We start from the raw sequence: 52,444 nt of genomic DNA, 5'->3' as shown, positions 1-52,444 counted from the left end.
CCCAAAAGCTGAGGGTTAAAAGCTGAATTTCAGTGTTACACTGGACCCCTTAATGGTCTATCTGAATGCAATAGTGAGGACTGTTCTGTGTATTGATGGTGGGGCACAACTTGGGTGGAAGCAAATATCCACCTTTTCTGAGAACATTGCCCTAAACCCATGGGGATGTTCACATGGCTACATTTTTCTCAGTTGTCCCATTTTTCAAATAGCCTCTGGTATATTTTCCATGTAATTTTGGAAAAGCTACTCATATAGATACTTAAGTTTTAATAATTTTTGTGACTGTGCCTCAATAACATTTCTTCTCAACATTACCTTTTTCAAAAAAAATTATTTTTTTAGAGGGGGGGAAGGGAGGGAGAAAGGGAGAGAAACACTGATTGGTTGCCCCTCCCACGTACCCCCCTGACCAGGACCCAAATTGATGACCCTTTGCTTTGTGGGACAACACCGAACCAACTGAGCCACCACAGCCGAGGCTCAGTATTACCTTTAAATCCAACTATGATACTCAGATGGAAGCGCTTAATTGTTTTAAACGGAACAGTAAGTCTGACCCCATAATGCTGTGAGTTCTCATACCTATTTATAGCCGTAGCACCCCGAGCTGCTCTTTGGGATGGTCTGCATAGTTTTGTCACGCTATCTGTCAATTCTCGAACAAATGCATCCAATTTGCTCTCAGCAACACCAGAATAGGGGAGGTGGCTCAGGTGTGATTGCCATCATCATTGGATTTCTAGTGGATTGAAATTTGGAAAGAATGTGTTTCTTGGCAATGAGGCTTCATCAGGGATCTCTGTAGCTTCTGGCATGGCCTCTCCTGTAACCCACTGCTTTGCTCTCCAGCTACTTACACGGTGTTACCTGGTTGAAATCTCCATTTGTTCATTTACTCATTCCAAAGAAGTATTTAAGTTGAGCACCTGCTGTATGCTAAGGATTGCATTTTCTGATGTGTTTTGTCTAGAGTCATAGCTAGAAGTTTAAAACATTATCACAAGCCTTTGTACTCACCAGGCCCCATCTCTTCCTCACCCCTAGTTACCCCAAACCTGGATCCCCGCAATCCCTGGCAAATCTGTCTAGGGATTCTAAACTCAAATGTGAGACTACTAAACTACTAAACTACTAAAAGACTCGGCCTACTTGTAAATGTTCTACGAGAATCCTAAGGGGTCTCAACTATTTCCTCTGTGCAAAATAATCCTTATTCTTTGTCTTTATATGCGTCCTCATCACCTCAAGAGCACTCAAGATCCTCTTTGTGTTCCTTCACTTGTTGAGAGGGGAAACTATTTCAGAAGTTGTTCTGTCCTAACCCAGGATCTAGAGCACTTGAGTAAGTCTTAGCTGGAGCGCAGACTCCTGACTCCTAGTTAAAAGTCTTCAGATACTTTTGTAGAGATGGGAAAGCTCAAGAGAAGAAACGTAACCTGACAGGCCTCATAGTTAGTAAACCAGGTCTGTGCACTCAATCTTGCTGGCGTCAGGATTTTTATCAGAGAGGTTATTCCAATTGGAGAGAATTTCTGCCTTTCCTGGGACACCGGAATCACAGGAACTAATACAAACCTGGTTACTCTCCCCTTCCCCTCTGGGCCAGAGCAACAGCAGTAAGTAGCATGGCACTGCATTTCAATTTGACCACACGGAGGCAAGGTTTGCTGTTCCTCTGCTTCACTTCCCTTAAGCTCCACCTCTGGTTCACTCCTTGATAACTATGCAACAGTTACTATAATTTCTAGATTTTACCAGGTGCCGAGGAAGTGGGTGGGCTGTGAGGGATCCCCTTGGTATCCTGGTGCAAATGGGACTTCTCATACAAAGGTCCGAGCTGCTGGTCACAATCTCTTGAGCTGCTTTAGTAAAAATAAGTAGCCTGATGTTGCTGCAGGAAGCAAAGTAAACTAGGAAGCAGGATGGGCTCTTGGAGTGTGGTTGACAGGGTCAACCCTAACTCAACTCTGCAACTCTACCCGTTGTCTAAGGAAATATTTGAACAAGCATCTCTACCTGCCACTGCTCTCTCCTGCCCCCCATTGGCTCTCTTAATAGATGAAGGAGTTATTTATTTTTCCAATTTTTTTCGTATTTTCTCCATTGCCATTTAGTCCCCTTATACCACCCCCCTCCCTGCTGCAATCACCACACTGCTGTCCATGAGCAGAGGGATTGAGCTAAAGGGAAAAAGGACTCATGGACAGGGTTGTTTATTTTAAATTATGAACTAGCCCTCTCTAGTGAAGAAAGTGATAGCTTCCTCATTTTCGCCACACGTACACAAGTCATTGGAAAGCAAGGGACATCTGAGCGTAGAGAGAAATGAGAGGCTGTCTATTCATAAGCCTGATGTTGGGAGGAATTCCAAGGAAGCTTTAGGTACAGAAAATGTAGAAGAGGGGCCAGAGGTACAGTGGCAGGAAAGAGGAATAAGGGGTGGGTTAAGCGTTTAACACTCCTACTGCTCCTTGACCTAAAAGTCTTAGACACAAATAAGTAGGGCACCAAGATTGTCTGATTGTGTGCTCTTAGCGTGGGCCCCTCCCCTTCTACCCCGTCTCTTCATCCCCTCCTCCCTCAGGAGGGTCTCGAATCTCTCCAATCTAGCAAGATGCAGCCCACACAGTGTCCCATCCCCTGAGCTCAGAGCATACAACTTCTCTTGCGCTAATCCACCCTAGCGTCCCATCCCATGTTCCCTCTCAAGAACCAAGCCATCCCTCTTCTCTGCCTCCCTTCCCAAATCTTGGTCTCTGCTCCCAGTTCACCCCTGGGTTCCACATGGTGCCAAGGTTTACAGAAAGGGGCACGGTCGTGTTTGTATGAGGTCACTAAACCAGGCAGTGTGGTGGCTTCAGTGCCCTCCCTTTTGGTTGAAAAGTCAACAGAAGAAAGCCTTAGGGTGGCTGTTTGATCATGCCTACACAATCACGAACTGATGGGAAATAAAGAACAAAACCCAAGTCAATATGTACTTTCCAACAATTTTTTTGTTTTTAATATCAATTGATGTTTTAAAAAATACAGAGGTGTTTGACACAGAATAGCACCATTGTGTGGGACACACAGTTCCTGCGCCCCGCACCTGAAGGGGGTCTTCTTGCCTGGGCTGGGGGGTAGTCACTCAGGGGGCGTTTGACTCACACCAGTTAGTTTCCTGCCTCTGCTTTGACCCAAAGGTCTTACAGGAAGACAATAAATAAATAGAACACCGAGATTTTATTTTGCAGTCTGCCCAGTTCAGGTCTCTTAGAACGAGAGGGGAGAAAAGTCCAAACTGTGAAAGGTTGGGATGAATGGACATCAGGTCAGGTCAGCCATTCAGTGCAGAGTCCTAGAGTGACTGGGATTGGAAAGTACTTGGGTCCTTTAGGTTTGCAATGGATTGTGTTGTTTCTGGGTTCGGGTTTTTACAAGAAGCAGACGGGCCCTATGTCCACACCAAATTCCTGCTCGGGCCCTCCTATGTCCATGGGTGCAATATCAATGATGGGGAGGCGCGAGGTCTTCTGTGACCGGTACTCGATCATAGTCTTGCCCCACTTACCGGTGTGTTTCTGTGGGGGAAAGAGAGGAGATGCTATTCAGTGGATGTCTTGCAATCCAAAGCCAGCTGCCCATGACCCCAAAACTGAGCGTTGCAGAACAGAGTGCAAACCCACTTGGTGCTCCTTAGACCTCCGCTTTGCTGGCCAGTACCCTCTTCACCTCCACTCCTGTCCTTCGCAGCAGGGCCTCCCCCACCCCGCCCTTCTCCTCTTCCCCACTCCCCACAGCGAGCTCCCCGCCTGTGACCCCCTCATCACTCCATCTCACAGTCGGCCCGCACACATTATGGGAGTCCTCCTCCAAGAGTCATTGGACACACCGGGTAAGGTCTTACTTCCCCTGAGCCAAGGGAGAACAGCCTACACCTCTCCCTCACCTGTCATTCTGCACATCTTCTCTGAATAACCCCTCACACTCACGCCTCCGATGAGCCCATCACTTCGAGAACACAACACCTCTACCCACTCTAGCCTGAGCTGGGCCCCAGGCAGCTCATCTCTCTGGCAGCTCCGACCAGCCAACTCACCGTGCAGCCATCCTTCAGGACTGTATACGTGAACCTGCTGTTGCCCTCAGCCCGGATCTCCACGTCGTTGGAACCCTGAATGAGCAGGGCCTTCTTGAGGTTGCCAGCTGCTTCATCCAGGTAGGCGATGCTGTTCTTGCAGTGGTAAGTGATGTTCTGGGAGCCCTCGGTGGACAGCAGGCGCAAGAAGGTCATCTGGACGCTGGCAGTGTTGGGAGCCAGGTTGTCATCTCCATAGCTGAACTGTTGGCAGAAAGCAGGGGTGTGAGGTCTGGGAGTGGCATTCAGTGAGACCAAGGGCTTCAGGGACTGCCAAGTGCTCAGGGTTCAGAAGAGCTGAAGAGTGTTGGGGGGTAGGTCAGCGGGAGGACATTATTGCTTCCAGGGTGCAGGTCAATCCTCCAAGGACCTCTTCCTCCACCTCTAAATGTGAGAAGATATTATTCCTCCTCTTTCCTTCTTCATAAGCCCCAAAGGAAACTGGTGAGAATGTGGGCAAGGTGCTAAAAACTCTCAGGGAGAAAGAAGAGCAAGATCTGAGACGCCATCTCTGGCCTAGAGCAGCCAGGCACTCACGTGGAAGCCACCGTTGATGGTTTCTCCAAACCAGATATGTTTCTTCTCTTTGCTCTTGCTGCTCCACCAGTTCTTCTTGGGAACATTCGCTGGGTTGGGGTAGACGCAGGTCTCGCCAGTCTCCATGTTGCAGAAAACCTTCATGGCGTCCAAGGTGCAGCCCTGGTTGGGGTCGATCCAGTAGTCTCCTGCAGGGGAAGGAGGCGACACCCAGTCAGGGCTCAGGCAGGCACAGACACACCCTCCAGAGAGAGCCAGAGACAGAAAGGCCTATGGGACACCAGAGGGAGAGGAGCAAGGTGTGAGGGCCACACGTGACCCAAGGGAGGGGAGATGGAGAGATCAAAGGGCATGGAAACCTGCACGGGAAAGCCCAGTGCTAAGCCGGAGCAGTGTTCTGCCTGGTGGCTGGAACTCTACCCTGAAGTCACTTCCAGCATGTAGCCATGGCAGGACAGGAGCCAGGGCCAGTTTCTCAGCTATGAAGTGGGGGAGAAACCATCTGCCAGAACCTCCCAGGCCTGCATCTGCCTTGCGCTGGGGTGCCTCCTGCCTTGTTCTGAAGGGGTCATGCCCAGCAGGCTGACTTCCTGCTCTCTGGACCGGGTCCTGCTGCTGCTGCTGCAGGCTCACCGCTCTTCCATTCGGGGTGGCAGAGTTTCAGGTCCCGGCAGGTGCGAGCGGGGTTCTTGCGGGAGCCCTCGGGGCTGCGGATGCTCTCAATCTGGTTGTTGAGGGACTTGAGTGTGGCATCCACCTCAGCGTCGTGCTGCCTCAGGTTGCCGGCTGCCTGGTCGGCCCGCATGTACTGCAGGGGGTCGGGGCCCTTCTCTCGCCCGCCTAAGCCAGCAAAGGCTGACATGTCAATGCCAGGGCCAGGGGGACCTGGAGGGCCAGGGGGTCCGGGATTTCCAGGAGGGCCCTGCAGCAGGAGACAGAGAAATCAGCCAGGAATTGTGAGGAGGCGCCCTCCTGTGTTCATCCCCACCTGATGAGATGCACTCAAGTGTTTTCTTCCCAGACCTGTGGGGTGGGGGGAGGGGTGCATCAGGCCAGGACCAAGAAAACCATAGCAGCACCTTCCCTATTTCTTCACTAGCTCCTCTCTTCTGTTTCCCAACACCAATCATGGACCCTTTGAACTTCCAGGGAGACCCCAGAATAATGGATGCCGTCACCATCAGCTGTAGGCTGATGTCCCAAGAGGCCGTTACACCAGAAAGCTCAAGCCTCCAGGATGCAGAGGACACCCCAGAGAGCAGGGAAGGAGTCAGGACACTCACCGCAGGGCCTGTTTCGCCTGAACGTCCACGGGGACCAGGAGGTCCAATGGGGCCAGGGATGCCATTCGCGCCATCTTTGCCAGAGGGACCAACGGGGCCAGGAGGACCCTGCAGGCCAGGAGAGAGAAAGGCGGCGAGTGCAGCCATCAGCAACGGGGAGGTCGGGAGTAGCTGGGGCTGGTTAGGGGCCCACCCTGACAGCGCCAGCCACACTGCTCCCAACTCCTCGAGGCTCTCAGTCACAGAACCCCAAACTGGTCTCTATTTGGCCAAGAGCCAGCAGGATGGCTTCACACTCTCCTGCCCTCCTAAGCTCCTCTTTTGTAAAATCCTATTCCCTGGGAGCTCCTCTCATGTTCATCCTACCTGTGATCTCAGGGCTTTTCTGGCCACAGTCGCACTGAGACAGTCCTACTTCTGCTGCTGAGTGAGGCCCCCTGAGCCCAAGGTTTCCCCAGAAGCAGCCAGTGGGATGCCTGGCCAGTGCCCTGGCCCCACCCCTGAGGAAGGGTTCACTCATCTCACTTACTCGAGGGCCAGAAGGACCGGCAGGACCCGAAGCACCTTGGTCTCCAGCAGGACCCTGTGCAGAAGGAAGAGGCAAAAGTCAGAGGTCAGCACAGACCGGGCACCAGCTTCCAGGACCAGAGCCGGCTGGAGTACATATACATATGTATAGAGGGAAAGAGTTGGAGGAGCAGGTTTGTGCCCCACCCCCTCTCCCTTTCCACTAGCTCCTCCCTCCAACCCTAGAAGTCCTAGAAATTTCTCAGGATGATCCCAAGTTGTCTTCTTAGCAGCAAGGGAAACTCAAGGGGGCTCTGAGCAGCGGGAAACTTGGGGAGCCAAACACAGGCAGCAACACTCACAGGTGGGCCAGGAAGACCCTGCAGACCAGTGAAGCCACGGTGTCCCTTCAGCCCCCTCTCGCCAGCTTCTCCAGTTTCTCCTTTGTCACCTCGGGGGCCTTGAGGGCCCTGGGAACAAGAGAGACAGACACAGGTGGGTCAGGTTTGGCTGGGCAGCAGCCCTTTGCTGGCCTCCCCTGAGCCAAGGGGTCCAGGACCCCCTGGGCACCCACCGCCCTCCCAGCCTGGCCCTGTCGGGAACCCGGTTCAGGACACTGAAATACTCACTGGGATTCCGCGGGCTCCGGCTGGTCCTGCAGGTCCCATGGGGCCTTGTGCACCCTGTGAGGAAAGAGTGGGAGCCGGGTCAGAGCCAGGCCGGGACAGGGACGGCCCTCCTCTGCACCGGCCCTTGGGCTGGGCGCCAAGGCTGCTGCTCCCACAGTACTCACCGCTTCTCCTCGGTCTCCCTGCTTGCCAGTTGGGCCGGCGGGGCCAGGAGAGCCAGGGGGCCCAGGGGCTCCAGGAGCACCCACAGGTCCAGTCTCACCACGATCACCCTGTCGGGAGAGAGGTCTCAGGCTCAGAGAAGTTTCAGAAGAGGCAAGGCAAGAAGGTCCTGCCAGACTGACAGAAAACTCTGACCCCAACCTGCAAACCTATGAGGCCCAGTGGAATGTCCTCCCGGTCCAAATGCCTGTAGAGACCCCCAGATACTCACCTTGACTCCAGCTGCACCATCTCTGCCAGGGGGGCCGTCAGCACCAGGGCTTCCCTGGGCAAAGGGAAACAAGAGGCCATTAGACCAGCCCCCGCCCACCTCCCATTCGGCTCCCCAGTCCTCCCCTCAGAAGCCCAGGCTTCCCTCTGTCCAACTGAAGCGTTGGCGCCAAAGCTTCCTCACAGAGCTCCCTCCTGCCTTCCTCCCCGGGCACCCAGGTGTAAGTCTGTGTGCCCTCCTCTCTCCCATCGCCACCTTCCCATTGCGCCCAGGGGCTTGAGTGTATCAGCCACGACCCACCCCATCATCCCGTTCTCCAGGGCAGCAGGACCCGGCCTGCCCAGCCCGGCACAGAGGTGCTCGGGGCTCCTCTCCCTAGTGAGTACCCGCCCACGGTGAGTCCCACTGCTCACCTCTCGTCCAGGTTCACCAGCAGGACCAGTCAGGCCAGGAGGACCCACGGGGCCCGGGGGGCCTCTGTCTCCAGATGCACCAGGAGCTCCCTGCTTGCCAGGCTCACCCTGAAGGAACAATGAATGATACTGAGTGGGACTCCGTGTCCCCACCCAGGCCCACACTGAGCCTTTCTGGGGAAAGGGCTGATGAAGGGACAGTTCCGAGGGTGCCGAATGGATAGACGCCTTGGGGTGGCATTGCTTCTGCGGAGACCGGGCCGCCACATCAGGAGCACTGAGTGAAGAGCCCCTGGCCTGAGCCCGGCTCGTCCAGAGGAAGGCGCCCCTCACTCACCGATGGGCCGGGCAAGCCGGGGAATCCTCTTTCACCACGCTGCCCAGGGAGACCAACGATGCCCCTCTGACCAGCCAGACCCTGGGGACCTGGAGGACCGTCGGGACCCTAATAAAGAGGTGGGAGATGAGAACTTGAGAACTGACGTAAAGCGGCCCACTCGTCCACACCCGCCTGGCTGCCAGCTCTTCAGGAAGCAGCGCTCCAAGTACACTTCTCTGCTCTGCTCCCCCGCCCTGCACCCCCACAGCTCCTGCTCCTCCTTCCCCTCCCCCACTCCATGCACGGAGAGCTCAGAAACCTCTCACACCCTTGGCCCTGGGCTGGGCCCAGGCCTGACGAGGGACTTACAGAGGGACCATCATCTCCAGGCTCTCCCTTCTCGCCAGGGGGTCCAGCAGGACCTTGGAGGCCAGGGTCACCAGCTCGGCCAGGGGGGCCGCTGTCTCCTCGAGCACCTTTGGGACCATCTTTTCCAGAAGGACCAGGGGGCCCAGGGGGTCCAGGGTTACCCTAGGAGGAGCAAATGCAAGAAGTGAGAAATCAACTCACCCTTGCTCATCTGGGTTGCCAAAGCCACCGTGGTCCCAGGGACAGCAGTCTCCCGTCTGGGGAAGGGCAGCTTGACCCCCACACCCCACCCCAGGCTCCCTCCTCTATCGCCTCTCCCACACGAGAGCCCTGGGCAGCCGGACCTGGCTTCTCCAAGCCCTGCATGCTTTGCTTTTTCTGATCTACTTGGAGTCCCTCCTGCCTCCTTCCCTTCAGTCTCAGTCCCCTCACCCCGCCTCGGCCCTTCCTCAAGGACCGGTTCAACCCAGCTCCTCTGCCCCCCTCGGCTGTGCACTGGCTCCCCCTGCTTTTTTTTATTTTCTTTTTTGTCGGTGAGCTGGCTGACTTTTCCTGATCTCTCCTCCCTCGACTGCAACTCCCTAAGGGCAAGATACATGACTTGCACAGGGCCAGGTGCAGAGCGTACTCAAGAAATGTGTGCCCATGAGGAAGGCAATCACTGGTACCTATGCCAGCCCCTTCCTGCCCACCAAGCCAGAAGTCTGAGGGGTCAAGCCCCAGCCAGCCAGCTGAGAAGGTTGCCCACAGTCAAGAGGGTCACCCCCGCCCCTGTTCCCAGATATCTACAAGGGAAACGGGTCCCCACGGCCCATTAGCTATAGCACCCAGGAGAGGAAATGGACACAAAGGGGATGCGCCTCGGCTCTGTGGGACCCTGTCAGGAGGACTGAGCAAGACTCTGCAGCCCCTGCCTATGTCTCACGTGCGCAGAGTAAGGAACCAGCCAGGAGTGGCACTTACATTGGAGCCTGGGGGTCCAACACGGCCAGCAGCTCCGGGGAATCCGGTGGCTCCCTATGCGGAAAGAGGAGAGCCCCTGAATCCCTCGGTCCCTCAGGAAGTCCAAGAATTTAATGTAGGGAGTTAGAAGCCAGAGTGGACATGGAAAAGAGGAGCCAAGAGAGGGAAAAAGGGCCTGTGGGGTCTGGCCACTGGACTGGGCAGCTGTAGCCTCTCCGCTGTGGGCCCCTGCAGGGGGCACCCAGCTGGGGCATGCAGCACCCAGGGCTGGGTCTCCAAGGATCACTGCGGACCAGCAGAGAGGGGTGCACTCCCTTGGGATGGGCTCAGGCTGGGGCAAGAGCAGGACTGAGGAAGAAGGAGGCGCGTGAATCCCAGGACACTGCAGTGGAGCCTCTGCGGCCAGGCCTTCTTTGTGAGGTCAGGGCGGGGCGCGAGAGAAGCTGCTGCACCCACAGCACCCTCCCCCCGAGCCTGGGTCAGGGTGGGAACAGGGCCTCACTCACCGGGGGGCCTTGAGCACCTCGGGCTCCTTTAGGACCAGTCACACCAGTAGGACCCTGGGAAAGAAGGAGGGAGAGAGTGAGGCCCCGTCGCCCTGAGGAAGGGCCTGTCTGAGCCCCAGCCATGGACCCCTGAGGGCTAGGTTTTCAGATGCAGCTTTCTCTGCACTAAACTCCCAGCCAAGAGCAGCTGTCCCGGGCGGACCTGCCACCCAGGCCACCAGGAGACTTGTGTTCTAGATCTTAGGGACGAGAAGCCCATCAGGCACCCACAGGGCCAGTCATGTCTCCCCTGCCCCTGTCACGCCCCCAGGAGACTGGCTGCTCCGGCCAGGGCTCAGGGGGACCCAGCCTGCACTCTGTGCCCATCCCCCAGCACCCCGCCCCACACCTGGGAAGGCAAAAGCCAATTTAGCCTTCATCCCTAAGTACAAACTCCCCCTCCCTGCAGCCTGCTCCTCTGGTGGCGGTGGCGGCAGCAGCCTCCACAATCTGCTGGTGGGAGGCCCTGAACTCAGGCAGAGTGCCCCCCAGGCCTCCCAGCCATTCTCTGCCTGTCCATGCCCCCTCACCCAGCGCCCAGCAATCCCTGCTCTGTGGGAACAGTTCCTGGGGAGCTCGGCACTACCCACCTGAGGCCCAGGAGCTCCAGAGGGACCCTGAGGACCTGGGGCACCAGCGTCGCCTTTCTGGCCAGCTTCTCCTTGCTCACCCTTGGCACCTGGCTGGCCATCAGCGCCCTGTCCCGGGGAGGAGGAAGTGAGTGAGAGAGAGGTACGGGGTGGGGGCAAGCCAAATATTTGAGGTTCTCCCAGAAGGGAATGAGACTCTCAGTGAGTATGAGTGTGTGTGTGTCCACCCTGGGGCTGAGAGTTGGGCCTAAGGATTGTTCTATCATTGTAGAGAGGTAAAAGGAAAGGAGGGAGGAAACTGTTTCTCTCTTCTTTAAATTCTGTCCCTCGCACCCCACAGGCTGCAAGGTGCCCTCAGGTGGGTGCCGGGTGTGGAGCTGACCTGAGCGGAGGGGGTGGGAGGGAGGGTCGACAGGGGTACTCACAGGAGGACCTGCGAATCCAGCGGGCCCGGGAGGTCCAGTCTCTCCACGTTCGCCCTGTGGGAGAAGGGGGCGCAGGAGGGGTAAGGCCGCACTGCCTGCCTGCTGTTCCCTCCTGCGAGCCCAGGGCCCCTTCAGGCCTGGTTCAGCCTCTTGCACTGTAACCCCCAGAGAGAAGGCATCTGAAAGTAGCTTCAGAAAGCTCAGTCCTGAGTGAGGGGACCCGGGTCAGAAAGCCTCTCTTGGTCAAAGGCCCTCCCCCATGATCACATCACACGTCATGGGGGACACGTGCCTTCTCCCTTCATTCTCACCTCTCCTCCCACGTCCTGACCCAAAGGGCAGGGAGGGGGCCAGAGCCAGGCCTGCAGGGCCAGGCTGAGAGGCAGAGCTGGCTCCCTCGCTCCCAGGGGCCTGGAGACAGAGACAGGCTGGGGGTGGGCAGGGGCAGATACTCACAGGGGCGCCTCGAGCACCAGCTGTTCCTGCAGGACCAGGAGGACCGACTTCTCCCTATGGTTGGGAGCGGGTAGGAGTCAAAGTGGAGCCCTTTGAGAGCAAAGTGCACCCAGGAAGCCATGATGAGGGACGGGGCACTGGGTGCCCCTGACCCGCAGCCCTTCTTCTTATCGCTTCAGCCCACCCCTGCACCCTCCTCAGGGCCGTGCTGAACGCACTTTTACGCCCAGTCCATCCGCTCCACTCCACAGGACACACGGCCAATGACTTTGCTTCTAAGAAGACCCCCATCCTTTACTCCTTGCGGCCCCTTGTGGGCAGAAGAGTGGAAGTTCATGAGCGAGCAGAAATAATGGCCTTTGCCAAGATATGAGAAGGAGGCTGGATGGGGGAAGGGAGCCAGGACTCACCTTCTCACCATTGGCACCAGCAGGCCCGGGGGGGCCGATGGGACCCGTCAGACCCTGGTGAGAGAAAAGGCGGAGGTGAGGAAGGCAGGGAGAGTTAGCCAGGGACTTGGAGCCCAGCAGGGCGTCTGGACGCCCCGCCCCCAGGGACTCCAGCATGCCCTTCCCGGCCCCCAGAACTCCCTCTCGCCCCCTCGCCCTGTGGCCCCCTGTGTGACAGGGAAGTCCCTGTGGTCACCTTGCCAGACAGCTGAGACAGAACCAGGGACTGCACACATACGTGGCCCCTCCGAGTGCAGGCCTGGGAACCTAAAGGGTCCTTGCACCTGTCCCCACCCAGCCCCCAAGAAGCCAGCCCCCAGCATTCACTTACTCGTCCACCGTCCTTCCCGGGGGCTCCCTCAGGGCCTTTCTCACCAACATCGCCCTGTGGGATAGAGGAAACGGGCCACCTCAGGGGGCACCCCAAGAAGCCCTTTGCCAGCTCAGTGGCACCCTGAATGGGGCTCCAGGCAGAGCTCAGACCCTGGCCAAGAGGGAATTGCTGTGGTCTAAGGGTGAGTGACAAGGAGCAACAGGAGTGAGAAGGGGGTGGGGGGTGGGGGAAGGAAGTCCCTAAAAGGCAAACAGAGACTTTGGAGGGGGGTCTCCACGTTCCCCAAGGTGGGTAGCCGGTGCCTCACCTGCGGGTACATGGGAGGGAGGGAGTGCGGGGCCAGGGAAGCATGGCTATGGGGAAGGCACGTCAGCCTGGTACTTACCCTGTCTCCCTTGGGCCCAGAAATACCAGCTGCTCCCCTCTCGCCGGGCATCCCCTGCAGACCTGGAGGGCCCTGAGCCCCAGGGGGGCCCGCGGGGCCAGATGCACCCTACGGGGAAGGAGAAAGAAGGAGTCGTGGTGGGCGGCCCCTCCCTGGGGACCCCAGGGCCCAAATGCCCTTTTCTTTCTCTTCCTCTGCCCAGACCACCTCTCTATTTCATCTCCCACTCCTTGCTCTTCCCCTCCCGCTTCCCCCCTCAGCAAGCCTCCCAGGCCAGCCCCGAGGGCCCCCGCCAGCAGGCCCAGCCTCACTCACTTTGGGACCATCAGTGCCGGGGGTGCCGGGGAGGCCACGGGGCCCCTGGAGGCCCTGGGCTCCAGGGGAGCCCCGTTCACCTGGGAAACCTCGTTCCCCCTGTAACAGAGACACCAAGCAGCAGTTAGGCCAAAGGGCTCAGGTGGAGGCCCGGGGAGAAGCAGGGAAGTGGGGAGCAGAGCGGGAGCCCAGCACCCAAGGCGGCGGGGCTGCTGGGAGGCACCGGCAGGACTGCACAGGGAGAGAGCAGGCCCAAGGACACCCGCAGGAACGGTCAACAGGGCACTCACTCTGGGGCCCACGAGGCCGGGGGCTCCAGCTTCACCCGGAACGCCCTGGAGAACAAGAAGGACGTGTGAAAGACTGAAGGCTTCCGTGTCTGAGCCCTGGCTGAGCACCCTTCCCCCGAGCCCATGTTGCCCTCTTGGAGAGCTGGGGTTCAGTCCCAGGCATCCTGGGCCTCATGGGACTCCTCCACGCCCTCCTGCCCGTGTCGCCTGGGCATCAGAAGAGATCTTCCCACCTGAACAGGCTGCAGATTCAAAGAGCCCCATACTCACCTGGTCACCTGGTTTTCCACCTTCACCTGGGGGACCGGGAGGGCCGGGAAGTCCCTAGAAGCCAAAGTGACAGAATTAGCGACGAGGTGAATTTGCTGCCCCTGCCTTTCAGGGAAACCTGGCACAGGGCCGGGACCAGGGGTACAGGGAAACCTCATTCCTCTGGTCCCTCTTGAGGGGGTGGGCCCTCCACCCACGGCACCCGCTGAGCACAGGGCCTGGAAGGGGGCTGCAGAGAAAGCCTGGTTCCGCTGCCTACCTGGAACCCAGATGGCCCAGGAGCACCCTGCTCGCCTCGTTCACCGGCCGGTCCCTGCAGAGGAAACAAAAGTGAGCTGAGCCAGCACCCCAGAGCCCCTGAGAGCCTCAGCCGGGGCCCTGGTTGCGGGAGCCCAGGAAGGAGACAGACACCATCCTGCACAGCCCAACACGGTGGCTGCCTGTACGCCTTGCTGTTCTCCCACCAGTGACAACCAGGGTGGGGTCCTCACTGCCTCCCAGGAGTGGGAGACCTCACCTTGGCTCAGGGTGGGCCTCATGTCCTGGGTCAGCCACCATCTGTCAGCTCCATTCCTGAGCGGGCCTGAGGTGCCCCCGCCACCACCCCACCAAGTCCCTATCCACAGGGTCACCTGGAGAGGCTGGGCAGGTACTTACAGCAGGTCCAGGGGGGCCTGCAGCACCCGTCTCACCATCTTTGCCAGGAAGACCCTAGAGGAGAAATGAAAGGGTGATGCAACAACACACGTTTCCTCGGCTCTGCAGACCCCAGCAGTGGGTAGGTAGGCTTTGTGCCCCAGAGTTCCCAGAGCTCCACTATCCTGCCTGCACCTGAACTCCATGTGCACCCCTTCCCTCCCCTTCCTTCCCTGGCCCCTCTGTTCTCAGCGCTGGTTCCTCCCTGTCCCCCTGGGCTGCTGACTGACAGCGACCAGAGTGCCCCTGTGTGGGCTCCCAAAGGCCCAGAGCAGATGAGCTCAGCCCCAAGAAGCCACGCTGCTACCCAGCAATCCCAGGAGCACGCGGCAGGGGTGCCCCCGCCTGGCGGCTGTCCAGCCAACACCAAGGCGCCGCGGGCGGGAACTTACTCTCAGACCAGGAGCGCCCGGTAGTCCTTTCTCACCAGCTTTCCCAGGCTCGCCCTGGAGGAGAGATAGCAGCACAGTGAGGCAGAAGGCGTTGGTGGGAGTGGAGGGCAGGGCAGGCTTGGGACATCGCTGGGGCTTGGGGCCTGGCGGACCGCAGAGGCTGAAGCCGAGAATCAGCACCTTCTCTTACGCTCAGAGGTACAAAGTGAGGGCACTGCCCATGGAACAATGTCATGGCTGAGGAGTCTCAAGGTTCTAAGGAGGCCTGGGCTTCCCCAGGTCACATGCCCTCCTGTGGGACACGAAGATACAAGCTGCCTGTGACACCAGGGAACCCACTCATCACTGCCCTTTGGTTACCTCGATTCACGGGCCAGCCCTCTCCCCAGGGTGGTAGGTAGTGCCAAGTGGAAGGAAATGGAAGGGCAGATTGTTACTTACATTGGCACCTTTGGGGCCAGGGAACCCCATGACACCAGGCTGCCCACGAGCCCCCTGAGGACCTGGAGGTCCAGGGCGACCGTCTTCACCAGGGGCTCCCTGAAAGAGAGGACACCATTCTCAGAACACATGCTCCGACTGCATTCATCCATCCAACATCTACTAAGGGCCTACTGTGTGGCAGACACAGGACTAGGCACCGCCAGACACAGCATGTGAGATTGACCAAGGCTGCGGCCAGCAGCCCATGCACGCGGACCCCCATCGGTGAGAAGGCACTGTTCAGCTTAATTCCACTTCTGAAAGTGCACACCAGGCTTTGTCTTCCCACAAGGAAAGGCGCAAATGCACAGAGGGGTGACAGCTTCAGAGCTCATAGGCCCTGCACAGGCCACACCTGACCCCAGGACCTACCCTATGCCTCCTCCCCACAGGCCGTGTCCACCCAAACTCCCGTCTCTCTTCCCGCTGCTTCCCCAAGGGTACGCCCCACTCCCCCCAACAAACCAGACGATGGACTTACAGAAGGACCGACTTTGCCTTGCGGACCAGCATCACCGGGGCGGCCAGTGAGACCCTTTGTTCAGGAGAGAGAGGAAGACGGGTGTCAGAGCAGGTCCCGGGACCTCCCAATCCTGGCAGCACAGGGTTGAAGGGAACAGGTGGGGAAGGGGAAGGGCATAAGGGGTCTGCTCAGAGTCAGAAGCCAAGGGCAAAAGCAGCTCTGTACTTACCCGGGCTCCAGGAAGGCCAGGCTCTCCAGGTCGGCCAGGGTCGCCATTGGCTCCCTTGGGGCCAGCAAGGCCACTGGGCCCTCGCTCTCCAGGGGCTCCCTATACGAGAGGAGGCAGGGAGTCAGTGGGAGGCCATTAGACTAAGGATGCAGGAAGGGACCCCTGCCCCTCTTCCCCGACTCACCTTGGGACCTGCCAGACCATCTTGACCAGGGAAACCACGGTTGCCAGGAGCACCCTAGGAAGAAGTGGGGAGGGAAAGCAGTGCATTGGAACGGCCCCTGACCGACTGTGGCCGCAGAGAGCCTAGCCGGGCTCCAGGGGCTCCATCCCACCACCCATGGTTTCTGCGGAGCAGTAGCTACAGCTTGCAAGATCCTGGAGGATTAACTTCTTGGGCCTGTCTCCACCTGTCTGGGAAGTAGCTCAAACTATGTCATGTCATCCTGGGGGTGGGGGGCACAAATAAGGAGAAGGGAGCCCTATCCCACGGTGGTGGGTGGAGGAAAGGGGAGCCTGGTATCCAGAAGGCCACGTCACTTGGCAAGAACAGAGCCACAAAGATCTGACTTCCACGTGGAGGTCACAACCAGTGAAAGCAGGGACTCCCGGCCCACTTACTCTTTCTCCAGGGGGACCGATGGGCCCAGCGCCACCAGGCTCTCCACGGGCACCTCTTTTGCCTTCTTCACCAGCAGGCCCAGGGGCTCCTTGGGGGCCTGCAGGGCCCTGAGAACCGACACAAAAGACAAACAGATGAGTCCTCAGCTGGCCCTGAGCGTCCACTGACCGGCGTGTGGGGGAAATGGCCTTGGCGACTGTTTCAGGCCTGGGGGGCTTGGGGAAGGGAGGCCCTAAAGGATCAGCCATGGGAGAGCAGGAGTGGCCCAGGGGAGAGAGCATATAAAGTTCAAACTGTTCAGACTGATCAAGCCAAAGATGAGAGCCAAAGCTGCAACACCTTCTCAGCCCTGTTCCACCCCCTTCTCTGGGCACAACCTGAGAGGCCCCAGGTGAGGGGCTGGGGCTACAGAGGCAGTGGGCAGTGGCCCAGGGGATGGCCCTGGGCCCAGAGAGCACCAAGGGCTGCGGGCGGATACTCACAGGTTCTCCCTTGGGGCCTTGTTCGCCTTTGAAGCCAGCAATACCAGGCTCACCCTTGACAAAAGAGAGAGGCAGGTTCTCACACTGGGTTCTCCCTGCGCACCCTGCCCCCATCTCCAGGAGCCTTAAAGATGCGCCAAAGGACACCAGTGTGAGCGCAGGAAGGGGGAGGGTGGGGTTTGACTCTAGGATTTCAGTGGAACTTGGGGTTCACTCCAGGCTCTTACCGTCTGACCTTTTGGGCCCAAAGGACCAGTTGCCCCTTGAGGGCCAGGAGGACCACGTGGCCCAGGGAAGCCAGGAGCACCAGCAATGCCAGGAGCACCCTGTCAGCGGGAGCAGAAGAGAAGGGCATCAGGAGAAGGTATGAGGGAGGACTGGCCCCACCTGGAGGAGCCAAGCCCAAAGACAGCACTCACAGCAGATCCTTTGGCTCCAGGAATTCCATCTGTTCCGGGGTTACCCTGAACAAGGAGACAAGGGCATTATAAAATAAGCAACAAAGAATAAACCCCGGCCCACCCAACCCTCCCAGGTCCATCCTGCCGAATGCTTCAAGGACAGGATGGGGGACGGAGGGAGGCAGTCTGTAGAGATGAGGAGTGGGAGAGCAGGAATTGGGTCAGAATGAAAGTTTGAGGGCTGGGGCTCTACTTCCCTCAGAGCTTAGCACGGAGTCGAGAGTGCCTGGGCCACAGACCCCAGGCCTTTTAGGCCAAAGAGAAGCTGCACTTACAGAGGCACCAGCCGGCCCGGGGGACCCAGGAGTGCCAGGTTCACCGCGAGGACCTTGAGCGCCTTCAGGACCACGAGCACCAGTGGGACCAGCTTCACCCTGGAAGAGACAGGGAGAGATGGCATGAGAAGAAGATGAGAGGACAGAGACCGCTCGAGGACCGGCAGCAGCTTAGGGTCAGCGTATGCATGCACCAAAAAGCTGAGTCACGCGTGTGCGTCCTCCCTGCGTGTAAGCATGTGGGACCACCTGACCAAGCTCCCTGACGTGGTGACTTCCTCCCCCTGCCTCTCTCTCTCCATCTCCCCTCAATACCAAGAACCACCACAAGCAAATGCATAGTTACACGCTGCAGTCACAGGTATTGTATAGCGTTGGTCTCATCAGCACCCATCAGAAAGCCTGTGTTGGGGGTCCTGCCTTCCTAGTGTTGTGGGATGGTGGGTGGATGGGTGGCTGAGATGGACAGGCACCTCTCTCTCCCTTTCTCTACCTATTTTTCTCATTTATTGAAGAAATGGAGGCCCTTGGCCACCTCAGCTCAGGGCTCTACTCCCCTGGTACCTGGCTGATGTGTGAACACCGCTGCCGCAGGCCCATGAGAACTGAGCCAGAAAGCAGGGCACATGTGCGTGAGGACCAGCGCCCTGCTCTACTTTCCCCTGCTCTGACTCATTGAATTCTCTTGGGCTTCTGGCAGCCCCACCCCACCCCCAGATGGCCTTCGCTTTTACTTTCATTTTTTCCTGAAAGTTGCAACTGGGCTCTCTGGATGGCAGAGTCCCGGGGGAGGACTGCTGACCCAGAGGGTAGGCAGAGTCTCCTCAGGTTTCTTCTCAGAACATTCTTGCTCACTTTTGTAATTATTATTTTCTAAAAAGTCAGGCCCCCCTCACCTTCCGCTGTCCCTCTTCACAATGGGTCTCCTTCACCGGGCTCCCAGGGCCTCAGACACTGTCTGGTTGCCATGGAAACCCCCAGGAGGGGAAAAGCAACCTGATGCCAGTGACCACGCGGAGGCTCCTTATTCATCTCCTGGCAGTGACAGGAGAGAATTCCCAGGGACGCGCACGCTGGAATCCCTCCTGGGCCGCAGGGCCTTTCCCTGCGCTGGCTGGCCTGCCACTGGCCTCTATTAATCCTCGAAAGAACTCAATTAACAGGGCCTGGAGGAGCCAAGCCCCCAGATGAAGCAGTGGAGAGGGAAGCATGGAACCGGCTCCCTGCCCCTGCCGGCTTCCCTGCAGCAAACTCTCTTCTGGGTCGAGAGCTGGCCGAGCTTTGCCTTCTTTCCTTCCACTCCTGGTCTTCTGCTCCCTCCCGTGTCTCTGGTGTCTCCCCAACTCTCTCAGCCTTTCCTCTCTTTGAAGCTGTAACCCTAGTACCTCTAGCTTTTTATCTTTCCATCTCCCTTTCTCTCCTAGGTGGTGACTCTGCAAAATGCCTGGCTCTTTTCCTTGGAGAGCAGCAGCCGGTGGGGGTGGGAGACATTCCTCAGAAGGGAGGGGGGATCATCCAGGGAACAATCGGCAAAGGTTATGGGGGAAAGGGGTTCCGAGCCGATCACCAGGGCACTCACCTTGGCACCGGGAGCCCCAGGGAAGCCAGGACCGCCAGCAGGACCCACGGGACCCTGGAGGAAGGAAGAGGGTACGGAGATGAATGCCGCTCTGGGCGGAATCTCTGCAGAGTCCCCAGAGTAAGCCACCCGCACACCTCACACTCTTTCCCACCTTTGTGACTGTTTTTTTTAAAGATTTTACTTATTTATTTTTAGAGAGAGGGGAAGGGAGGGAGAAAGAGAGGGACATAAACATCAATGTGTGAGAGATACATCGTTAGATTGCCTCTCACATGCCCCCAACTGGGGACCTGGATGGTAATACTGGCATGTGCCCTGATTGGGAATTGAACCGGTGACCTTTCAGTTCACAGACTGGTGCTCAACCCACTGAGCCACACCGGCCAGGGCCCTTCCCACCTTGGTACTGATTTGGCTCCACACTCATTGTGGGTAAAGTCCCTGGATGAAAACTGTTCCCACTGCCAGTGTCCCCAGGCCTGGCTTCAGAAGGCAAAGCAAGATTCTGACTACACATGTGGCGAGAGAAGCAGATGATTCTTCCAGCTCCCTCTCTATCCCTCCTCAAAAAAACTGCTGAAAGGGTGGCCGAGAAAAACAAACCATGGCTTTAAAGCTTGTTATCAACAAGCTCAGGCAAACTGAAAAACGATTCCTCCTCCCTTCCAGTAGGAGCCTGAGCACTGCCATGCTCTCGCTGAGCAGACACTGAGACTCCACGGGGCTGCCGAGTGGGCCTCAAGGCCAGACCTGCCGAGGACGAAACACACTCACCGGAGGCCCTGCGGGGCCGGGTTGACCATCGTTGCCCCGGGCACCCTGTGAGCAAGGAGAAGGAAGCAGATACTGTGAGGAGTGCCCACGTGTCCAGTCCCTCCCTGCCACAGCCCACCCCCACAGAAACTGCGGGCGGCGCTGCGCCCCAGGTGTCCCGGGGCCGAGCAGGGTGCCGGTGGGGTGGGAGCTGCGGGACAGCCCCCTGGGAGGGAGCGGCCCCAGTCCCCCTCCATGGTGGCTGCCCGAGCGGGTACTCAAGGGTCTTCAGAGAGCTCGTTCTCGGCTTAAATAAAACTTGGGTAGTTGCCCAGCTATTCCATCGTTTCTTAAACTTCAGTGTAGATCTCAAATATCCCCAACTTCAAGGCCAAGTTATCATTTAAAGACTCCGAGAACTGGGCCAAAGGAAAATCAAAGAGCCAAGGAGCAACCTTGACTAGGTCTCACCCGCTCACAGCGGGAAGACATCCAGGCTTGGTTAGGCCTCCAGGCTCGGTTAACCTCCTGGACGGAGGCCTGGTCAAGGCCTCCCCGTGGTGAACTACAGGCTGCCTCTGCGCTCTGGCCGCTGCCTGACAACCTGCCCCTAAGGAAAACAGGGATGCTCCCAGGAAGCCTGTCACCAGCCCAGGAAGAGGCCCCAGGATGGGGACAGGGCACCCAGCACAGCCCGAGGACATCATCTGAGCTCTCACCCCTGAGACTCCCTTCCACAGAAAAGCAAAGCTTCCAGCTCTCTCTACAGGACTTGCACCTTGAGATATTTTTCCCCTAGGTTTGTGGTGCACACCCCTCGGTTTCTCCCTCAAGGCCCCTCAGGGCCCAGGGAGCTTTTCCCCGAAGCCCAGGCACCATTCGGCTGGGCTGGGCCAGGCCCGGCACCTGGTGCTCAGCAGGGGCCCGGAGGAGGCCAGAAGTGAACCTCTCCCCGCCTGCCTGCCTCTGCCTCTCCACAGAAGCTGAAGAGGGAGGATGCTTTAGGGGGAGCTCATGTTTTAAATAAGACTCAAATCTTCTTCCTGGCTATGGTCCATTTCTCCCAACTGAGATTCTCCGGATTGGCATTAAGCAGGAAAGCAAGAGCAGACTTAACAAACGATTGTCAGAGGGAACACAAAGCCTCAGCATTGGCCAGAGCCCCTTCTGGGCTGGCCTGGCTGCTTCGGGAAGCTCTGGGGCACCCTCCCTCCAGGGCTCGGCCAGAGGAGGGGCCGGCTGGGCATGAGCAAAGGGGAGCTGTGGTGCTGCTCCAAGGGGCCGGAGCTGGGGTGGTATCTGAGGCTCTCCCTGCAGCAAGCCTGAGGGGAGGGCACAGCCTGGCCCAAGGGGGGGCCACGTGACCACAGCAGGCAGAGGCCAGCCCAGCCTAGTCCCTGGCCCAGCCTTGGCACCAGGCCAGCACTTGGAACTATGTAACGTTGTCAACCTTCTATGCCAAATCCTATGCATACCCTGCTAGCCTGACTACTGTGGGGACTACCATGGGCCAAGAAATGTGCCCAGGAAGAAGGGAAAACAGGGCAGGGGATGCAGCTCCGTCTCTGTCCCACACGGGGGCAGCCACTGTGGTTCTGGGCCTGGCCAAAAAGCCACAAGCCAGGTCCTGCTAATCTGAAGAAACAGCAGTGTTTCTTGGCAGGCTCAGCACTGTCTAATCCCCTCGCAAAAAGTGACCCCAGGGCAAGGCACTTCAGCAGCACTGGGTGACAAATGGGGGTCGAGGCTGCTTGTTACTCCACCGATCTGCTTTTGAGAACAATTTCTGCCAAACAGATATATTATCCGGAAAGTAGCACAGCTGAGTGAAGCTGATTTACCTTGGCCAGGCCCCACGAGGAGGGGCCTCAGTGCCTGGGTGGTTGGGGTATGAAATCAACAGAGAGCATAATCTTCCTTAACCACGGCTTTCATCACGTCACTGGCCGGACCAAGCGCCTACAACACCTCCCTATTGCTCAGGGATCAGAGCTGAGCATCTGCTCCCGCCATCAGCTGCAAATCCCCTCACTTTTTATTCCCTACATTAACAAGAAGCCACCAGAGAATGAGGCTGCCAAGCATTGTTTTTCTTAAGCTTTTTCACCTTCCTGTGCCTCAGTTTCTTCTTCTCTAAAATGGGGAGAATTAAAGAATCTGAGGGAGGATTAAATGAGACAAGGCATGTAAGGCATTACACCCAGAAAGTGCCATGAAATGGTGGCGGCTGCTGGTATTATATCATCACAACAGCAGCAGCAGTGCCACGTGCCAAGGCCCTGTTAGATGATGCTGGGCTGTTACACTTTCTAGGGCATCACCTGAGTCAGCCAAAAGAACAAAAAGTAGCACTGTACTGTAGCCGCTTCAAGTCTGTCCGTACATTCAGACTGGATTGACTGGGAAGTGGGTACAGGCCGTTGAGGGGTTTACCTCAATAATCCAGATTGGTTGAGAGCCCCGCCCTCACCACCAACCTCCCCACAGCCCGCCCCCTCTCCGGCCGGAGGAGGCCGAGCCTGGGAATTTGTGCCCGCGCACTCAGAGCAAACCCTCTGGGATGGCCATGCTCTCTGCCCCTCCCAGGGCTGTTCCGAGAGTCACGTGAAGTAACGCTGTGTGAAAGTGCCTTGGAAACTCTACGGAGTGTTGGGCAAGTGGTGGCTTTTGGCCTTGTCAGTTACTCACCACGGCGCCTGCAGGGCCAGTCCGTCCTCTCTCACCCGGCAGGCCACGGGGACCCTGGAACACACACCAGGACAGCACAAGCGTGAGTTGTCTTAACAACACTCTGGGCCATCACTTTTACCTGCAGGCCCTTCCCAGACACCCAAGGGGAGGAAGCACGCGGGCCTCGGAGCGCGCCGAGGTTTCCCGGCCCAGGAAGAACACACAGACACACACAGAGCTCCTCTTACAGATCGGCATCCCGGTTACAGGCACATCCTGCCTCTTGCAATAGATGAGCTCCCCGAAATGTTGAGAATAAACAGTATTTTTAAAATTTCAAGCACACACAATGCGTGTTAGGGCTATTTCAAGGAAATGTGGGTGAAACCTTGACCAAATCATCTGTTTAATACATTTTGCCTTGTGCTCATAGCACAGATCAGTCTACAACACTGAAGAGCTACTTTGCACAGAGGAAACACTGGCGTCCCAGAGGAGCCACCTCCTGGTTTGCAGGAGCGTGAAGAGTGTCTGGAGGCCCTGCAGGGCGGATGCTCACACTCACCATTGGGCCCGGAGAACCGTTCTCACCAGGGGCACCGCTCTCCCCCTGGGAAAAAAAGACGTGCATGGTTAGTGACTGAGACCTGGGCTGAAAGCTCTGGTCATCTCAGCCAGTGCTGACGGCCCCAGGCATCAGTCCTGTGAGGGACAACTCCCCGAGCTCTCCTCATCCATCAGGATATAGGACTGGGTGTTTCCAACCACAGCTGTTCTGACATCCCGACTCCCCTAAGCTCAATAGCATCTCCTTGACTGGGAGAAAAGACTCCCCATCGCCTCCTCTGTTGCCTGTCCCAGAGTGCATTCTGGTCCTTACTTTCACACCCGGAGCACCGGCTTCACCCTTAGCACCGTCCAGCCCTGGGTAACCCTAGGGGGCAAGAGAAGAAACACCAGTCACACTTTTGAGGAACCTGGATAGGAAGAAATGCATCTGTCTCCAAATGCTATTTTCTCCCCCAGGGCAATCTCTTCCTTCTAACACCCTCGCCTAAGATACTTACTCTGTGACCTTTGACACCAGGAAGGCCTGGGGTTCCTGGGAAGCCGCGAGCACCCTGAAATCCAAAGAGGTGATGTCAGGCCACAGAGCAGAAGAGACCGAGTAAAGGCTGCCTGAGCTGCTAACAGCCTTTGGAGGCAGCTCCCCAACCACCAAGGAGCAGCGGAAATGCCCAGCCCTTGGACCGTTCTTTGAGTAAATCCCAGAATCCCCCTGCCTCACCCCACTTGATGCAAAATGGGTAGGAACAACAACTGCCCAGCCTCCCCCTTGGGCCTGTGTTAGGATTATAAACGTGATCATCAGATGGACTTGTGATACATGTGGGGTCTGTTAGAATTTTGTTTTAGCGGTGAGCTCACTGAACTGGAGGAGCAAAAAGGGAGGTTTGAAGCTGGGAAAGGTGGGGCTTTACCTGAGGGCCAGGAGGGCCTCTTTCACCAGGTTTTCCAGGCTTTCCAGCTTCACCCTGCAGAAAGAGAGATGTCCTCAGCTTCCTTGGAAGACACATTAGCATAATCATCACGCTCCAGACTGCAGCAATCTTCCCTCAGTCTTCCAGGCCTTTGCCCACCTGCTTACCTGCTCCCTCACCTCCTTCACATTCCAGGCTTCCCTAAATGCCTTTCCTAGGCCACAGTGTATTCTTCGGGACAGCTACCTGTTGGGTGGGCAGCTCCTTGGCCCCCACCCGCCCCTGCTTCTTGGGTGGGCACACTCTCCCTCTCTCTCCACCGCCCCTCCTTTCTGAGCTCTGCTGCCAGGGCTTGCACTCCCAACTTCCGGAGACTTTGACAGCCCAATGTCATTCCTAAGACTAGCTTGAGTGCCATCTCTTGTCTCTTCACTTCGTTTGCATCCTTTGTAGACATCCTGACTCAGGCTGAGCTTTTCCTAACTCATTTACAATTAAGATGATGTTGGATTGTTGAATTTCTTTCTTTGTTTTTTCTTCTCTGTATCTTTTCCCCCTGGTGTTCTCCCTCTCCCTTCTCTCATTTCTCAATTTCCCTTCTTGGAGCTAATGATGTTTTAATTATTTCCTTTCCCAGCGAGTCCCCTGCAGTCCCTAGGGCACCTGCAGGCTAAGTTGCAAGGGGGCATGTAGACGGTACACAGGGTCCAAGTCTCAGGCCGACCGCTCTTGCCTTTTCGGGTGCCTCCACCTGAGGTCAAGCCGATCACCACCCCAGCACAGCCCCCCCTCAGGCCCTGTCACAGGCAGCCGCTCCTGTCACTGCTCACGTATACTCACATCGTCACCAGGTTTTCCAGGGGGGCCTGGAGGACCACGGGGACCCATGGGGCCCTGCAAAGTAAAAGGGTTTAAGAGATGGCTGAAGGGGAAAGACAACAAATCAATGGACAAAGCTTTGAGATTGTAGTTTTGTTTTTTGGGTTTTTTTTTTTCTTTTGGAAGCTAGTTTCCCTCTAAGGAAGAAAGGTGGGAAAACCAGATCTTATGCTAAGAGAGAGCCAAGGTACAGAGCAGAGCATAGTGGGAAGCAACAGACAGCACAAGCTAGCAATGGACCAGAAGGGGGATAGTTATGACGGGGTTCCCGGTCGTCCTTGGCACACAGGGCTTTCTGTCAGAGTTCCCCCAAGGCTGAGAAGTGACATCCAGGCTTCTTCCGGGCCCTCCTCTATGGGAAAGCCCAGGGCAGTGGGGAGGGGGGCGACAGGACTGGGGTCTGGGTGACTCCCCGGGAGGAGGGCAGGGCCCGCGGCAGTACTCACAGACACGCCGGGCTCCCCAGGTTCGCCAGGGTTGCCTTGAAATCCTTGAGGTCCCTAAAAAGTAAGATCACAAGGTTGACTCTCACAAACTGACAGGCAGCTTGAAAGCAACTGCACTGTCACGAAGAGGAAAAGACCCAATACTTACAGGAGCACCAGCAGGGCCTGGAGGTCCTCGTGGTCCCATGGGGCCCTACATTGGGACAGAAAATGAGGATGTTTACTGGGTGTGCTTCATCGGCGGCGGCCTTCGGCGTGCCACCTCCTTCCAGCCAGCAGCCCAGACAAAGGACAAGGAGCCGCTCTGTGGGCAGGGGGCCTGCAGTGGCTGCTCCCTCTCATTTCCCACTCCCCACACAACAATCTATTTATATTTATAGGCACCATTTGGACAGAGAAGCTGGCCTCGCTTTCTCCTGGACAGCAGCCATGTTTACTAAAGCCGAGTTTCATTTAGCCTGTGCCAAGTCGGAGCCGCAGGGCTGAGATTTCCTGCTGGAAGTCTTGTGGATGCTGGAGAGCAGTGGCTGCTGTCTGCATTCTTCAGTTCTCATTCCAAAAGCAATAGTGACTGGCCCTCTAACAGATCGGCCTATATGCACCTCTCCATCCTCATTCTTCTTCGTTGCTCCGGCGCATCATTAACAGTGGCATCCATGGCCATTAAAAACCAAATGCTTTGGGCTAATAAAGGGGAGGTTACATAACTTTGGAGAAGGGCTGCTCTAAGCAATTATCTGTAAAGGGAGGTTGTCAGAGTCTCTGGCTCTGTGAAGGGCCACCTCCTGCCATTTTGGCTGCCAAGAGCTGGTGTCTTTGCTCACCATTGGTCCTTGCATTACTCCCATCTGGGCGCCACCAGCCTTCTCGTCGAATCCTCCAGCCATCTGGGCAGCAAAGTTCTGCAAATAAACCCAACAACATTAGGAGCTTTCTCAAGTCCTAGGTTCTTCCTACTTGGCTAGGCAAGCTGTATCCAGAGAGAGAGAGAGAAAAAAAAAAACCCTCTATTTAGATAAACTCTAATTGTTGGAGATTAGCCCAGCATCGATCCGAATTACCAATGACTCCTGAAAAAAAGCAGTTTTGGAAATGTGTTCTTAAATGACAGTGGCATAATAATTTCCCTGGAAGACTAAGTGTTATGTGGAAGAGTATCAGTGACTTGCATTTCACTTTTAAAGGTAGGGTTTTTTTCCCACCCCCCCCCCCAAAGGCTTTAATGCCCAGCAAAAGACTAAAATCAACAGTCTCAAAATATTTTAGTAAGGGATGTAGTAGGTGTCTGTGAGTTTAAAGTTTAAAAATTTAAAATACAGCAGCCATCAAAATGGCAAACCTGCAAAAACTGGGCAATAATGTAATTTGTTGATTGGTTGGATTCCAAAAATGCCTTGAGCCACACACCTTCACTCAGTGGGGCTCTTTCACTAGAATGAATAGTTGCTTGGAATGTACTTGGCAAGGACCGAGAATAAATGTCTTCCAAGGACAGTGGTCACTCTTCTTCCAGGGAACTACAAGTGCCCAGTCATCCTCTCCCCCAACCCCTGCGCCCACTCCCGAAGATTGACCACACAGTACAGACGCCAAGGAGCCAGGTAACTGAAGACTTTCTTTACAGAAATTCAGTGACTGAAAAAAGTCAACCCTTAGTGCCACAGTCTCAAGCCTAATATGTGACTCCACTAAATTATAGGCCTGGGGGAGAAGCCCATGGACAGCCTGTGTACACACTGTTGGCAGCCCTGGGAGCCAGCCAGGTAAGTGTGAGTAGCAATTTAGAAGCCACATTTCTGGAGGGACATCCTGAAGAAAGGGGACATAAGGATACTTACTCCACCAAGGCCAGGGGGACCAGGGGGGCCAGGCGGGCCGGGAGGACCAGGATTTCCGGGGGTCCCAGGCTCTCCATCTCTGCCACGAGGTCCAGGGGCACCCTTGGAAGAAAGGGAAGAAGGTGCCAATGTGAAGCAGTGTTAATGCAAGAACCGCCTGTCCATGGGTGGCCCTTGAGGCTGCGGTCAGGCAAGTAGGGGGCTTTAGGGGGTGAGGCCGAGTTGCTTCTCTACTCACTTTTTCACCTTTGTCGCCACGATCACCTCTGGGTCCTTGTTCACCTGCAGGTCCCTGAAGGTGAAGAAATGTTGAATGAAAGCAAGGCCAGGAGCCTGCAGATCAATAGCTCGAGGAAGCAGTAGAGGAAAGGCTTTCTCCTTTTCTCACCTGAGGCCCAGGGGGTCCTTTGGGTCCTACAATCTGAGTCAGAGACCAAGAGAATGGCAAGTCAGAGGGGGCCACAGGAAAATGACCCAGTTAGCCACAGAAGCAATGTGGCATGAGAATAATTTTTACTCACATCCTTGATGTCTCCAGGTTCTCCTTTCTGTCCCTGAAAGATGACACAGCCTCAGGATTGAGCAGAGCAAGCCCACCAAACCCCAAACACAAAATCCTGCCCAGCAGCCCCTGCACCAAGGTGCCCTCTGAAACAGACCTCTGACGACATCTAAAAAATGACAGGCTGCGTGAGCACAGCTTCTAAAGAAGGAACTATAAAGGCAAAAGCAAAAGAAAAAAACCCTCACCTTTGGTCCTGGTTGCCCTGCAAGGAGAAAAAATAGAGAAGGAGGAAGTAAGATTTGTGAGCTGGAGAAGTACAAGTTCTTGTCACTCAAACACTCTTTAAAGGATCAAACCAAAAAAAAAAAAAGAAGACACAACCAAAGAAAAAGGCAGCTTCCTGTTACTCCACTGAACCCTCTGTTGGTGTGTTAGAGTCAGTGGGGTCCTGGGGTTGCTGAGATCCCATGAGGAACAGAGATGACCCAGACTTTGTTATTCAAAAAGCAGCCAGCAGGCAAAAGAATGGAGCAGAGCCAGTGAAAAGAGAAAACAAAGGGCTCGAGATCTAATCAGCCACCAAGAAAGCACCAAGAGCTGGCAGAAGGTTCAGTTTCTTCTGTCCCCCCACAGGGTAGGAAGCTCTTCCTGCAGCCCCAGCCCTCCCAGAAAAAGAGTTAGGTAGTTAAAAAGGTCTTACATTCAAGCTGGGTCTCCGTGAAGCAAGCACAGAAAAAAAAGGAGAAAAAAAAAAAAGCAGAGCACAGGAGTTAGAAAGGGCATTGCAGCCAGTGCCACCCCAAACCAGTAACCCCTGGCCCTTTGTAGCAGCAACAGTGAAAGCGACCAACATTTCACCCAGAGGCCCCCTCAGAAATCATCGGGGAACCTGCACCCTAAAAGCAGCTTCCCCAAGCAGCATCCCAGTGGTGATGAAGTGCTAAGGAAAGGCAACCTCTCACTCCCTTTTCAACTTCTCCTCTACTTGAACAGGAAGGAACAGTGAGGCCACCCAGGAGGCCTAGACATGGGTCCCCATTCACCCTGCAGGGAGACAGGGCAGCGGTGTGAGTGGCGGGGGGGCCACCAGTACACACGTCATCCACCAGCACTGATTCTAGCCGAGAGTTAATACCTAACTGCCCACCGAGTGCAGGCGCAGGCACTGTCCCAGCCCCATCTCCGCCCAGCACCGCTAGGGCTCCTGGAGCCCTGCTCCTTCCCTTGTTAACGAGATTCTTAACCAGCAGTCAGTTCCAAGAGGGGCAGGAACAAAAGAAAACTGCCATCAACTTTCCTCATCTCAAAGAGGGAGCCTGCCCTCTGTCTCCCACTGGCCAGCGGAGGTTTCTCCTCACGGAAGGCCATTATCTTTGGAGGTCTTCTAAGGAGAAGACAAGGCGTGGGTCGTAGAGGAGAAATTAATCCGTGGCTTGGCCAGGCGGAGCGTTCAGTCTCCCCTGCGGCTCTAATAGTTCACAGGGATGATTTCAGAGAGGGCACTTTGTGGAATCTCACTCTGTCCTTCCCTGGGTAGGGGAAGCATACATCTTGGAGTTGTTAGGTGAGGAAACACCCCTCTAGTGTTTCAGGCTCGCTAGGTTTCAACCTGCAAGTGAGAAGTGGCCTTTCCTTTCAGCCTCAGCTGCTGGGGTCCCATGGATAACTAGCCCCTCTGCTTTGCAGAGATGACCAGCATCCATGGGAGGGCATTTGCTGCACCTGCAAGTAATTTATTTATGTGGAACAGGAAATAAATAAATTACAACCACTGGCAGTGGCGAGGTCAGTTGAGCAGATGGGGCAGCACTCTCCGAAGGGGGTCTCGGGGCTGAGGCAGTCTTTCATGTCTTCACAGATTATGTCGTCGCAGAGGACAGTCCCAGTGTCACAGACACAGATCCGGCAGGGCTCGGGCTTCCACACATCCTTATCATTATACCTCTGCCCGTCCTGCACACAGCTGCCAGCCTTCTCTGCACCAAGGGTGGAGCAGAAGAAGTAGAGAGCGAAGGGAAGGAGGGGGTGGGAGTCAGAAGAGAAAAAGAGAAAGAGGTTGCAGTCAACTTGACATCGTTCAAATGCTGAAGAATGTGGACGCAGGTCACCCACACATAAAGAACTTGAACATTATTTTTCTAAGACATTATTCCTTCTTCCATGTATTCAAAAAAATATTCATTGTGCACCTTGCACTATGCTGTCTATTCACCAGTGAAAGTCCTGACCCAGCAATGAAAAGGTGGGGGCGGGGGGAAGTACTGTACTAACTGTGCAGTATTTTCTTCATTCATCTAGCATGAGGGAGGCCTGATGATGTGGGGGGCAGGGAGGAGATAAGAGCGGGAGCAGGAGGAGATAAGACTCTGAGTGGGAACTCAGGGGCTATAAAGACAGAGGAGGGGAGAAAAGGGAGACAGCCGCCCCCCCACACCCCTCTCCTCCGGCCCAAGCACAGGAACAGAGGCCTTTTTTCTGCCTTCCTCTAGGAATTATGGGACTTGCTAAATACCACTGATAGCTAAAATTCAGAAAGCATGTAGAAAATCCTACCCACAAAAATTAGAATCTAAAACCAGCCAGGTTCCAACCCTGGATATGGGGTGGGACAGCTGAAAGAAGGTGCTATTAGAGTTAGGATCTTGTCCCATTCTTTAAACTATGTTAGGATTCGGGCCAATGTGGACAGGAGGAGAGGCCTAGTGAAACAATGCACTTGGGACCGGCGCAGACTAATGAAATGCCTTGGGAGGCAAGCAAGGCCAAAGGTCCCCCAGTGTTGACCTCCAGTTGTAGTCTTCCCTGGAGAGGCCCTGCCTCCATCTGAAGACAATTTGCAGGGCAGCGGTCTTTGAATGCTGGGTCTGGGCTAGGATTAGCCAGTGCAGGCCTGGCCTCCACCAAGAATGCAGACCAAGAATGGCAGGGACTAGTCCCTTCCACAAGCGCCCTGCCGACTGGAATCCACCCTGCAAATGAAACCTGTGCTGACAGGAGCGCTCCGACAGCGCCAAGGGCTGAAGAGCCCGCACCACGTGCTAGGGAGCGCCCAGCGCTGTTTTTCTCATCAAAACCCCCAAAGCAATGGCAACTGCAGAGGATGAATAATAGGAAAGAGCCACAACCAGGTGGGCGGAGACAGAAACAGGCCTGCCCCTGACTCTTTAAGCAGACTCTGAAAATCTAAAGATAAACCTTGCTTTTTTTTTTTTTTTTTTTTTTCCTTTTCCCTTTTCCACTAGAAGAAATCCTCTCAGCCTTTAGGCAAGACAGTCACGGGGAGGGAAGGGAATCCCAGGGGATGTGACACACCCACAGCTAAACTTGCTGGAACTGTAGAAAGCCCGCAACGGGGACGGGGACGCGGACGGGGACGGGGACGCGGACGCGGACGCGGACGCGGACGGAGGCAAGGTGAACGGTCTCAGGTCCGGACTGAGGAAGAGCCCACTCTCACCCAAGAGAGCCCGGGATGGAAAAGAGAGGAAAATGCTCAGAGAGGGAGGTGCACCGTGATGCAGATCGGGTTTCTCTTGGCCGGGCGGCCGGGATGCGCGGGCGCAGGGGCGGGGCGCGGCGGCGCTGGGTGTGAGAGCTGCTGGGTGACTCTTTGTGGAGGCGGCTCTGGACAGGGCTCGCCCACAGACACTGGGAGGGTGAAAAGTGGGATTAAATGACTGCCCCAGAAAGGAGCCAGCACCGTAACTGGATCCCCTAGGTGTGGACGGAGGAGCCCAGCACCACCATAATTGCCGTTCCAAACGGCTGCCGATAGCATCCCGGCGCGCCCGATCGGGTTCCGCTCATTACCGCAGCGCCGTATAAGTGATTCTTTGTAGCAGGCCAATTAAAAAGTTACCTCTTTCGGGGAACTGTTTCGCTCCGCCGCCGGATTGCGCAGGGCTGGAGCCCGGGAGGTGGCGGCGGGCGGGCACAGGGGGGCATTGTGGGAGAGGGTGTCGGGGAATCCGGGGAAACCCACCGGACCTCGCCTCTCATGAATGGGGCTTTTCTCGAGAGCACACAGAGCCCGATTCACAGGTCCCCGCAAGGAACCAGTTTAAATAAATACGGGCAGCGTTTCAGCCCCATCTGGAAGCCATCGCTGCCAATCTCCCAACGCAAACAAGCCTCACAAAGGAGGATTGAGGTCTCTCCCCGAGCCGAGGGGCACTTTCGGAGACGAGGTCTGTGCAATACAGATGTGGGTCAAAGATGCCACCGCCAATAAGTTTCTCAAGCTCATGGAAAGATGGGGAGGAGGGGCGTGCCCGAGCTCCAGGTTTCTGACATTCCTGAAGTCCACGCAGACTGCGCCTTTCCCCACGTCACATTTTAGGTCAGCCGACCCGGGGGATGGGGTTATGGAGCCAAGATGTTCCAGGGCGCAAAATCAGCCGCTCGGATGCACTCCCCCTGGGGAGGAGGAGCAACGACTGGAAGAGCTGGGCCCAAGAAACTGTGGAATTCACTCTCTCACGGGAAAGCGGCGGCGGCGAGAGAGCCCTGCCGCTTGAGTGCCTCCAGTACCAGGCGGAGAATTTGGGGATTATTTTACAATATAATATAAATTAAATTATTTAATTAATCATTACCTAGCTAATTCCATTGCGCACTAAAGCAGAGGTCAGTCCAGAAAAGAGCTCTGTGGATGTGTTCATGTAAACTTAGGGCAGAAATATAGTCAGTCCGAGCCGGAGCCACTTAGAGACACACGGTATTCCAACAGGTGCCCCGGCCCGCACCGCGCCGCCAGATTCGCGCAGCGCGCGGCGACCTGGCCGGGATCTCCGGCCCCAGACTCCCTGCGGCTGCGCCCCGGGCCCCAGCCTTGCCCCCCTGCCCGGTCAGGCGCTCTAATGGCCGGAAAGTCCTCCCGGGCCCGCAGCCTTCCAAACCGTCTCCAGAGACAGCCTGGTGGCAGACGAGACCGTGCAGAGACTCGTCGACCGAAGACTTTGATTCCCCCTCCTCCCAAAAAAGTTTGCCCTGCGATTGATTTACAATCTGTAACATACAAAGACAGGGCTGGAATCCCAGCCGTCGGAAACGTGCCCAAACACGTGGAAAAAAAAAAAATCTCTCTACCTAATACACTTTCCAGGCTTCGTTTGTCCTGAATATAATCCCAGACAGCGGGACTTGACAGAAGGAGGCGATGGCACGGGGTGGTCCGAACCGTCTTTGGACCAGATTGTAGAACTGCCATCTCTAACTATATTCGTCTGAAATAGTTATAGCAAACGACCAAACACACACACACACACACACACACACACACACACACACACACACAGCCCGAAGCCTGGCTCAGTAAGTTTCAGAAACAGAAAAGTAACTCATTGTAGCATCTCGGGGGGCTTAGAGGGGAAGACCGCAGGGAGGGGGCGCTGTTTTCGGGGGCTTTTGAAAAGCACGTTCTGGTTGGAACATTATCGCCTTTCAGATGGCCTCTCCTACGGGAAGTTTCAGGGGGAAAGCCGAGATGCGAACGAGGGCTGCACCTTGCTCCGGGGCCAGCCGGGAGGGGGAGGGAACCGCGAGCGGCGCTGAGGTCTCCCAGCGCCTCTCCGAAGCCTTTCTTTGTGGCCTCGGGTTTCAGCCCACCAGTGCCAGAGCATCTCCTTTGTCTACCTCCTCTTTGACCCCCCCTCCCCCCGCAGCAACCAACCCCTGGACACGACTGCGAAGTCCACCCCTCGGCGCGTGCTCGCCTTTTCGCCAGCACTCTTTCTCTCCTACTTCTAAGAACGATGGGCCACGACCTGTTTTGCTGAACTCAGTGCTTCGGCGAGGCGAGATGTGTGCGTGTCCGCCTCATCATCAAAGCTGGCGAAAAAGAGAGCGCTTCAATCTGTGCGCAAACCTCTCCGATCTGACACTTTGCAGGTTTAATATTTCTATTCAGCCTAGGGACCTGCAAATGCCTCCAACCGTGACCCGCCCCGAGGACTCTCGGACAGAGCCGCTGCCCTGCAGAACTCCGCCGGGTGAGCTCCTGCTTATCCTGCGCCCAAGTCTCGGTGCCCTATGACCCCAGAAGCCGCTCTAACCCGGACCCGCGGGCTCCAGAGCAGCAGAGAGCCGGGTAAGAGGACGCGGAGGGACGGCACGGAAGGGTGGCAGGCAGGGACTGCGGGCGACTTACGGACATCCTGCCCGTCACACCGAAGGACAGCGGCGACGAGCAGCGTCAGCAGCACCAGCGTCTGAGGAGCCCCGAGGCGGATCATGGCTCACCGCGGGGCCTGGCAGAGCCGGGCCCGAGCGGAGGGCAGCGAGGCGGCAGAAGCACGGCGTGGGTCCGGGTCTCTACCGCGCCCTCATACAGGAGGCCCTTGGAGCAGGAGGAGGAGGCAGGAGACCCGGCAGCCCAGCAGCGCTCTGCGTCTTCTCCCCGCCGCGGCGCCCGTTATATGCGCCCGGCCCCACTCGAGGCTGGTAAACTGGCCCAAACCGCGGGCCGCCCCCGGCCCCCCGCGGGGCTGTAACCTGAGACCCCGCCCCCGGAGCCCGCCCAGGCCCAGCCAGAGCCCGCACCTGCCTGGGCCGAACCCCCCTCACTGCTAGCCCGGCTTCCCGCCCCCCACCCCTAGTGAGCCGAGTGGCCTGATCGGGCGGGGCACAGAGTCCCCCCCTGTCCTCCCCCACCCCCCACCCGGGGCTGCGGCGCGGCCCCCTCTGACCACAGTCGGGGAGGGGGGCCTCCGGCCCCTCCCCTCGGAGTTCTGCCCGGATTGGAGGGGCGGGGGGTGTTTGCAGAGGCACAGGCCGCGAGCCCCAGACCGGGACGGAAAAGACTTAGGAAGGAGGAGGGAAAAGTAGTAGAAAGGAGCAGCGGGGGCGGGGGGCACTGCGCTGGGACCTTGGGCTGCAAAGGGTGGGGGTAAGACGCAAGGGCAGCTCGCGAAGGTATCTGGAGTCCTAAATCTTGGAGACTGGCAAGCAAGGCCAGGTCTGGGGGCCCCTTTCCGGGGTACCTGGCCCCCCGGCTCCCACCTGGAAGTTCAGAACGACAGCCTCCCAGCCCCTCCCCCATCCAGCTCTGCGATGAAAGAGCCTCCTCTGGAGCCTGGGCAGACGTTGGCCGGAGCCGATCGCCAGGAAAGGGGCCGATGTGTTACAGCACCGAGGGAGACCTGTGCGGGAGGGGGCGCGGGGGAGGGCGGGGCAAGTCCTGGGAAGGGAGTTCGAGGAGCCAGAGAGGACGCAAGAGAGCCGAGACTAAACCTTGCACGCTGCCGAGGTGGGAGACCGTCTAGTTCCAGGCTCAGACGTGGTGTCTGCTCTTCCTGGCCCGGCTCCGGGAGTCCCGGGGGGAGTGGGCGCTGCCGCCCTGGCTGAGCAGCTCTGGCCAGAGACAGTTGGTCACTGCTGCAGCCCTGTCCAGGGAGCGAGGCGGCCGCTCCAGCTGGACAGAGTTCCGTGAACCAAGGGAGAAGCCAGGATTTCCTAGTTGGCCCCCTGGCCCTCCCCTTCCCACCTCACCCCACCTTCTCCGGTGAGGGCCCTCTGGCACCTTCGCCCACGCTCTGCCTTCTCCCCAGGGTTCAGCTGTGCTCTTTGCCTGGCTCCTGGCAAAGACACCGCGGAGGAAAAGCCCCCAGACGAACCTTCTTCTTGAGGACACACTTGTATGTCTCTGAGGATTGTACGGGTCCCCCAAAGAACTTCAGGAAAATGCAAACTTTCATGCAACTTAAAACTGGGCTCTGATTAACCAGAACTCTCCTCCCCAGAAATAGGGCTCCTGTGGCACTTTCCTCCTAGAAGTTGATGGCACTCGGAAGAAGCTTCTTGGCAGCACCTCCGCCCCAAGGCTGCAGGCTTCCACTGGGGTTCCAGGCTTCCCCCACTCCTGCCCCCATGATTTGAAGCTTCTGAGTTCTAAGTGTGCAGAACTTGACTTTTGTGCAAGTGTGCTGGCTGGAAAGGGAAAGAAGTTCCATTGTTTAAGGAGATGCTGCCACATTTTGTCCAGGCTGGATGGAGGTAGTTAAAGGATTAAACCTCTAGTTCCGGATTCTCCTCTTGGGTCATGGGCCTTCCATGGCTCTTTCCCATCCTCCTGTTTAAGTCCATGCATTGAGTTTTGAGCCACTCCCCAGCCCCAGCCTCTGCCAACAGAAAGCCGTTCTATAGCCACAAGGGTCATGGGTTCTATCTTCCCCACCTGGAAGGTAGAATGACCAAATCCCACCCATTTCTCAAGACCCTCTGGGTTAAAATACCTCTGAGAATCCCTCCCCTGATACTTCTAGAATGCAGTGTCCCTCTGCCTCCCTCTGGCATGTATATCGTGTACCTACAATTATATACTCTAAGCTGCATACTTTGTGTGTGTTTCTCATTTCCCCCCTTGCATTCATTGGTCTTATCTTACCAATGAACCTGGAAGCTCCTTGAGGACAAGAACTGTGCCTGGCACAATTTTAGCACATAGAAAGATTCAGCTAAGCCCTGTGGACTAATGCTTAGATGCAACTATGATTTATGAAGCAAACAATATGCCAACAGCTATAAAGCTAGGCATTCATACAATTGACCTCAGGTATAAGTGGTCATAAAAATGTGACTGAAAAATAAGGGTTTTGTTGAAAACATTAAGATACGTGAAAAACTGAACCCTATTTTAAAGTGATCTAGTTCAGTGCACAGCAATGCAATACATCGTTCCATTGCTAAGTTGTTCTTGGTTTCATTCTCTAACTCTGTGATGATTCATCTTTACCAGTGAACTGTATCTATATGTAAGAGCTCTAGATATTTTTCCGGTAGTAGTGATTCATCTTTGAGTACAAAGTTCAATTCTTCACTCTGGAAAAAAAGTCTTCTCATCAGAGATGAGAATTGACAAAAACAAAACAAAACTTAAGTTGACAAAACCAAACTAAAATATGGAAATTAGTTAAATTCTAAAGTCAACTAAATCCCAATATTAATATTTTACCAATCCACGAATCTAAGCAATGACAATTTAAAAACTTCTAATTCGTGACTCCAACTGGAATTGAACCTATATGTGTCATGTATGAGTGTGTGTGTGTGTGTGTAATGATTGCATAGTAGGGTCTCTTACTTTGCATTTATTAATTCATAGTATCAATATTGTATTAACACATAGTGTCATCTGACTTCACCATTTAGATATAGAAAAAGAGAGGTAATATAGGAGAACATTTGTTGGATACAAGCACAGTAAGAACAGCAAGGAGGGATGGACAAGAAGCGAGATAGAAAAGCAAGATGAGCTGACACAATGAATAAAAACCATGGCTGCCTGGGGCCAACAGGGTGGGTCAATAGCTCTCTAACGTCCTCACTGGTTCCAGGGGGAATCCTGATTTATAGCGTATGCTGCTGTCCCTGTGGTTTACAATGACAAACTTAAATCCAACAAAGTGTTACCTTAAGTGTACTACGGTCTCCTCGAGGAGAGAGGAAAATATGTATTTTTGAAAGGTCTCCATTAAACATAATGAAAATAAGAGCTTCATTCACTCGATGAGAAAAATCCTATATCCTAGTACAGATAGATGAGGAAGTACTGTGATTTCTAGAATTGTAGGACTGGAATCGGAGGCACTGCTTTCCCCGCTCGGTGGAAGGAGGGCTTCGGTGGCTGAGAACGAAGGTCCCACCTCCAGCGTTCACTTGCACCCTTAAGTACAACATGCCTAACAGTGGGTAGAACAGTTAGAAATAACAGACACAATTAGAGTATCTACCCCAAATCAGACCAACTCCGTGAGAGAGAGGGATTGAACTAGTCATTTTGTGTTGTGCAGACAACATAAGGTTTCACTATTTTTCTCTCTTTCATGAGGATATTAAATTTAGACTTATATAAACACAGGCCTATTGGGAAAGATATTTGTAGGTAGACTGTAAAGAAAAGATCTCTTTCTCTCCCTCCACACAAATCCCAATTTAAAATGGTGATAAAAGTGAAGAAGGACTCACATTCCAAAGAGGTAAACCCACTCCAAATATGGCAAGTGGTGAATGTACACCCTTCACTCGACCTCCAGCCACACTCCACTCAGATGGCCAACCGGGTAGAGGAATGGGTCCAGCTCATTCAACGACATTCCGCTTCTGCGGGTCAGGCTCAGCGCAGACATCCTTTCAAGATGTGTTTATGTTTTGCTTTGGCATTTTGGGGGCAGAGTAACAGAATCAGGACTGTCCAAAATAGGGTTTCCAGATTTATGGCGTACATTACGTTCCATAGGAGCATAAATGTGTGACTCAGTCTTTTCAAATGCAAACAGCACTATGCGTCCCAGCCAGTCTCCTCAGCCCTGCCCCAGCCCCCCATGAATTCAGCTTCGCGCTCTGACCGCTCTACCCGAATACCCGCTCCTGTCCAAACTGGGGAGGCAGAGGAAGTTAAGCGATTATCTTTGAATCTGTGGAGGAAACAAGAGAAAAGACTGTGGAAAATGCTTCAAGAAAGGTACACTGCTACCTCCTGAAAAAGACAAACAAACAAAAAATCCACCCCAGGAAGAACAGCATTCTGGAAGCCACAGCTACTGAAGTTTCCCAGGAGACGTGAGTCTCCAACGGGTGGGGTTTTGAAATGCAGTGATATAGTCAGAGGGTAGGATGGTCCCTATAAGAAAGCAATGAAGGACAGATGAACCAGAAGGCATGGCAGGAGACCCAGAACAGTGTGGAGTCAGCCACAGAGCCACTAGGATTAAAACATGTCACCAGGAAGGAAATTGAGGTCAGACACAGAAGACTCTCTGAATGCCCCAACTTGCCACTGAGTCAGGCTCAGACCTGCTTTCCCCACTTCTCATTTCCCCTCTTCTTTCTGCCTATCTGTCTCCTACTAGATAAGCCTTTGAGGGGAAAGAAAACAATGTCTGGGGGTTTTTAAGGCTCACTTCTTGAAGAAATGGCTGTCCTTTTATAAGGAATTGATCTTCCCACTTCACTTTTATTTTTTTAAACAAAACTCTTTCATGCCAAATCTTGCAGTTGTTTGAAGCACATGGCTTTCTGGCTTTAAGGAATATATGTGTCTCTCATTAGCCCTTAATGGTTCTGGGGAAAACATAAATGCCTCAGTGCAAAGATGTCCAAGCACTCCCAGCAGAGGTTACACGTGAAGCAATTGGTTCCACATCAAATGGTTGTCCAGCCACAGCCACCTCCACGAGCCAGAGAGCATTGGCTCTGGGCACTCATCCAACAATGGCACAGTGCAGAAGCTCTAGGGGACACCCTTTAAGGGGCCAAAAACCTGCCAGACATGCATATGTGGGTGGCTTAGTCTATATCGCAGCTCTGCCCCTCCCATGAACTCCTTGCACTTACATATGACCAATACCATGCTGTTGCGCCCTCATCCACCCATTCATTCATTCGTTCTTCTATCCCTCAAAAAATACAGAGAAATCCTGCTTGAATCTATTCACATACCTTCCCGAGAACAAGGGACTTACACATTTAAAGTTTTTTCCACAGAGTCTGTCTAGCACGGTGCTGTCGCCTAGAAAGTGTTCTAAATTCTTGCTACTAGAAGTGTGGTCCATTGGCCAGCAGCATTAATCCACCTGGGAGCCAGTTAGCAAAACAGAATCTTCAAAATCAGGAATGGTATTTCACTAACATCTCTGATAAACTCATGTGCCCGTTGAGGGGGAAATAAGTGCTAGTCTAAATATTGGTTGACAGACAGTGATGCATGGCCCTCGCTAGCAGGCAATGTGGTCTATTTGCGGCGGGGATCATATCTGAACCGCAGCTACAGCCATGGCAAGGAGGGGCCCGAGTTAAGGGTGGCAGGAAGGAGCAGTGAGTTGAGGAAGAGGGATGAACAGAGGGTTGTAGAGGAGATGACAGATGTATGACTTTGAAAAGCCTGCTGCTGGGCTGTGAGTGTGTTAACTCGCAAAGGCTGTCTCCTTCTGAAGTAGGTGGAAGGTCACCTTATCCCATGTTCCATTTCTCTGGCAGGAGATGGAATTGGTGCTAGGAAGAGACTGACCCACTCCAAAGCTCAGTCCTGAATCCCACGGAGAGCGTGTAAGGGCACAGCTGGCAATTAGTGAGGGCTGGCGCATACCTCTTTCCCAACAAGCCCTTCAGCCTCACCCCCTGGGGACTCCTGACCTTTTCCTGGGTGGGAAGTATCTTGGAAGCAAGGAGCCTGGCTGGGATGCCTCTGGGCCTAGCAGGGTATGTCCCCCCTCAGAGAAGGCCAGGTACCTCAAAACCAAGTTTATCCTGCTCCAGTGGGTGAGGTGGGTCTGCCCTCCAGGAAGTCCCTGAAAAGCTCTAGGGAACGTGCGGTCAGCTTGTAGTGGGCTCCTGTGCCAAGAACAACCTTGGGAGGGAGCAGGACAGTGCGTGCCACCCTTGCCCATGCTGCACAGCCAGTGAGGGCTCCTCGTCTGCCCTTCCAGAGGCACCTGTCCAGGGTCAGCCGGGGCACCGCTCTGTGCCGCACGTCTGCACCCTGCTCCACTCCGGGCCGGAAGGCCAGCTCCTTGGCTGACACCACCCACTGCCCTCAACCTCCCTCCCTCCCAGACTCCCGGGCTCAAACACTCCAAGTCCTCTTTGACTGTTTCCCCTCACTCTGCCTTCCTGTCCCCTTCCCCCTCCTGTTCCCCAGCCAGCCTTCCTTCAGCTCCACTTTGTTGAGCCAGGCACTTGCTAAGTAGGGGACACAAAGAAAGATCTATTTGACATGGATCCTGTCCTAAGGAGAAGACCACCTCAGGGGAGATATTCACATAATATAATACTGGGCCCAGCACAAATAACACCCCTTTCTATTACAAAATCTTTTATTACAAAACCATAACCACATATTCTGTAATATAACAATATCACACTCAAGTATACCATATGACATCTTTGGCAAAATGTTCAAATGAAAACCATAAATTCTTACACCCCTATTATCACCCTACCAACCCCACTCAGGCAAGTGTTACTGCGGCGGGACCCTGTGTGCTGTAACGCAGCCAGCGTGGCGCAGCACCGTGCAGTGCTATGGCAAAGCACTTCGTTATGGCCTTTAGCTGAGAATTGCTCTTCTTGACCCCACCTTGGGCAGTAAAGGCAGCATGGTCAGGTCTGTCCTACAGTGTTACTTACTGTTAGGATCTGCAGCTGCCTTCTTTCACACCGCTCTCTCCCCAATCAGAAGTTTCTTCCTCTGGCAGCTTAACTAAGATACCAGCAAGGCCCCACAGTGGTTTTTGTTCCCTGTCGTGTAGGGATCCTGCCCTGGAATCCTCCACTGGTTGTGAAGGGCTCCATTCTCGTGGGAACAAGAGTGGAGAGTACTGCTTGCACCCAGTTCCCTCCTAGGCCTGTCTAGTTTTCCCCTAAAAGTGCCTAGAAATGCATGATATGCTTAATGTTTTCCTGCATAAATACAAAAAGAAACAGAGTTGCCCTTCGCCTTGCAGGGTTAGACATGACAACTGCACTTTCTAGCTCCCTCCTCTTGGGTGAGTCATTCAGCTTCCCCGAACCTCACCCAGGGAACAGGGAATTCTGCAGCTGGCTCACAGGGAGGATGAATGAGGTAACAGAGGTGAGCCTCAGCGGGGAGCTTCACAGAGGACGCCTGGTGCAGTACCCTCGGCACTGCCTTCCTTGGTCTCCACCCCGTGTATTCGCTCTCGCCCCCACCCCACCATGCCAGAAAGAAACAACCTCATTTCTTGATTTTTAATTTAGTTGAGTCCTGTTAACGTTTTTATCTTACCAGTTCTGTTTTCATGTGTTTGGATTACAATGGACAGGATCTAGATTGATTGATGAATAGCCTGGAATTTGAGGTATAGTGTTGAAAATATTTTTAATTGTTTCAATATCAGTAGCACACACTCAGCACGCATAGACTCTCAGTATTAGCTGAAAAGGAAGCTTGGTACTAGGGACACATGGGCCACATGGGCCACATACTTGGGCACAACTTTTCCCTGAAAGAGAGAAAAGAAACTTCAAAGGTTATCATGAAAGCTAGGAAGACTAGGACAGCGATTGACCTCTTCCACAGTTATCAGCATCAACAAAAGACAAGTTTGATATAACTATGAAAAGATCAAGATTTGAGGGAAAATGACCTGAAAAGCTTTTTGATCTGGTTTGATGAGAATCTCCAAAGGATCTAACTCAGACATGAGAGGGAGAAGCTGATCTTTCTCAGGTCAGGATAACACCAACGTGGTATTTTCTAGTCAGGGGGAACGGTTCAAAATGAATTTTAAAAGACACCTGTTTATATCTGTGTTTCTCTTTACTTGCTTGGAATTGTGTAACTTTATTTATAAATTAGTTATCCGGATCCTCTGTGATCTTTATACTTATCTGTAGTAATAAAGGAATCTAGTTTGTCAGGGAAGATATATTCAAATAGAAAACTGGATGTGCCAGGTTATTCAGACTGCCTTCAAATAAGACAGAGCCGCCACCTGGTGGCAGAGGGTCACAATTGCAGGCAAAGTGCTGAGGCGCTAGTGACCTGAGGAATGCTGACTTGGCAAATGCAACTTAACAGCAAACATCACATCCTCTCCTCTTCTAGAAGGGTTGTAAATACCTAACATTCAACTTATGAATTTAGTTAATATGTTACTCTTGGTGAGATTACACCTACTGATGTTTATTAAATGAGAGCACTTAGCAATTATTAGCTCCCCCAATATTAATGCCTTATGAGTGTCTGTCCATTTTGGTGTGTTGGTCCTTTACACTAAACTAACAGGCAGTGATTATTTTTTTATAACACCAATGCTCAATGGAGATAAAACTGAATGATGATAATTATGACATAGTTTTCTACACAGAGAAATTGCATATAACATGATCTGGGCTGGGTGGGGAAGAGGTAAGGAGACTTGGAGAAATGTTGGCTGTTGTAAGCTTATGCATTTATTAAGAGAAGGCTAGTCACCACTTCGGTGCACTGGGCTGCACAGCTTGCAAATGTGCAGGGTGGTGTGTGTGGGGACTCACAAAAGGAGCTACTGTTTCTTCTTTACCAGCCTGGAAACATTCCCTGTGGTTACAAGTGTTTGTCACTTCACTTTTCTATATTCACAGTAAGTTACTCATTAAAATGTCGCTTTACTGCTGAGATATGTGTATGTGTTGGGGGGAGGTGTAGTTATCCCAAGAGGATGGAAGGTGAATCCAGCTGTAGGATGTGGTGGGTAGAAGTGAGAAGACAGGGAAAAGAGCAATTTCATTATTGTCTTTTCCAACAGACATTTAAAGAACACTTATACTGTGTATTGTACTATAGATGCAAATTTATGTAATGTTCTATTTCTTTCCTCGAATAGCTTACACATTCTTGTAAATCTCTTGGGCATGAAGCAGTGGGAAAAAACACTGGCCTTGAAGTCAGGAAAACTAAATTTTACACCTACCTATGTATCTACCTTGTCGTGTGAGCTTGATGAAATTGCTTTACTCTGTGGGCCTCAGGTGGTTCTCCTGCCATGTGAGGCAGCTGCACGTGGTTTTGTGATGAGAGGCACCAGCTCCAGTTTGCTTTTCTCTACCACTTTACCCTAATCCTAGCCGAACTTAGTTTTACTGTCAATGACCCATCAATTGAATCTGAAAATCAAGCACTGTGACGCTAAAACAAGACGTCAGCTGACTGAAGGTCTAACTCTCCCACCGAGTGCGGCTAAGTCAGATGGAACCTCCTCTGCCCCTGGGACTCAGCGGCCCTCTCCCAGCTCCGTCTCTCTCTGGAGTCCATGCCAGGGGCCTAAGGAAAGACAGAGCGGTGACCCACGGCTAAGAAATAGGTCACCTCCAGGCATTTCCCTTTCCCCAAGACCTGGGGAAAAATGCCTTGAGAAGACAGAACATGTCCAGATTCGTCTCCTCTGAATTGGGCTTGAAAGATGAAGAGTCCCCATCAGCTGACCCTGGACATCTTGACCCATCTTTTGAGCTAAAATGACTAATGATGACAGGTGTTCTGACAAGGGAGGTCACCTGCAGCCCTGAATTTTCTTGCCTGAATCATGGGCCAGCCCGGGGTAGGGAAGAAATTCCCAGTAAAATCTGGTTAACTGCTGCCAAACTGACATTCCTATTGAGCTGTCCTGAATAAAAGTCCCCGAGAACGCTAACCTGTGCCCAAGCAGACATCAGTTACTATGTCAGCGTTTATACTGCGTTCGTCTGCGGGCAAAAGCATGGGCAAGCGTGAACCTGCTGCACAGCCAGCGCACAGCACTATGTGAAGAGTACAGAAGAAATGTTTTGTAATCTCTGCCACCAAGAAAGCTTCAACCGCATTTAAACAGATGGCCACTTAAATAGCGTTTCAGAGACAGAGCCGTCTAATAGGACTTCTTGCGATGATGGGAGTATCTTAGATCGGTGTTGTCCCATACGGGAGCCATTAGCTGTGTGCAGTGATGGAGCACTTGAAATGTGACTAATGCAATTGAGAAACTGAATTTTAAAGTTAGTTTAATTTTCATTGGTTTTACTTCTTATTAAATAGTCATATGTGGCTAAGAGCTACCATACTGGACCATACAGCACACTCTTGCTACTCAAAGTGCGTTCTGAAGACTAGCAACCTCACATCATCTGGAAGACTGTTAAAAATACAGAATTTCAGGCCCCACCCCAGACCTACTGAATCAGAACCTTCATTTTAACAAGATCCTGAGGTCACCTATTTGCATATTAAGGTTGAGAAGCACTTGTCTAGGGCAGCACTTCCCAACTTGACTGCATATTAGAATCACTTGCATATTGGGGAGCCCTTGAAACTCCCGATGCTGTGACTGCACCCCAGACAGATTAAACCAGAATTACTGAGAGGATGGAACCCAGGCATCAGCGCTGGTTAAGCTCCCAGATGGTTCCAGTGTGCATCCAAGGTTGGGAACGGCTGCTCTCAGGCCATGCAGCCAACCTGGGTCAGCAACTCACTTTGCAGCCTTTGCATTCACTTGTTGGACCCGGCTGGGAAGCCAAAGGGAGTTATTCATCCTCAGCAAGTGTGAGAACTGGCTGGGTCTTATGTTTGTTTCCAATGTCTAAGCGAGATGTTCATTAGTTTTTGACAAAATCCATCCAAATGCCACAACACCAAAGGATATTGAACCGGCTGGATGCCTGAAGGCTGGGAAGGGCTGATTCACCTCCTCCCCCTGAGACCTGGGTCGCCCTGCCATCCCAGAGCAGCCCCATGAAGGGAGCTATTCTTCCCATCCAGGGTGGAGGTGGCTGGTTTTTCCAATGCCACTTGCCTTTGGCTACCCCACCCTGCAGCACAGCAAGTATCTGAGGGCCACTGGGGCCAAAGAAAAAAGGTGGGTTTTCCTAAAGAGCTGGACTCTCTCATCCTGTTGATCCAAACAAGACCTGAGAGGTCCCAGCCACTTTCTAGTGATGAATAGTGACATTTGCAGAGATGAGTCCTCATCTCCCAGTTGGTGAATGTTCAGGGAGAGAATGTCTGAAATCAGGCTGTGAGGAAATCAGGCCTCATGAGCAGCAAGGCTGTCCCGGGGCAAGGAGCTGCAGCCAACGTGGAGCATCGATTTCCTGACTCTTGCTGAGGAATGTCCTCCTTGACTTGGGTGAGATGGAGATGCAAATGGTTCACTTTGGAAACGAGACCCCCCAACTATATGATTATTAGCTCATTTGTCTTGAATCATGTTCACAGGATTCTTAAGCTCTGCATTCATAGTTCCCCTTAGGCATTCCATGCCGACCTTGGAAGACTTGGGGAAGACAAGGGCGCCCTTGGGAAGGTTATAAGAGAGCAAGCCATGCTGCTTTGCCCACCGTGGGGCAAGGAAGGTGTGAGGGTCAGCACTGGGAGTGTCGCAGGACAGCAAGAGCAGGCACCCTGCCTCTCTCCCCTCCGCTGCAGGTTACCCAGCACCCTGTAGAAAGCCAGATAACCTTAGAAAGCTTTGTTAGCCAGTAGGCTCCTGGGCCGCAAGCCCCGAAAGAATGAGGCTCTCTGTGCTCCGACTGGACATGAGCCCATTCCCAGGGAAGAATCAGGAAACAGGCTGTCCCTCCTCCGCAGCTGTGGAGGGGAGGTTGTGCCCAATGGAAACTGAGCAAGCAGGCCAATGTCATCTCCTCTAGCTGCCTCAGTTCGACGGCTATCCCATTGTCTCCGGGAAGACTCCCTGTCACCCACCTGTACTCTTGTCTGGGCTGTACAGTCAGCACTTTGCAAAATGCTCCCTAATTCTTCAGTGGTATTAGCACACCACAAGGCATCAGGAGCCAGCTGAAGGTCCAACGCTCTTGACTTAGAGACGGGAAATGCGGCCCAGGGAGCAGAGCTGTGAGCCATATTGGAGCCTAAGGCTAAAGGAAGCATCAGCAATACTTTATTTAAAATTTGGTATTCTGTCACGATTTTTTGCATTAATTTTCATTTTTAAAGTGTTGCCTTAAAATGCTCTTTCTCTTGATTACTGAGTTTTTTGATGCCCCTGAAAGTTTGCCCCCAAGGCCAGTGCCTCACCCACCTTACCCTGGGCCAGGCTCTGGCAGGAAGGAGAGAGATCTGCCCAAGGAGACACTAGTTTTGACCAGAGGCAAAAGGAAAACTTCTGTCTTCCAACTACGTCCACCTCCTTATTCCCTGTCAGCAAGTCCTGTTTCTCCAAATAAGGGAGAGCTTGTAGAATAACAACACCTTTACCCGGTTATATCCCCGCCAGGGAAGCAATATTGGAAAATCCAAGAAACCGCAAAATTATTCCCTAAATAAGGGATTGTTCATGATCGTATCAAAACATTGATGCCACAGTGACATAACAATAGATATAGAAACATGACAAAATGTGAACCAGTTCCCCAGCCCAGTTCTTCCTCACCCTTCGAAAGGAGGAAGTCTCTTATAACCCTCCCCAACCCAGGCTGATGTTCTCCCAGAGAGTTTTGATCAGGCTTCGCCACTCACTTAGTACCAACGGTAAGTACCCCACACACTGGTCCACACAAGACTTCGTGTTTTGTATCTTGAAGATGATGATCCCACATCAACACATTAGGACCATCCTCATTAGTTTAATGACCATTTGGTATTCCGTTGTATAAATATACCACAATTTCCTTAACTAGTCCCCTTTGATGGACATTTGGTTTATGTCTATTCTTTTGCTGAAATAATATTGGTATATATGTCATTCTTACATGCATGGGTTGACCTGTAGGATAGTCTGCTGGAAGCAGAATTGCTGGGTCAAAATTAATGTACCTTAAATTGTTGATGGATGTTGCTAAATTCTTTTCCACACTGTGCATGCCATTCCCACGATCAATGTATGACAACACCTCCTTTGCCAAGCCTTTGCCGACCACTGTGGTGGTGGTTACAAAGGAGAAATCTCGGCACTGCAGCCGCTCCCTGGACATGATTCACCCTTCTGGTCTTTGTCAGTCTGAAAAGTGGAAAGTGCTGTCTCAGCGTAGTTTTGATTTGTATTTCTCTTAAGACTGGGTTTTATTTTGTGTTCTAAGCGTTCTTTGTTCATATTCTGTATCCACTTTTCTATTGTATTCTATATGTATTTGATTTGCATGTGCTCTTTGTACAGAACGTTAGGCCTTGTTTATGACAAGAGTTGCAAGCACTTCATGGTTTGACATTTTTGTCTTTTGACTTTGCCTATGGCGACCTTGTTAGTTTGCCGTGCAAAAACTTCTCATTTTTTAGTGGTTGAATTTATCATTATTTTTATTTTATGGTTTCTGGTTTCATTCATAGACTTTAAAATATTCTCATGGTTCCTTGGAGATGTCTTAGGGTTTAATTTTTACATTTAAACTTTTGATCCGCGTGCAAATTATTTCATGGTAAGGTGTGAGGTATGAATCTGAGAATCTGACTTTACTTCCCCTCCCCACCCCCCACCTCGAGTGTCTACATGTTGTTCCAGGACATTCCTTGAGAAGTCTAACTTTCCTCACTGGTTGAAATGTCATCTTTACTATGTCGTAGATTCTGGAGTTTGTGCCTATCTTGGCTTTTGGTGCCACCCTGGCCCACGTACCCAGGCCCCAGAGTCTTACTCCCTCTTTTTCCTTAGGTGCTACTTGGACTTGACTATAGACACGGGGGTGGGACAAGGCAGGGGAAGGGGAACAATAAAAGGGTTGGATCCTAACATCAGAAAACATCTGGGCTCTCTCCAAAGACCCCTACGTCTGAAACGGCTTTACTCCCATAACTCCTCTCAAAAGAAAAACAAAAAACAAACAAACAAAAAAAAAACTTTGTTTCATCATTTAAAAATCGAACTCTTTGTTTGTGCAGCCCAGAGGGGACCCCTCTCCTCTGTGCACTCTGCGGATTCTCCTTCAGCTGCCTTCCCTGCCAATTTCAGGGGCCCCGAAGGCCTGGGAGCCATGGCTTTGATCACAGAGTTGCTTCCCCCCCAGGCTCCCTGCCCCCACGCCAGTACTTGATGGTGGAGTGTAAATTGAGCTGGTCCTTATCCTAAAGACAGAACAGCAGACCCTAAACAAACACATTAACAGCCACTAAGAGACCTAACTAAAGCGCAGGCAGAAGAGTCCTCCTTCTGTCAGGGCTGGGCGCTGAGCTCCGGCTTCTCGGCACCTGGCTCTTACCCACTAAACTTCCCACCGGACTAGAAACACCTAGAAGGCAGCCGCCCAGACAGTGGCTTCTTTCACTTTCCCTGCAATAACCCAGCACAGTCCCCACGCACTCAATGAGTAGCTATAGCAAATAAAACAAGAATTAAATCTCCTTAGATGAAAGAGCTAATAGCTCCCAGCTATCAAAAGGTGTTTTCCTTTGGAGGCAGAGACTAACCTATATCCCAGAGGTTTTAAATATAAAGTCTTTGAATGCTCATCAGAGGTCTCCTGAACTGCTGCTGTGATTTGCAAAGTTGACACACAGGTTTGGGGTAAGCATTTTTTCTAAGGAGTAGAAAGGAGGGCCTTTGATGTTCGTCAGAGTCCAATACTAAATAATAATAATAATAATAAATTCAAAAGTCTACGGATAAAATAATTTGATGTCTGAAATTTGCTTCAAAACATTCTAATCTCAGGGCAGGGAAGATGTGTAATTAGAGTCGAAACAAGAGTGGCCATGAGTTGATAATTGTTAAAGCTGGTGGGTGCTTGGAATTTATTAAATTATTCTCTCAGGAAGGGAAGGAAAAAAGGGCAGGAGGGACGGAGGGAGGAGGGAGCCCTTGCTACAGGCCACAATGAAAGGTGCAGAGGCCCCCACTGCATAGTCGTCGTCGCACGGTTCTAGCTCTGCAGGAACAGCTTCTACCCAGTGCTTTCCCTGATCAGTGTTTCAAAGCCCGAAAAATTCTGTGGATGCAGAAACATGACCCCCACCCTCTCTCCTCCACCCTCCATCCTCGGCATCACCCAGAGAGAGGGACCAGAGTCCCTGAAGCCCTGTTTGCTCCTCTGCATCCTCTCTGCGGAGCTTCCTACACCCCACCACGGGCTTTGGGCTTCGTGGGGCCAGGGAGCTGGCCATCTAAGGCCTCTGGCTCTCCACCCCCACCCCAGGCAGATGGAGCCCCGGTGGCCCGGTGGCCCTGTGGCCGGAGCGAGCTTGTGCAAAAGGGGGTTGTGGCTGCCCCGTCTGGATGTGTTTGGAGTAGAAAATTCACAAATTCCAAGCTCTGCTCCCAAAGCAAACCTCCTCAACCCAGGTGGCTGCACGCTGTCCACCCCTTCAAGGAGCTCCTTGGGCCGCCAAGCGGAAGGCTTTGAAAACCAGTTTGTGTTTGGGTTGTGAAAGCACCAATGTTTGCAATGTTTGCCCAGCAGAGAAGGAGCATATTTTCTCCCTTCCAAACACAAATTCAAAAGATGCTCCACAAGTTTTTCTTCAGACTTTCCAGGGGAAACATAAATAAGGAAGAAAAATGACTTTAGGTGCTGAGACCTGAAGTGGAATTTCAGTCCTGGAGGGGCTGCTTGTAACAAGCGCTCTCTGTCCTTCGATGAAGCCACCAAGGGCCTGGGTCCACATTTCTTTCCTCTGAGCAGCCTTCACAAATGAGGCAAAAGGAGGAACTGGACACTTCTCAAGCCTGACTCCCAGCCAGGGCTTCACCCCGGCCAGTGGATGGCCAGTGCTTCTGCCCGTCTGCTGTTGAGATTCCTTAGCTCTGTGTTATCCTTCTACCTTTATCTTTCTTAATTGTGTCAGAGTAGAACAAATTTGAGTGCTTCCACCCCGGAGGTCCACAACATCGCCAGCCAGGTGCTAAATCAGAGCATGAACAATGAGCATGGCATCCTGTGACTCCTGAGGTCTGAGATTTGCCAGCCTCTCTGCCTTTGTCTCTGTCTTGAAAGAAGGACATCCCTGCTCTGCAGTCTCTGCCCCCAGGGGCTTTATAATCTGCATGCACACGCAAACTAAGGGAGACCGTAGGCAGTGTTTGAGTGCACATCAGTCAATCCTGAGTTCTGAATGATCTTAATGGACTTTCTCTATACAGAAGATCAGAGTACCTTCTGTTCATGGGTCATAACTATAAACTGGCTGCTTCCATGTTAGGAGTTTTTGAAAATTATGTATTTACAGCCCTGGCTGTTTAGAGCACACATCTAGGTTGTGGATTCGGTCCCTGGTCAGGATGCATACAGGAGACAACCTATTAATGTTTCTCTCTTGCATCTATGTTTCTCTCCCTCTCTCTAAAATCAATAATCATGTCCTTGGGTGAGGATAAGAAAAAATTATATATTTACAGGTCAAATGGGTCCTACAAAAGCTCCAGACCCAAGAGATAAAAGAGTGGAGTCAGTTTATCCAGTTCTAGTGGGGCTAATGCAACATGCTGATTGAGTCATTACGATGGTGCACTGTGTGTTTCAGGGCATAGGTGGAATAGTTCAAGGCTACCCACCATTTCTGTTTCTTGACATCTGAGAACCTTTCTTCTTGGGATGTTTTCCTCTCCTATAACATTCTACCTTTGGATAGATCCAAGAATGCCATTGAACATCTACAATTTTTTTAAGTATTATCAATTCATATAGCCAACTAAACAAATCAAGGGACACCATTGGAAGGCGCCTGTCAGAAGCTGGTGCCTCCAACTGGAACTTGGCTTCGATGTGCAAAATTCAGAGAAAGACCCCAGAAACCGTTTCCTTTGCGGCTGAAGTTTATTTATCCTGTTTATCTGAAGCCAGAGCCAATAATCCAAATGGCTTTGGATGCCTAAAAAGGTTTCTCAGCAGTAATCAGTCCCCTCAGAGCAAGGTCAGCTGAGCCGTGGCCCGGTCTGCTGAATTCCTGAGCGGTGCCAGCTCTGACAGGGGACCTGAGGGGGAGGTGTTTCCCTCGTGGTTTTTGAGGAGAGGCACAGGCTGAGGTTGGCTCTGAGAGGAGATGCGGAGAAGGAAGGGGACGGCGGTGTGCTGACCAGGGTGAGGGAGAGCGACATAGGTGTCATCAGGGTTTGAGTGGCTCGGAGCATGGGCTTTGGGGGTCACAGAGATCTGGGCCCACAGGGCTCACCAGGCGCTGCCACAAAACAGAGGTGCAACCTGACGTGCTTACATGTGCCCTGACCTGTAAAAGTGGCCCAATATTAGCACCTGCCTTATAAAGTCATTGTGAGGATTGAATGACACAAAGTGTAGAAAGAAAAATATAGTACAGTCCCCACTCATAGTCAGTGCTTGGCATGTAGAAGCTCCTCTACCGACAGCAGAAAGGAAGGACAGGGGCAATTCTAGGCTGGGCAGAGGGGACACCTTGGGAGGGATGCAGAGGCCTGACGCAACAGACAGCAGCCCCTCGCCCGGCCCAGCCCAGCTCCAGTTGCCTGGGACAACACACCTCCCAGGGCAGAGAGACGGTTCAGCCCTTTATTAAGAAACCACCCATAAAAGTCATGGGGACTTCACATTTGCAGCTTCACATTTGCAGCTTCTGTATGCTGCCCAGCGGCCCGGCTCCCAACAAGGCCTCATTCACTCTGTAGGCAGCTCCCTCGGGTGCCCCCAGCCCCCCTGCTCCACGCCCATTAGCTACCCGCTCTGGGCCTGGTGCATGGAGGCCCCCCAATGCCTGGCATCCTCGGCTCCCCTGGCTCTGAGTGGTTCTGATTTGCTTTTTCCAAATGTGAAATCTTTGAATGAGGTCACTTGGACTGGAGGACGCAGGGGAGGGTCACAAGTATTTCCTAAGTCCAGCCATCCCTGGGGTGATTTTCAGTGAAACATGGATAAACGTTTTTCAATTTAATAGTTAGGTATTTATTTTTATAATATATCAATTTTCATGTGTATCACGTGTAAAGGTATACTATCAATCTCATGATATAGAGAGTTTTAAGTTCAGGTCACCTTGAGTAAAGCAGAAGGGGAGGAGCTGATTTAAGGAAAGAATTAAATCAGCACTTGTTTCGGTGGCCCTCAGCTCTGACCAAGACACCTGGGAACACCGCTCACTTGATCTCAGCCCTCACCTAAAGTCCCCTGGACATGGCGGCTGGATGGACATGGTTTGACCTAAATGGGATGGTCCTGCCCTGGGCT

The 52,444-nt window shown here is 53.5% G+C and overlaps 1 protein-coding gene across 1 annotated transcript; it reads right to left on the bottom strand.

Annotated features, from left to right (window-relative positions):
- Positions 1-3,416: 3,416 nt before the first annotated feature.
- On the bottom strand, positions 3,417-34,122 carry COL2A1 (collagen type II alpha 1 chain). The gene is made up of 54 exons (XM_054590875.1): positions 34,038-34,122; positions 29,659-29,865; positions 28,135-28,151; positions 27,906-27,938; positions 27,773-27,805; positions 27,623-27,676; positions 27,385-27,486; positions 26,371-26,448; positions 25,695-25,739; positions 25,547-25,600; positions 25,062-25,115; positions 24,222-24,275; positions 23,808-23,861; positions 23,621-23,674; positions 23,306-23,350; positions 22,759-22,812; positions 20,092-20,136; positions 19,315-19,368; positions 17,736-17,834; positions 17,419-17,463; positions 17,227-17,325; positions 17,000-17,053; positions 16,517-16,624; positions 16,080-16,133; positions 15,896-15,994; positions 15,685-15,738; positions 15,162-15,260; positions 14,721-14,774; positions 14,290-14,343; positions 13,892-13,945; positions 13,633-13,686; positions 13,363-13,407; positions 13,073-13,171; positions 12,758-12,865; positions 12,370-12,423; positions 12,000-12,053; positions 11,590-11,643; positions 11,134-11,187; positions 10,709-10,816; positions 10,080-10,133; positions 9,574-9,627; positions 8,611-8,772; positions 8,260-8,367; positions 7,923-8,030; positions 7,510-7,563; positions 7,241-7,348; positions 7,077-7,130; positions 6,810-6,917; positions 6,470-6,523; positions 5,941-6,048; positions 5,291-5,579; positions 4,658-4,845; positions 4,082-4,324; positions 3,417-3,563 (listed from the first exon to the last, which is right to left on the bottom strand). Exons 1-54 carry the CDS (start codon positions 34,120-34,122, stop codon positions 3,417-3,419), a joined length of 4,464 nt encoding a protein of 1,487 aa, XP_054446850.1.
- Between the last annotated feature and the right edge of the window lie 18,322 nt (positions 34,123-52,444).

The sequence above is a fragment of the Pteronotus mesoamericanus genome, unplaced genomic scaffold (genome assembly GCF_021234165.1).
Source record: "Pteronotus mesoamericanus isolate MK-2021 breed Mesoamerican mustached bat unplaced genomic scaffold, CSHL_Meso_final scaffold_21, whole genome shotgun sequence".
NCBI classification, from domain to species: Eukaryota; Metazoa; Chordata; class Mammalia; order Chiroptera; family Mormoopidae; genus Pteronotus; species Pteronotus mesoamericanus.
Note: the sequence above shows the minus strand (reverse complement) of the source record. Positions and strands in the feature narration are given on the sequence as shown.

Bases quoted from the DNA above. Each gene is read 5' to 3' on its own strand.
- COL2A1 (XM_054590875.1), bottom strand. From the start codon at position 34,122: ATGATCCGCCTCGGGGCTCCTCAGACGCTGGTGCTGCTGACGCTGCTC. The intron at 17,054-17,226 runs GTAAGAGCCTGG...TCTTTTGTCAAG, and splicing joins TGGGCCCAAAAGGTCAGACG to GGTGAGCCTGGTATTGCTGG. The intron at 11,188-11,589 runs GTGAGTATCTGC...CTTCTCCCACAG, and splicing joins CTGGTGCTCGAGGCGCCCCT to GGCGAACGTGGAGAGACTGG.